The sequence below is a fragment of the Dermacentor variabilis genome, chromosome 7 (assembly GCF_050947875.1).
Source record: "Dermacentor variabilis isolate Ectoservices chromosome 7, ASM5094787v1, whole genome shotgun sequence".
NCBI classification, from domain to species: domain Eukaryota; kingdom Metazoa; phylum Arthropoda; class Arachnida; order Ixodida; family Ixodidae; genus Dermacentor; species Dermacentor variabilis.
Genome location: NC_134574.1, coordinates 114,071,400 through 114,143,098, shown reverse-complemented (window position 1 = coordinate 114,143,098; position 71,699 = coordinate 114,071,400). Strand labels below are relative to the sequence as shown.

Sequence of the window (71,699 nt, the reverse complement as noted above, 5' to 3'; positions counted from 1 at the left end):
CTTTGGCGTCCCTTTTGTTATAGATTATGTTGGCATTCTTCCAAGGCATGGTCCCACTGAAATCCTGGCCGCGGGGGACGACAACAAAGCGAAGGGATAGCATAAGACAGGAGGGAGCAATGGGGGTGAGGGCGTCATCGCGGCGTTAGGTACAGCTTCCGGCGGCGAGGAGGAGAAAAAGCGTCTAGTTCAAACACGCGTATAAAGTAGAACCGGTGAAACTAGAGAAGGTAGGTGCAGGTGAACTAGTCCAGATAAGCGGCGCTTCCAGTGAAATCTATTGGGGAAGTGATGGCGAAACCAAGCAAAATTGGTGGGACACAGTGAAGAAGAGGCACCCAGTGGTGATAAAGGGCGGTGTAATTGATGCACTGCAAGGACAGGGGACAGGGATCACGAAGCAAATAGCCAAAGGGGTTATTGATGTGGAGAATGTTTCAAAGGAAATGGAAATCGTAGTGTGTGCGGTGCCAGAGGTTTAAAGGCAGGGGTGTGGAATTCAATGGGCAGTGCTTGCAGCAAACAGGCAGATCTACTGACTACTAGGCCAAAAGACGATAATGATCGTGGAGAAGATAGACTTGGTAGCGATCATGAGCATCTAACCGCAATGTTTGGGAAAGATACTATGGCAAAACACCAACTAATACGAGCAGAATGCTTAAAAAATTAAAATGCAAATGGCAGAGATCCCAAACAACCCAAAGAAAAAACGGAGGCGCTTCCTTCAACCGTCTGAGAATAAGGAACTGGTAAACGTTATGCATCAGGCGACAAGACAGTTGAAAGAAGAAACCATGTAAGTGGTGCAACAAGAAAGTAAAGCAATCTATAGGAGAGCGTAAGTAGTCGTCTAGGGACCATCGAGAAGTCAGAAAGTTGGGATTACATGAAGAAGAGTTACTCCTTGATGTAGCAAATACCAAGAAAAGGGTGCCGAGTGAACTCGTGCAAGAGAAAATTAAATCCACAAGTGAAGGTTGGGTTCACAACATTCGCAAAAGCGACAAATGCCTACCAAAAAGATTCTGGAACCATGTGAGAACACTCGGAGCTCCAACTAAAATTCGCAAACGGCTACAAGGGATGGCGACGGTAGCATCTTCGAAGGAGACGACGCGCGGCGGTGCATCAGAGCCATTATTCATGATAACTTCGGCACAAAATAAAGCGTACTTCAGACCCAGACAGATCCGGCAACAACAGAGAAGCATGGGAGATAAAAATTTAGCATAGAAACGTTTTACTGGAAAAAGCAGGGGAATAAATATCCCTAATGGCATAGCCGCGGGACCCGATGAAATCCCGATACGGTTAATCAAACAACAAGTCATTGCTGACTAATCTCATAGAGCAAAGGATTACAACGCAGAAACATGCAGTTGGAGGGAGTGAAAGCAAGATGAACCTCATCAACAGAGGGAGAGGTGATAAGACTAGGATGAGCTCGTGCAGTGACTAACAGTAGCGTCGGTGATATAGAGAACGGCAATGCAAGCGATAAAATTAGAATAGTCAAATTGGGTAGGGAGAAATGATGTACTGGGGGAGCTAGAGAATGGCTTCATACTAGGCCCGCGCTTAGAGGATAATATGTTTGTGCTATCTCAGTGCATAGGGATTTGGATAGCTTAGAATTGACCTTTATGGATAGCATTTATATATATATTAAAGAAGCCTACGACAAAGTTGACAGGGAATTGTTATGGGATATTCTCAAGCGCGAAGGCACAGATGACGAGCTGCTGAGGGAAATATATAGGGACAACCGAGTACAAGTTTGATGGGAATGCCGAAAATATAATGAAGTGTTGGACATTCACCGAGGACTGAAGCAAATATGTCCTCTGCCTCCATTTTTGTCCACGCTTTATGTTAAGGGCATAGGAAGACCACTTGAAAACAGTGAATAATGGCTTGATTTATCCTACACGCCTAATTAGCAAATGGTGCAAAAGAAGGTCTCTGGGGCTGATGTATGCGGAGGACACAGTTCTGCTAGCGGACAATGCAAAATATTTAGAGGCACCGGCGAATATCTGCGGCAACGCTGCGCCCATCTAGGCCTTAAGTTTAACAGAGAGAAATCGGGAATTATGATCTTTAATGAAGAGACAAGTAATTACGTGATGCCATTTGAACAGCATGTCATACCCATAGTCAAGCAAAATGAATACCTCGGCGTATAGATAAACGAAGCAAAGGCTTACTCAAGCACCCCCCCCCCCCCTATTAAAATAATCTGAAATCAAGTGAAAGCGGAATGCAGTAACAACGAAACATAGAGCATTTGGAGCCACAATAAATACGAGGTGGTGCATGGAATCTGGAAAGGAGTAATGTGGCAGCGCTAACGTTAGAAAATGCCATTTTTTGGTTTAAATCGAATATCTTGTCAGGGCTGGAAGTTAACCAAAGATGCGTAGACCAGTTGGCTTTGGGAGCCCAAGGTAAAGCCACAAATGAAGCAGTGCAGGGTGGCATGGGTTGAGCCTCTTTTGAAGTCAGAGAAGCGCAGAGCAAAATTAGTTTTAAAGAAAGACTCGAGAGCCTGGAGAAAAATAATTGGGCGGTAATGTTCATAAGTATCTGTACCTGAACGGCATGGACACGGGATGGAGAAAGAGGTCAGGAAAGCTGGCAGCCAAGTACAGGGCAGTTGGAAGTGTAAGTAGGCAACAAGGAGTAATCAGAAATAAAGTGAGAGAAAGAGAGAAAGCGATGCAAAGAATGGAAACAAAAAGACCATGGAGAATTACAAGAATGGGAAGAAATAAATAGGAAGGGGAAATCTGTACGATAACATAAAGGGGGCAGTGCCTTACTGTCTGAGGCTCGATCTGGTACCTTCACAACTAAAACACGAATATCATCATCATCAGCCTATTTTTATGTCCACTGCAGGACGAGGGCCTCTCCCGGCGATATCGAATCACCTCTCTCTTGCGCTAGCTGATTCCAACTTGCGCATGCAAATTTCTTAATTTCATCACCTCACCTAGTCTACTGCCGTCCTCGACTGCGCTTCCCTTCTCCTGGCACCCACCCTGTAACCTTAACTGTCCACCGGTTATCTAACCTACGCATTACATGGCCTGGCCAGCTCCATATTTTTCTCCTAATGTGAATTAGAACATCGGATAACTCCGTTCGCTCTCTGATCCACACCGCTCTCTTCTTGTTTCTTAACGTTACGCCTAACATTCTTCATTCCATCGCTCTTTGTGCGGTCCTCAACTTGTTCTAGAGCTTCTTTGCCAACCTGGAAGTTTCTGACTCATATGTCAGCACTGGTAGAATGCATTGGCTGTAGACCTTTCTTTTCAATAATAGTGGTAAGCTTCCAATTAGGATTCGGTAATGCTTGCCGTATGCGCTCCAACCAATTTTTATTCTTCTCGAAGTCTCCTTGTCTTGATCAGAGTCACCTGTGAGTAATTGAGCTAGATAAACGTAATCCTCACAGACTAAGGTCTGACTGGCGATCATGAATTCTTGTTCCCTTTCCAGGCTATTCCTTGTTATCTTTGTCTTCTGCATATTATTATCCAGCCCTACTCTTACACTTTCTCGCTTAAAGTCATCACTCGTGTGTTGCAATTCATCCCTAGTGTTACTGAATAGGACAATGTCATCTGCCAACCGAAGTTGGTTAAAATATTCGCCGTTGATCCTCACACCTAAGCCTTCCCCGTATAATAGCTGATTTCTTCTGCTCAGCATGCAGTAAATAGCATTGGAGACATTGTGTATCCTTGCTGAACCCTTTCTTGCTACGTAACTTCCTACTTTTGAAGTGGAAAAGCAAGTTTGCCTGTGGTATTTTTGTACATATATCCCACGATATTCACGTATGGCTCCGTTACTCCTGGATTACGCAATGCATCCATGACTGCTCGCATCTCTACTGAATCAAATGCCTGTTCGTGACCTATGAAAGCCGCATAGAGAGGACAAAAACATATCGGAGCAAATATTCGCAACAAGATTAGGCATGAATTAGCGGACGAGGCGAGCGAGTACGCTCGGCCAATTCGAGCACAACGTAACGCAGAGAACGTATACATGCGCGCGCATCTCGGGAATCGGGCGAACCGGCCACAACGTGCGCACGACGCATTGCGTCGCAAATGTGACGACGCGTGGCCCACGACACGACGAGTTTTCTGCAATCGCGGTTAGTCGAAGAACCGACCGTAACGCGACAGGTGTTGCGGCTATCACTCAACTGTCACTCAGCTGTCACTCTGCGTACTCACCAGTCACTCTGCGTACAAAGCGCGGACGCGTCACGACGACGTATTGCAGCGCGAGCTTCGCTGCCAGACGACACGTCAGCCTTAAATTCCCAAGTGATTCAATAGCTGGGTGAGTCGCATTTCAACGCGTTCATAACGCCGTCTGCCAAGTCGCACTCGACTCGCTGCTACACAGCAGAAGACATGCGGTTCTATCTGCGCACGTAGGCGCCGCCTTCGCGCGGCACAAACAAGGTTGCTATATAGCCGGCGCACCCAACTAAGTGACCTGACAGAGACGCGTCCTTGCCATGACAACGCTGCGAACGCGGCCATACAGACCCGTTCCTCGGTCTGCAACTGGCCTGGCTTGCTTTCTTGTATCGAACTGCATTGATGGCTCTCTGTAGACTGCCCGTCCGTTGACAATGCAGCCAACCAGCCTGTTTCCTTCGGTTTATTTTTGGCCTCTAAGCCACCGAGCGCGAGGTTTATGGTAGCTCTGTATACGAAAACACGGGACAATAAGCATAGCCACAACGGTATAAATAATCAATGGACTGCCCGAAGTTACCTGCAAATGCTTGTACAACCATTCAAATACATTTCGTTGGCGTCTACAAAGTTCGTATAAGTATTGAAGCCGCGTAAATGTCCGGTTGCATTCGCGCTTCTTGTCTTTGGGAAAGCGCTGAACGGCGGTTATCGCGACGTACGCTATTGAGCCAGAACTATCGACGAGCGTACCGAACGAACGACGCTTCCGTGTATAGAAGCAATGCGGCTCCTTTCTTAAGGCACGCATAGATTATGTCCTCAAGAAGTGCTTGTGTCACAGGGGTTGCGTGTCTTGACGCGACCGGGGTCAGGAACAGGACCCTCCTTACCTTTCTGGGAGAAAATGACTCGGTGTTTCCGTTTGTAAATAACGTGTTTTATTTCCTTTCATTTCTTGAAAATAATTTTCGAGGGAGAAGACTTTAGGTCTTTGCTGCCGTATTCTTTTGTAATTTCAGCATCCTAAGAGGGCTTTACCTTTTATTTTTTCATCCTGTCACATCATACGTATTTCTTACATTGTTTTATCTTAGTCCTTGCGATCTGTACTCTTTCCTGGGCTTCTTTCTTTCCTGTCAAGTGCAGATATGTTTCCAATCCAAGTAATTATAGTAACAATAATGATGCCTTATGCGATGACAGACGGCTCTCATATAGAGTACAGCAATATTGCGCAGCGGCCGTTGCATATATATGCCTGAATTAAGTACGCTATTGAGAAAAGCTTTAAAGTAGGCTTGGCCCTTCATTACGCGTCGCCCGCATCGCAGCGCCGTCAAGATGTTGTACGGGGGTCTTTGTTTTACGGACGAGAAGCAAGACGACGTGAGATTATTTTTGACGCTTCCCGCGTCAATTCCTGGTAGGACAGCGCTCGTTTTCTGCCTTTCTCGTTCGTATTTTTTAGTGCTCTTTTCTTCGACGGATTCATGCCAACGACCTCGCGTTCGAACCCTTTTAAGATTCAGGAGGCGTGCGATTATACAAGCATTGCCATTTGTTGGGCGTGTCGGTAAACTGAAAGCATATTTAGCGCAAGCAAACAAGGACGGAAGGGATACAGGTGTATTTCCTAAAAATCAGGTTGTTGAAGTTAGCGCATTGGCGGTGTCGTCTCCCTTCCGTCCTTGTTTGCTGGCGCTAAATATGCTTTCAGATTATACCAGACTTTTTTTTTCTTTTAACTTCGCTATAACTATAATTTCGCTAAGTATCGACATGTCTTATTCTGCCGACGCAGTCGGCGCAGCGGCGAGCTATAGTCAAGCTAGAGCCTGCGCCTCGAACTCGGGAGTTATTGGTTTCGAATGCCGTGTTGCGGAAAACCCACTACGTTTTTTTTTTTTTCGTTAAATAGATGTGTTCTACGGCCTGGTGTCCGGCTTCTTGCGGGGCTTCGTATTTCGAATAGGGGCCCTGTAGAGATTCCCAGGCGTGGTCTTTGGGTGCGCCCTACCCAAACACAGGTGTTCGCCTTGGCTGAAAGCATCCGGCGCGGCTGTAAGGAGGCAGACGATAGCTGCCTCCTGGTATACGCACCGGTAAAATAGGCACAAGCGAGTACCCTGCCCTGTGCTTGGCCACGGCGGGACCTCAACGCTTGGAGAGAGGTGTTTCTCCCCAACTGGAGGACTTTCGCGCACGAAAAGTTGCAGTCATTTCCACTCGATTACGTCGTCGGATACCTTAAGTAAGCGTTTATAGGCACAGGGCTAATCTGGCGCAGCCTGCTCCATAGCGATCCGCCAGAGCTCTCTGGCAAGTTCGAATAGCGGGCAAGGCAACAAGTATATGCAGGCGCGTCCGATTGCGGGTCAGTAATAGGATGGCACAGTTCAACTCACCCTGACGACTCCACAGCGTGAAGAACACGATAATCAGGCGCAGGTATTCCATATCAGCAGAACAGGCAAAAAACCGCTATAGTACCAGCCGCCCTTCTCCTGGAGTGACGCTTCCCTTTTTCACCAGGCTCACGGCCCGGTACATATTCCAACCAGAAGTGACACTACGCTGCGCCTGACTGTCCGCGACTCGCGTGCTTTCTTTATTCGTCCGCTTATTCCTTAATCAGGGGCCGCTAAAATCGGGACGCGATGACACAGTTACGTGACAGGGAACCGCCCATTGGACAACGTTCCTTCCCGTGCCACGGCCGCAACCAACTTTCACCGTCTTTGCGCGCGCGCGTTACTTTCTTTTTATTATTCGCGTTCTTTACTTTATGCTCGCCTTGACTTCGTTCCGAGCGCGTTTTTCTCGAAGCCTCGCGATACCCATGCACCGAAGCCTGTCTGTCGGGTGCGACTCGCACGGTGATGTTTGTCGGCAGCCGACATGCCCCGAAGCCGCAGCTCGCCTCTCGTCCAAAGCCCGTCCGCGATCGCGAAACCGCGGGAAAACGCGAGAAAGCGGGTCCAAGGTCAACCCCGCCGGGCGCTCGCCACTTATTTTTCTTGTTTTTGCGCTTTGCCGCGCTCTCGCTTGAGCGGTTTCGCGCGCTTTCTCAGCCTTGAATAGAGATTCTTAGGTAAGGCTGTCAAGAAGGTGGGGAATAAAGTGCAGCGCAGCAACTGTCTCTCAAGAGAGGACACCTCAACCGCGCTGCACAACGGCTCTCAGCCTTGCCTTCTATTTTCGCCTTCTTTCCCTCGTCATCGTCTCCCCCCCCCCCTCCCTAACGGGCCGTTTTCGTTCATTCTTTCCCGCGCATTTTCTTGCTCCTTCCGGCGGGCACGGCGCGTTTTTTATTAGGCTTTGAGCGGCGGCAGTGTGTTTTCTCGCTGTCGTCTCGGAGCGCACGTGAAAATGGGGCTAAGTGACGACGCCTGTTTTGCCTCGGGCATGGCGTGGAGTGAGTGCTACGAGGCATTGCAGGCAAACTTAGATTTTTTCTTTTTTTTTTTCTTTCGGTCTCTTCGACAGCTTACGGCGTTCCGATGGTGTGTCCTAAAGCACTTTTCGGGTGTCCCGGTTAGCAGTTAAAGGGACACTAAAGGTTAATATTAAGTCAACGTGGACTGTTGAAATACCATCCCAGAAACCTCGAAACGCTTGTTTCGTGCGAAGAAGAGACTTAATTTAAGAGAAAATGCGCTCTGAAGCGTCCACGTACCTCTAGCGCAGTTCAAATCACCCGCCCTCCGATCGAGGAGTATTGACGCCATGATCTCATAGTGACGTTGCGCCATCGGTGAGTAAAACGGCTCCCGCAGACGGCGCTACGGCTTTTCTGCACAAGACGCAAACGCTCGGCCAGAAACAGAGCCAAGACAGAGCCGACAGCAGCGCGAAAGCGGAACTATGGTGGCTAGCGGAAGGGAAAGCGCACGATGATAAGCCGGTTCTTTACTTTATGACGCCTACTTCGACGCTCGTTGCAATGGGTGACCCTGGCAACGACACGTTAGCTCACGATGCTGGGCTCGAGTTCAGCGATTTAAGCAGTGAACGTGACCTGCTGTTGAGGCCTCGCGCTGCCGGTGTCGTTGCGTACTACTACGATGACGGCCTGCTCTGAAAGGCACTTGATGCGACTTCAGTAAGTCGGCGTTGAACTCTTAATCCTCTGGACGAAAGTGCAGCGAGCACACTACGTGATTTTTCGGCGCTTTGCCAGTGTGCTGTGGCAGAGGTACGGCACTTAACCACTTCGAACGGAGAGGTTCACTCGGCACACAGTGATAAGTGACGTTGGATGCGCCGCTGCAACTGCCCTTGGCCAAGTTCCGCGGACCGTTCGCGCATCCCACGACATCACATGGACGTGGCATTCTCGCTGCTTGTTCCAAATGCAAGTTTCGCGAGCCAGCAGGACAACCGCAGCATGACGCGATAAAGAAACAACTGAAACTCCAAAGCGCGCGCGGCGCAAAGTCGAGCGCGCAGAGTCGAGCGAAAACGAAACCTTTCAATCACCCGTACCACTCAAATGTTATTTTTTCTTAAAATCGAATAGAAGTAGGCAAGTAGCATTTTCTTCCGTCTTATAATCTAATGAAATTATCGTTTTAATACGAGTAGTTGAGTACTAGTGAGTACTAGTGACATAAATTATGATGAGGAGTGTTTTCGTCATCGGGCTAGTACCGGAATGTCGCTGGAGGGGTCTCAAATCGTGTCGTGCATTTACCTCAATTTCTCGGTTACTAAAGCTCTGTTCGCGTTATTGACGCCTTAGACGTTCTAGAGCATTGCTTTATCACTTTAACTTGACATTCTGGTAACTTTTTGTGTCCCTTTAGCGCTGACTTGTAAAACGCATGCGCTTAGGCAAAGTTGTCGTTAGAGTCATCGTTTTTGTCGCTGCCTTCCACGGCTGTCGGCAGCGTTCAACCACGCTAACGAGACCACCCACGAAACACAGAATCTCCTAAACACCTCTTGAAACAGCAACGGCTATAGACGTCTTGGTCTATGATAAGACTGATAATATAATTTCTTCTAAACATAACCTCAGCACTTTTAATATGCTGGTATATATTCTATCTGCGGCAAAACCCACTACTGGTGTCACTAGAGTATTTTGGTAAACACATTCAGAACGTCTAACTCAAGAACTTCTTTAGATCTTTTTCTCTAAAAGTGCATAAAATGCCAAACGACGTGTTAAAAGTGCGGTTACCGTCGGCCGTCGGCGTTAACGAATAAAAGACGCCACGGACAAATCGAACTCGTAGGAAGCAACAAATAAGTTGGCTGCAATGTTAAATAATTTCACACCAGAACTTTAACAATCAAGGGCGTGTTATGGTTTTCCATACGGGGCGCGCACACGACACCTGGAAACCATTCTTCTATGCTCGCACAGCAGGTACTGACACCAGCAGGAGCGAATCGCCGGTGTCGCAGTGACCACAGCGGTGTCACAGAGCCACCGCGCTGCGAATATTCGGCGGCAGTCAAGTAGACAAGCTCCAAATTTGTGAGGCATCTCATTCCGTGCTAGAACACTGGGAGGCAGGAAGTCACTGCTGCCCACAATGTCTCTGTCGTGGGTTCCTTATGCTAGTTGTGCATCATTCTAAGCCGTTCTGTACATTTATACTGGATATTAAATATTAAATGGAGTGGTCTAGCTGTGCTGATGCTGTTTGCCTTGTGTTTTGCCTCAGTGCTTCGCGACATCGGCTGTATTACGTGTTTTCACCGAAGGCTAACTACTACTACAATGGCGGGATCTGCGTTCGCCGTCTTCGTTGTTCTCGGTGCGTCTTTGTGCATCGCACGTTCGGATAACACTTTTTGCGGTAAGTGAAATACTTTGCACTTCGTTTTTCGTCAACAATGGGAATATTTTTAGGTGTTACCCGCGACAATTCTTGATGCATGGGCTCTTCTGCCTTGGGGGCTTCGTCATTTTTACTTCTATACGAGGGTTCTGCTTGTTAGTCTTTGTGGTTAACGTTGCACGAATCAACCGAAGGGAGTGCATTCGAAGAGGGCGCGCTGGCTGTAATCCTGAACCAGACTGAACTCGCCCTATTTTGTGTCTTTTTGTTCGTGCATGGGTGTCAGTGACTATGCAGCTTGTAGCGTTGCCACTTTATAGCAAAACAAAAATATAGCTACAATGTTTCCTTCATCTATACAATTCCAGATGCAATCCGCTGCCGATGTAAAAATTTCACCGGTATTTTGTTCGAAATAAACAGCAATACTTTTAGCCTAGTAGGTGCCTCATCTGGGAGTGCAATCACGACTCCTTGGCATTTATTCATGAATGACTGTGGATCACCTCATTTGCAATTGCAAATCTGCCTTTCAACTGACTTGATGTTCTCTTTTGTTCCTTTCACTCTATAGACGGCTGGGCATCCTTCTTGCCCCGTCCCTTGGCGTTAGCTCGATGACTGGACCTCATCAGATCAGTGTAAGCCAATGAACCGTACCCTCTCTGGACCTCCCCGTGCTTTGTATATGAGTTAAGGCCAGGAAGTGCTTTGTGGTAAAATAGCTAGTTGGTGTCCCACAAACAGGCATTTTTTTGCACTGGTCCCTTATAAGCTGCCACTATTATAACCAGTTTCTCAGTGCCAGTGTACATACACAGTTATACTATGAATTGGCTTCCCCAGCCTTACAAAATTTAACTGTAGGTAGTCAGTGCTATGTACGAACTCACAAATTAACTCTGTTCTGTCATCATTTACCAGTTATCCATACATGAGTAAAAATTTTCTATAGCAGTGTACATTACACGTTGCTTCCCTAAACCACAAATGTATTCAAGCCAGTATGTGATTCGTTCTGTATTCTAAATGTTTTCTGTGGGATTTAGTTTCTTTACAGGAATTTACTGTACAGCATCAGCAAGCAGTCTAATTTAAGATTTATGTGTGTGCTGCAAAAGGTATGCTTTGCCGCTACAATTGATAAAGCATGGTCCGAGGCTTCATACATAGACGAACTTCAATTTAGCTCTGCCACCGTCAGCACTTGGCTGGCGCTTGCCAAATGATTCACATCAGGTAGCTTGTGCACAGTTTTTTAACCTTATTGTGAGGAGATCGCACAGCGGTGTGTGGAGGCGCCTGCGTGTGAGATAGAGATTGTGCTGTAACATATGTGCATGTAGAACAGGCATGATGCTGGGGGTCCCAGAAGTGTGCAGAGGTGCTTTTAAGATTTTGTCATAACTATAACTTCACCTTTGCTGTTTTTTGTCATCTATTTCAATAATATCATTGGAGGTGTTTTCAGAATTTAGCAATCTATTTACCCTGGCCCATTATGCTGCCACATTTGACCTTTCACTAAGTGTGCAATTATGCAACATGGACCATTACTTGAATACATATTTTTGTGTGCAGTGGCTTCTCAATTGCGAGTCAACGTAGATGCTCACAATTACCTGAGGCTATAGATGCACTTATGAGTTTGCTACCTATACAAATCACTTTGTACTTTCTCACGCAATAAGTATGTTAACACTTCCAAGACAGTGAGCGATGTTATCGTTAGATCACATCATGAGATACTTTCAATTTTTATGACGTATCATCCAAGATGCTGCGTCATTGGTGTGAGGTATTGCCCTAAGCCAATTAGGGTCACATGAAAATATATCAACAAAAGTGATTGATCCAGCTAGGAATGTTGCTTTGGGACACTGCTTTATCACCAGTACTCCTTTGCATGCCACCTGCTTACCCTGTACTGTGTCATGTTTAAGTTTGAAAAAAAAGGCAACAGCTAGACACTACAAAATTTCAAACTTGCTTTTCGTTAACAATATAGAACGCTATTTAACATTTTAAGTTAGTACATCATTTACGTGCAGAGTGGATTACTGTTTTACACTCATTACATTTTACAGGAAGCTTTTCAGACTTGTTTGACAAGCTGGTAAGTGCCTTTTTGGCCACAAAGCACCATATATTAATTTGAAGGCTGACTTTGTCTGACTCTGCTCTGCAATTTAATAACTATGTGCCAGGAAATGTACTGGTAATTTTAAACATCATCACGTACATATCTTAATGTGCCCGTAATTTAAGAGAAAGGAGTGCTTAAATTTATTTTTAATGTGAGCCAAACTTCGTACTTTGCGTATATTGCTGATTGATGTTCCAATTTGAACGTTCCCATTTCCTCCCTCACCTTTTTTCCCTCTTTTGTGCAGATATTGCTTGCCTCTGTCTACAAGAACTGTCATGTCGACACACAAGAACCTTCACGCGTGGCCTGTGACAGTAAGCTTTTGTGGACAGACAGTCCTCTCCTACGAAGGCTGGCCTGCTCCGGCAGCGGCGGCAATCATAAAGATTCATGCGTGATCACCTTTGCTGCTATTTGTCACTCTTGTTAATTGCATTTTCTGCATCTGGTCTGATTTGTTAGGCAATTAAGTATGACTATGGGACATGGTGTGAAATAGATGTCTTGCTGCATTTTCGCTTGCAATCGTGTTTTATGCATGAAAAGCTCAGCGTACAGTGTATGAAAATAAAATAACAGCATATTATGATTTATGTTTCAGTTCCGGTAACATGCAACGTGCAAGGAATTCATTAATGGATGGTATGCCGAAGAACTAGCCATTATTTCTGCGTGATGCTGTGCAAACATGTGGCGTTACCTTACAAGGGGCACCCACAAAGTAAGTTACAATTTACTTTTAAATGAGGCATGGACATCAGAAAAAGATATATTTATATTGCCAGTTAGAGTGGCCCACAGAGTGTTTTTCCAGATGTTAGCTATCCTTTATTTCTTAACAATTTATCCAGCACAGCGTTCTGTTTCGTATACTGGTGTCAGGCTGTCCTGCCCCCTGTAGCTGACCAGATGTAATTTTTGCCTGAACTACAGCATCATTCACAAATTGTTTCCCTGTTGGAAACTATTTCAATTCGGTGGAGACCCAGCGGGGCGCAGTTTTGTCAATAATGACGTGTTTCATGCAGAGGTGTTCTTGTTTAAGTCAATAGGTGAACATTGGAATGATATCAGCATGCAATACAGATCTTGTTTTATTTACAAAATAATTCTGACAGGCGGCATTCAATTGATTGGTCTAAGTAAAAAGCACTAATTGACCAATGAGGCTATACTACACTGTTCCCATGGTTCAGATCTGTAAAAACTACCTGTGCATCACTCTATTCGACAATATAAACTTCTTTTTTATCGTGTTCGTGCCTCGTTTAAAATAAACTGTGACTGTGGGTAAACCTCGTGTTACTGTAACAGCTGCCGCGAAAATTTGTAGGAATGTCTAATAGAAGTCTTCAGCTCTTGTCAAGCTGTCCGTTAGCCAACTTTTAGCGTAACCTTAGCAGGGCTTACTGAAGTACGTTTAGACGTCCATGGCTACAAAATGTCTCGATCAAGACAGCTACTAGACTTCCTAGAATTAGCCGTTCGAGACATCTTTTAGACATCAAATAGCTGCTTCCGTGTTTCGTGGGCAGTCAGTTCGTTAGACGGACTGTTTGCAAACAATCGCCTTTTCGTCGCGTAACGCATGCTGCAGGACTCGGCGTGTGGAGACAATATGCGTCGGAAGGCACGTGTTGCGGGAAGTCCATTGTTGTTGTTTGTTGCGTATGCTTCAACAAGATCCCAGAGCTCCTAAGTCCTGTTATTCATGTGCCGCATCTGTCGGTATCGTAGCACAAAAGAAATTTAGGCGACAAGTTCTCGTCCATAACCGTCGGCATGACCTTGGGTACTTACTAATGCAAGCAACAATGCCGCATGCTATATCCGAGCATAAGCGTTGTTTCAACCCTAAAATATGCTGTAGGACATCAAAGTCTGTCTGGTATCATTGAATAAGGGAGGTACGACGCTTTTTCTTATGTCTTATTAGCTTTACAACTGGTAAATTACCAGAAAAACGTTTCAGTATCCCAAGCAGACGGCAGCAATAAAAGTTCCGTTCAATGGAAATGCTTTGAACGCTTCGCTTCTCAGAACAAGTCAGTATTATTACCTTGAAGCCCTCTTCGTCTGACTTCACGATATCCGACCAACCCCAGCAAGTTAAAATAAGGTTAAAGGTAGTAGTGGAGCTCAAGAGATGGTCAGAAAAACCTTACCCCAAACCACACCTTCCTGTTAAAACACTAAGCGTCCTTGGCCTTGCTCTGCCCATGTTGCGAGTAGAGAGAGAGGGGATAGAAAGGAGAATCAGGGAGGTGAACCAGACGCCCGTCCGGTTTGCTACCCTATAAAGAGGTAAGGGCGATAATGGATGAAAAGAAAGAAAGGGAGAGAACACTGGGCAGGCCGCTTTGGCTGAAGGCGCATATCGATACAGCGGTTGATCGTTCAGCCAAACCACAATCCGATGGAAAGTTGGGCAATTTGGTATAACTAGACTTGCGAGACACAAGATGAGCTGTTGCTAGAAAATGCTGGTCACTGAAGTCTGTAGACTTCTGGAACTCCGGCGTCGCGCGTAGCTTCCCGAGCTTTACAGAGTGACTGCAAGGACAAGTGTGCCAAGAACAATGAAGTTGTGGAGATAGCGACTGCTGATTCTTTGCCTACACTCCCAGGGCGATATCCATCTTCTGGCTTGCGCAGCACCCCAGCGACAGCATGACTTTCCCATCAGCTCCTGAGAAACTGCCAGACCAATACCGGGCAGATGGTGGTCACATTACAGTCACTAGTTGATGCTCTTCGCATGTTCTACTGCGTAAGCTGTTATGGATTCATTCCAATAGCCGTTCCGATTGCCGATGTCCGCCGCCAGTGTCTGTCGCAGCTATCACCTGTAATGAGAAAAAGAGCACCCAGTTCCCGCCGGGCTCGAATCCGGGCCCGCTGCGCGGGAATCAGCGACTCTAACACTGAGCCATGCCCGCGCTTGCTAGCTTGCAGCGGAAGTATCCCCTATAAACACATCCTAGCGCGCAGGGAGACGCTCGCTCTGAGATGCGCGCCACGCAGCGTCTATAAGTGCGCCCTTTGCATTGCAGTTGCCATATTACTACACCAGGTGGCACGTCATGTAGCAGTTCACAGGTATCGGTACAATTTAGGTAGAGAAGTCTTGAGGACGAAAAAGAAGATCATAGAGGTGTATACGCAAGTGCTAGAATGAAAAACGTGTAACTGCATGCAGCAGCTGCATGCTGCATGTAGCTTGGCCTAGTTAACTCAAGCAGGCTAGGCGACTATTTGTCTCCGCCCCGCTTCGAAAGGGATGCCAATAAATCATCGTTATCAACAACAATAACAACGTGTCGTGCCGTGCCAGGTGTCAAGGGATGCGACATCTGCGCCGCGTAGTCTTGGTACCTACGTTTATTCTTCGATGCACGTTATGGCGCCTCCTCGCAAGGTACGCACCGCTGCTGAAGAAGCGAATCGCAGAGCTACGCGCGCGGCTACAACCAGGCAACGTCTGGCTCAGCAGACCGCTGTGCAGAGAGCAGGACAAGCCGCAGCTCGCCGTTGAGGCCGGGCGGACAGTTCACATCGTTCTCGTGAAAACGACGCGAAGAAACTTCGCCGCGAAGACCCTGTGATGCGTGTTGCCGAAAATGGAGCTCCTGTACAGAGTTGCTCCTGCAGCATACGCTGTGACAGGGCTGCTTGTGCCGCGCAGGCCTGTGACTTGTTTTACTAAGCGGCTTACACCAGCGTCACTGAGCACTTACAAGTGCACGACGCCCCTCATCTGGAACTTGCATGCTTCCGTCAGGCTTCATGGCTCGCCCGTTGTCATCAGTTAGCACAAAAGTCATAAGTTTATCGACATGCCGCTGAAATTCCAGAGGCATCAGGTCTTGTATTTTTTTCTTGCGTCAGCAGGTTTACGCAAATCGACTTCTGACGAAACTTGTGAAGTCTACTACGTTGTCTTGCTACGAATTCATGAACTCTTTAGCGTGCGGAAAGCACAGCGAAGTTTTCGTTCATATGTTCACGCACCTCCCATGCGGTCCTGATGTCGGGCTGACCCACGACGAAAACCACGTTGCGGCCAACTGACTGTCTAGCCTTGCTTGGAGTTTTGAAGAGTGTTACGAGATGGCCCCGCAAGCGCGTGAAAGGCGAGCAATTATGTCCGTGTGACAAGGGCAAAGCGACGGCACAACGATGGCGACACAGCAATGAGCATCACGATGAAGAGTAATAAACAGCTGCAAGAATGACGGTGACATGACAACTACTCATCATGAATGTGATGGAGTGACCAAGAAGACAACGACGGCGACGTTACGGCAATGGCGAACGAAAGCGGCGGTCTGACGACTTAACTGCAGTCACAGCATTAAACATTTGGTACATTCAAACATGTCCAGCATATGCATCATAACAACGACGATGACGTCGCTGGTGGCACGTGATGATGCCGACAGCGACGACGTCGATATGACGACTACAACGTCTTCAAGACGATGGCGTACCAGCTACAATGGCGTAACGAAGATGTAATAACAACGACGATGGCCTGGGGGCAATGGCACGAAAATGACGACCAGGGCATGGACATGATGAAGACGACACGATCTATTAGTTATGGAGGCGATTGGGGAAAGGGGCAATAAAGCCCGATGTCGACAACGACGGCATGGGATGACGTCAGGAAGACCACAGAAAGACAACGATGGCAAGACGGCGGCGACTTGCCATCGCCGTTCCTGTAGGAGTCGAAATTCAACTTTGCGTGAACATTGAATTTCACGTTGCGTATGATCTGCAAAAAAAATGTCTAAACTGGTAGCTTTCTTTCTTAACTTCTATTTTTCACTGTCTGGTCTAAGGAGAGCGTAGCGACTATGTGCAGGAATATTGAAGTGAGTGCAGACCGCAGCACTAGCGTGGAGGAGGAGGTTCCCTCGACATCAGTAAGCGCCCAGTTTAACACATCTATTCGCACAAAGTAACAAATAAGAACATTCGATTTTTTTTCAGCAGAATAAGACATGGAAATAATTTACCTCTTGACATATTCTTAACACAAAATACTTTCATGCATCTGTCTAAAAATTTATTCTTGCATAGGTTGTGCAAATTAGGTGATTGCTCATATTTGCTAGTTTATTTTTCTCTGCAGAAATATTCTTTTTTTTATGGTGAGCATTCCTTTAAGTCTTTCTTTAATATCCTTTTGTGGTGCTACGTTGGTATTGTGTATTTATTATTTTCGGTAGATAGTTTTGGGGATGTACTAAATACCTCTTTAAATTGTACCCACTCCCACTTGGCCCACCCACAAGTGGCCTGCAAAATTTTGTCAGTAAATGAATAAATAAAGACAAGATAATTGCCCTTTTTTATGTGTACAAGACAAACAGTAACTCTATTCCAGATTTTTTTATTGTGCCATAAATAATGACCAGAAACTACAGAACAGTGTGTTCAGTTAGTCACATATTACCGGATAACAATATAACCTACCCTGAAAACGCTATTTTAATTACGCTACTTACGTGCACGCGGACACAGTTAAACAAATATTTCAACATTCCGCCTGATATAAAACTGTACAGTAGGCGTAAGGTAGCCTACATACGGACAAAGAAATATGGAACAACCTTTATAAGATGATAAAAGAGAGCTCAAAAAATGTTAAGCCCAAAACATAGCCTCTATGAGCTCCAAATTGCTGCCACATCTTGTTCTCCGAGACTCTCTGGAAAACCTTGTCATTACAGAGTTTTAGGTAACGTCTACAAAGCGGCAGAAAGTGAAGGCATAGCAAGTTTTCATTTAACCCAAAATTATTTTACAGACTTCAATATTTCCTTGTGCATCGCTCCTAACGTGCTACCCAGTTCCTGTAAATATAAGCTCAGTGAATGGTGTATTTATTTCTGGAAACTATGAAAACTCGCATATAACGATTTCAAGCGCTCCTAGACAAAATAACAGCTTCGCTGTAAGACCGCTTCAGCGGTAATAATAAATCACCAGCGCATTACTATAGGACGTCCCCTCGTAGATACATGACATTTTATTACCGCAGGACCAGTATATTCTAGATTAATTGACCGCGTGACACGGCTCTAGTTTATTAAGATAAATGTCTTATATGTCTCGTTAGTCAGTTGACCATGAGCGAAAACGCGTCGAGGACACGAAAGGTACAAAAAGGCTACGAACCCTTAACCTTTGTTGGAGTCGATCCCACGACCATTTGTGGGAGTCGAACTCATGGCCTTTGGTGTTAATGAAAGGAAAGCTAATTAAAATAGAGTAAAGGCACTCGAACCCACGTCCTTTTGTGGGGGTCGGACCCACGACCTTTGGTGTCAATGAATGTGAAATTAATTGAGGCGCAGTTAATTAATGTGAAGTTAATTAAGGCACGCGAACTCACTACGTTGGGTGAGAGTCGAACTCTTGACCTTTGGAATTAAGAGGGATGTCTAAGCGAAGTACGCTATGCAAATTAAGAGAATGACTAAATGAATCAAGAGCTCGAGTAAGGGAATTAAGAGGCTGAGTAAGCGAATTGAGAGGAATGACTAAGCGAAGTAGACTAAGCAAATTAAGGGGGATTTGTACTTCATGTGTCCGTCTTTAACACATCGGCGCTTGGGCTTTCGCCTTCAAATCATCGTGGGGATAACATAAGAGACGCTGTGAATTTTTTTGTCTTATTCTTTTCGGTACAGACTCGCCATTCCGGCCCAAACGTGTCACGCGTAGCGTTGACACCAAGATGAATGATAGAATAGGGCATAAACCATCTCACTATTAATATCGACATTAATGAGATTAGCACTGAAAAACAATGTGGTGGCACATTGCACAGCTGACTCCGTGTATGCAGCCGCACTCCGCTCCCTACGTGCTTCCAACTAGGCACGTTGGGCCATCTAGTGTTGCCGCTGCGAAGTCCGTGGCTGGCGCGTGCGTGAAAATATGTTGAGACAAGATTATCTGAATCTGTATGGCGCGGATTTGATTGCACCCAGCGCCGGATAAATTTTAAAGGATTTTTGTTGTTCTGCCATTGAAGAGCGGTACACACCTAGTGGAATACAAATAGTGAACCAAGATGGCGTCCAAGAGCTCGATTGAAAAGAGGCACATAACCAAGTTTGGTTTTGTTTGGTTTGGCGCCTATGGGTATGGCTCAACCCACTACGGGGTATCGGCTATGAACCGGACGGCAGTAGGTAAACGAAGAGAGAGAGAGAGAGAGATAGCAACGAGAGGAAAGGCAGGGAGGTCAACCAGACGAGCGTCCGGTTCGCTACCCTACACTGGGGGAAGGGAAAGGGGGAACAGAAAGAGGAAAGCGGGATAGAGATAGAGAGAACACTGTGTGCGCACGCATCAAAGCGCCTGGAAATGAGTCAAGACCAAGCAAGTGCTCCGCTGATACTTTAGGCTGCCTTCATTCTGCTATCTGAAGCTAATCTTGGTGCTTCGCCATAGCTGGTGATGCTCGTTGAAGTCACCAGTGAAGACCAAGGAGCCGGTGGGCGTCAGCAGTACGTTGCAGTGCGTGGCAGCATGATGCTTACTCGAGAGTTGCAAGTACTGAATTAAGAGCATCCAGCACTTGCACTGCACTTCGCGCTGACGGAGTGTCCAGGTTATTCAGAGCATTCGGATAGTATTCATCAGAGACCGGGGCATCAGAACCACTTGCCGGTCTTCTTCGAGCAATTTGTCAGGAACCCACGCTGTGCACTCTACAGATAGACCAAGATGGCGCCAAAGACGTGCATGAAGAGTGGCACATGTCCAGTAGCCCGTACCAGTGACCCAAATTCGTCTTCTTGCTCTCTAGTGATATGGTGCAACCCGCTCTGGGGTATCGGCCATGAATCGAGCGGGGAAAAAACTGTGATGCTTTTTTTAATGAAAGTAAGGTGATGTTAAATAAGTGTCTTGTACATGCAAATTAAAATGTCTACTGCTGCAGATATGAATGCTCGATTATCTTAATATTGCAGTGAACATTATGTGAGCTTATGATGTAAAACGAGAAATTTTAGCCTGCAATTCTTTGGTCTCGCGCAACAAGTTGTAAAGGGCTTCACAAACGTTCCTGTGTCTGGAAGCCAATATGGTAGCCCCAAAGGAAAGAATTACGGGAAGAGTAAAATTGAAGCCAACTCTTTGAGCGTATTATTTTATAAACTTATCGTTTGAATAATGGACCAACGACATGTGAAAAAGGCGTGTTCCAGAAATCCACTCTGATTGCATAAAGGACACAGAGGTGATACCGCCAGACCAGACCTGTGGAGATAAAAGTTCAGTGGGGAGGCTCGGCACCGTAGTCTCCTAATCATTAGTTAAATTTTTCTATTAGAGCACCATTTTATTGTTCCAACGAAAATTGCGTTGCGGGAAATCAGATTTTGACAACGATGATCTGGCGAAATTATTCGTAGTAGTATATCGTCTTAATCATGCCACAGTGGTGAAAGCCCACATTGGTAAAATAGGAATTACAGGACCATAGCGGGATTCTACTACGAGTGCATCTGCATATTCATTTAAGGCTAGACCTTTGTATTCTGGCAACCACTAAACGAACGAGATGTAAACATCTTGGGACGACAGCATAATCTGCTTGTAAATAATTTCACAAGTCAGAACAGTGAAGTTTCACAAGTGAAGAACAGACAGACGTACCCAAATTGCCGTCAAAGGGATTCACTGAAGTGCGCAACGTATCCATTCCCCTAAAGGGGCCTTGAAACACCTTTCTAACTAATCATACAACGGCCTTACTATTAAAGCATGGCATCTCATGAATCTCATGCCGCAAAATTTTTGTCGAATCCTTCAGCTACAAGTGAAGTTATCGCACCGATGCCCGGCCTTCTCTCTTTTTTCGTCTCAGCTGGCGCGCTACGAGCTACACTGCGGATACGCCAACACAGCAAAGCCCCGTACAAACGTTGAGCGTCGCGACGGGACACTATGGTTAAAGGGCTCGCCGCGCCATCCCGTAGAGGCCGCGGTAGACAACGCTAAGCAGCACGCCGCTATCATCTCGGAGGCCAGGCGCAGCTGACGCAGCTACGCGCAGTGGAGAGATGGCAACATTTTTCTTTTTGACATCGCAGACATACATAGTTTTCGTTTTGTGAACTCAAAATTAGCAATTCTGTATTACCGAGAAAGAAGTTCTCGCGATCACGAAATCAGCCAATAGCGTTTGCCCGCCAGCTGCTTTCGATGTGAGGGCTCTTCCGGAGGGTAGGGCCTTCCGCAAATCCATTTTCGGCACTTGGCCCCGAAGTCCGTCCGACGCCGTGGCTGTTCCCCATGGGATTTCGCAGTGCGAGCCGCAGCAGGTCCAGCGCCGGGAACGTGACGTCATCGCCTAGTCACGTGGGTTTTCTTGCCATCCGATGTTAACGCCGGATGTTCGGCGGATTTTCCGCTTCATGGGGCATATAAGGCTTTGGCCTTAATATTTACCGAATACTGGCCTTCCAATTTCCATGCGTTATACGAGGGGTGTAGTTGGTTTTCCCGGTATTATTGGTGAGCTATGCGAAGCACGTCGTTTATATTTTGTTGAAGTACGATGGATGCTGGGAGTGACGACGGATATGTGCTTGATTTTTTCTGCCTTAATTAGAGCCCTTCTGGACAACTACTTATTCAAGTCTTTCAGAATTTTTCTACTGCCGTTATGCTCAGCGTTTACCAGAGCTTTGAAACAAGTGCACAAAACACCAATCCTAATCTGCTGAAAATGGGGGGAATTTTTAAGTGCAATGTGGTGGGCAAATTTTCGCCTTTCTGACTTGCAAAGGAGCCTTAGAACTGATTACTGAACCCTTGTTTTCTTTCCTAATTTGACGCGTTACACGATGTTCGTAGTTGTTTAAGGGGTCCCCGGTGAACTAAACAAAACACTTTCTTTCCTTGTTTATTGCCCATTGTGTCGACGCGGCGTAACGTCAGTATGGAACTAAATAGAAGAAAGCGAGCCCGTTTCTTAGGGATACGGCAATAGTGCAATAAGATGTGTTGTCCTTAATCGATCTTTCATTGTCTTCAGCTTGATCGTTGTTCCATTTCACACCTTCAAGTACACTTTCGTGAATTGTCTTTGTCCCAGGGAACGTCCAAAGTGTAGATGACGGGCGTCGGCTGCAGACGCAGGTCACTGGACAATGGCTTCGGAGCGCTGAGCCCAAGCCCAAGTGTTGGTTAGTGTAAAGATCGCCCCGGTCCGAAGTCTCTGGACAAAGACTTCCTCGAGAAAGATTGTGGGGAAGGGAGCAGACACGCGGGGGGAGGAGGGCATGCGTGTCACGCCGGAGGATCCATGGATTTTCGGGCGATGAAAACCGAGCCGGGTGCCAGAGGGCAGGGAAAGAAGAGTTAACGATGTCGAGAAAGAGCGAGCAACGCGGTCCACAAGCTCATTGTTGTGGTCACGATTATGTGCCTGCACCCAGTGTACAGTAATCTGCACGCGTGTAGAGCTGAGAATTTTGCGTATGTGCTCACAAATTCGCTGCGTTTTCGTCACTTGTTTTAGATGCTTATACTGCGCCGAGGCTGTCAATATGCAGGGTGTTCCACGTAACTTCAGCCAAACTTGAAAATTAGGCAAATGCTACGCTGCTGGACGGAACCGAGGTAATTTTGTTTGCCGTCGCTTGTAGAAGCCCAGATTATATTTTGCATTCCGAATGATAATATAATTAGCCTTAATTAATTAATCAACTTTTCAATTATTATAATAGACGAGAAGTGTCGATGAAAAAAAATTGTAGAGCAACAACAGAAACTCGCGATACGGCTTTCTGTTGCTCAATACGGGCTACATAAATGTGTTTTCCGAGCATGAAAGAAGCCCGTGAGTGCACCCAAAATTACCGCGCGACTGGCCGCACGACTCACTTTGCGTCGAGATAGGAGCCCGGTGGCCGCATGACGCGTGAAGCATTTGGACGCTCTGGCGCGCCTTGCATTTCGGAGGCCACATGCAGGCTTCGGGGTGGCGGCGCTAGATGGCGCCGTGTGTTCTTAGGGAAGCGCGAAAGAGGAGTCCCCCTGCAGTACACGCCTCAAACATAACTTGTTTTCATGGTGGCAATAGACTGCGTCGCTATACTGATTGAACGCTAACGCATTACCCTCGACAGTCGTGGTGGGATGGGTTATGCCGCAATTCTTTCACTTCTAGGGTTTGCTGAATATCCCTCGCGACCCTAAATTACCTCAGCCTTCGGACTTTCTCATATAATCGGTCCGAATACCCAATGATTAGGCGGTAAAAAAAGAGCACTTCACTTCCTTCTCTACAAAGGAGAAATGACTGTCCCTTTTATTGGAACGTCCCAGAGAAAACAAAATGTATTTCACTAGTCTGCGATTAGGTAGAGTGAGTCGAGTTGTCATTTTCGTTTCGCTTCAGCCCTAATAAGCTCGAAACCTATCCTTTTCAGTCACGGCGCACGCGTTTGTAGATGCAACTTATTTTTGTCATTACTGTGCAGTAGTTTCAAGGAATAGACAACGAACATCAAGCTTTGAGTAAATTGAGTATTCTGCTTTCCTAAAGTACGCCCATTCCACTTCTGAGTGAAATGTATCTCTTCAGACGACCGGCTTGGTGAATGCACTACTACCCTGTTTGACGGCCTTCGTCATACGATTGACGTCGTGCAGTCGGCCTCACAACATCGTCGCCATACATAAGCCGTCATCCCATGGTCGTCACATATCATCGTCGTTACGCTGTTGTCATGCGATCGTCATCGTTCCGGCATCGTCATCCGATTGCCCTCTACGGTCGTCGTTATACCACTGTCGTCATAAAGTCGCAATCATTCCGTTGTCGCCCCGCCGTCGTCGTGATGCTATCGTCCCCCTACAGTAGTCCTCGTGCCGTGGTGGTTAATCGTCATCATTCCAATCTCATACCCCCATTGTCGTCATGCTGTCACCGTCCTACCGTCGTCATTTCTGCGTTGCCGCATGCTCGGCAGCCACAACTTCACGTTTAGCTACATGTTATTTCCCGATGAAAATGTGTGCAGATAACTAGGTCGTGTGCTCTGTACCACCAAATGGTTGTTCAACCACAACAGCGTTCTTCGCTGACACCGATAGCTTCGCTTGAACTGATTCCCACAGAGCGGGGGATCTGCATTTTTTTAGCGTATGTTGCGCTATTCAAGAAAGTTGATTTATGCGCTTGTGCAGACAAGATTTCTTTTTTGCTTGCTAGAGGTGTAAATTTACTTAGCTTAGTTTTTACAGGTCGATTGTTTCCAAAATATTAGGAAAAGGCACGCCTGTCCTTAATAAATAAAATCAATACGTGTAGTGAGCTCTATGAGTAGTGCCTGTGATGCGGACGATGCGAGCTCCTTCCGCAGTTTTATCAACGTGCCAGCAAATCTCATGCTATGTGGTGTTGCGTCGTTCCCAGAAAGTAGCACACGTATACCTTGAGTGTTCTGGCAAAAATGCAATGGTAGGAAGAAAAACGACAAATATTAAGCAAACGAATGCCAAGACGGAACTTGGTAACATGTAAGCTCTCTTGTAGGTCGCACAAAACAAAACACAACTCTACAAAAGCATCAAGGATAGGGGGGTGGGGCAACTGAAAAGTTTGTACACATTTTTGTTAACATAGTCTAATAAAATCTACGACGTACAATGCAAAATTTTTTACATAATACTACATGAGCGCTATACCATACAATTCAGATTAGTGGAACTGACATTTCATTTTCACAGAACTGCAGTGTTCTATGGGGACGCGGCTATGCGGCTCTGGTTTGTGATGCCATTCTTCTCGGCACTCACTCGTGCCAAGCGGCGTGGATGCCCAAAAGAGTGATCGTCTGGGTGTGGCAAGTACCATCCCTCCTCTAGGGCACGTCGTGTCTCAAGGAAATCGAGTTGGTACAGCTTGTTCGCGAGTCGGTCGGAGAAGTTGAGAGTACCGGCAGCGTCCACTGAATGCTTCCAGAGCATCACTCCCCACTGCGCTCTGCGGCCAACCGAGCTTTCGTAGACGAAGTGCTCGTTTACGAAGATCACTCCTCCCCGGAGCAAGCGTTCGGTCTTGTCCCCGGAATCCAAGGCCACACGTGAGCTAATATTTTCGTGTGCAACGCTGGCGATCATGGCGAGAGGTCCGCTCACGTAAGAGTCGTCGACGGCGTAACCCTTAGCGAGCTTGGAAGCGCTGGACAGCTTCCGCATTGTGTCCATCGTCATGACCATGCAACGACCAGAACAGTAAAGAGAGTACCTTTCTCTGCCGAGGTTGTCTTCCGAGATGCAGCGCGTGTTGGGAAGGTTACGCTTTACGCGCGCGTTCACCCGCACGACGCAATGTATCGAGCTTTTTCTCGGTGACACCTTTTCGGCCAGGTATCCCCGCAGCTCGAACGGTTGTACGCCGATGTCGTCGTCGATCTTAACGACGACGCGCACGTTGGGACAGTGCTCGGTCACCCATCGCATGCCGCCGACGTACTTGTGGGCAGTGGAAACGCAGGTGTCCTTGTAGGGCACCATCACGACGTCCCCCGCGGCCTCGACTTCAAGTTTCGTCCAGAGGTTCACCAGGGGGTCGTCGTGCTCTTCAACGAAGAAGACGCCCGTCCAGTTGAAAGCGACGCGCGCTGCCTTTTCGAACAGAGTCTCGCGCAAGTGGACACGCAGCTTCCAATTCTTCGGCGCCGAGTGCACGAAGAACAGAGTGTCGAGAGGTTGGCTACAGAGGTGGCGGACCGCCCAGCCGCCACTGTACGTTTCCTTGTCCGGTCCCGGCACGTTCAACGAGTAGACCTGGTCCACGCAGTGCACCGGTCGCTCACCTTCTGTACTGTTGGAGGTTGACAGCTCTATGGCGCATTCCTCTTGCTCGACTGCCAGATGGGCCGAGGCAGGCGCAGCTATGATTTTCGCCTTCTGCACTACGGATATGAGGCCCAGCAAAATCGTCGCTCCGATGATGAGGAACTTCCGCGTGCTTCTTCTCTGAGGGAACGTCTTCATAATGAGTCTCATTGAGGTAGATGTAGATCATTGGATGTAGTGCCGCGTTGACGCTCGACAAGCTAGCCACTCTTCTTCTTCCTCTTCTTAAGCGTAGCTTCTGGCACATTCCCCCATTTGTGGCAAGGAAAATGAGTTCAGATAGAGAAAATTACAAGTAAATTGCAACATTATTTTAATTTATAATGTGAAAAGTAGAAAAGAATAGAGTTTTCCATTCTTTACGCTCAGTTTGATTCGTAAGGAGACTTCCACGAGAGGCACGTCTTATAGTGGACCTTTGTGTTTATTGTCATTATTGTCTTTATTATATGGCACGTACTCACGAGGGGGCATTGGCCAAGGATTGCAGTGGAAACATACGAGAATTGGTTCTTTCCCGCCCTGCTAGCTTAAATATCGGTATTACGTAGACTTAAATAAGGTTACTTATAAACATTAAATATAACTTCAAAGCGGTCATGGCAACTTTTGACGAAGTCCCGCTAGAGTATAAACATTCTAATCATACGTTAACAGTCAGGAAAACGTGCTTCACTTGTCCGCCTCCCTTTCTCAATCACCTGTTCGGGATCACCTGTTCGGCAGATGAGTAAGAAGTGTTCCGGTGATTCCACATACCCGATTGACGTACAAAAGTTCTATGGCGTGAGCCCACACCTACTCATCTAAAGGTTTAATTGCGCTATTGGACACCGTAGTAGGCTAATCGTTACTTCGCATCGTCGTGGAGGACACGACCGGGCGTCCAAATTTAACTCTAAATCTCTTGCAGCCCGGCCCGGCCTTTCGACAGCTCAGTAAGGCTTGCACACTTAGCCAGCATGAGAGACAGAAAACAATAAAGATGCGCGGCTCCTGGGGTGCGCACGAGCACGACACGGCGGTCAGATGATAGGGTTCGGATAGTAAAGGAATTAGATGTCTGATCCTGGTGTGGCGTTTCTACAGTGGTGGCCCCGGAAGCGCACACGAGTTCACCAGACATTCCACCAGCAGGAGACCTTCCAACCGCCTCCCGCGCAAACCAGGCGGACGTGGCGATGGTCCAAGTACTCGTGCCCCCATTTTACCGATTGCGGCTCGCTCAGTTGGGGCCGCTGTTCCACCTTTACCTTTACCTTCACCTTTACCTTTACCACACAAAGCACACGCGCTGCCCCCGAGATGAACGGGGAAACGGGTAAGCAACTACACCGTACACCAGCGACGACAAAGGAGAGGCCAACGACGAAAGCTTCTGTGAAGGAAAGCCGCTCCCCAAGATACCCACTACTTCTTCACTGGATGAATGGCGTGGCATGAAGCCCAACCCGTGGCAATAACACCTTGAAAAGCGCGTACATCCTCGGAATGGGGCTTCATATTGACCGTTGACGTCAAGGGCGAGCGGAGTGGGTGCAACAGAGACGCGCCCTTCTGTGACAGTGCCGAATTTGTCAGCGTCTCTGGATCAATAGAATGCTGTTCGCGTCATTATTTCAGTGACGCCGGCGTCTACTCCCCAGCTAATGCACAAAACGTAATAAGCTTGTCTCCTCCGTGGGCCGGAAAATCTCGACTGGCCCGCGCTGACAACTGCTGGGTGGGAAATGAATGATTGGTGACCAAGACGACAGCTGGGCTTCAGTAAAAAAAATGCAAACTGGAGATGCTTCCCACCATCTTACAACAGCCTGCACGGAAGAGTCGATCCCGGCAAAGAAACACCACACCGCGCGATAGCTCCCGGCACCAAGTGTTAACCCACCAGGGTTCGCACTTACATGTTAATATAACCCTCTCAACTGTGACCCGATCATATCGATCCGAGATCTGGTGCCGCCAAAGTAAGTGTTCACGTTCCTCTGAGTTCAACGAGATTAGACTCGCTCATACGTTTTTATTATTCATACACGCGCTTCCTTGCTTTATGCCCCTGCAGGACAGTCTTTACAGGAACACCAGAACTAAACTGTTGCGCAGATTACGCACTCAAGAGACACTTCTAAAAAACTGCGCTTACATGTAACCATTTCAGCATATGCTGTATATGAAATTCAAAATCTGGCCGCCTTCAACACATATAGTTGCGACTTATTGTTTCTTTGAGTGCACGCAGGGCCCACGCCAATGGGAAGGCAAAACGCTTCTTATTCCAAGCTATGCACTCAAACTCGACTCCCAGAAACCAACGCGCTTAACCTTTAAAAAATATCGAAAGCACTGCTAGCAAAGGTCAACTGATGCACACACGCGTTACCATGGGCCTTGAGCAAGTAACTGCGCTGGAAAATAATTCACGCCCTTATTCACTTTTAAGCGTGTAAACCATTTTACAGTGTCACCCAACGTTACAAGCATAGGTATCATACATGCACACACAAAAACGCCTATGTATACTTGAAAAAGATCTCTTCACGAAAGAAAAACTTTAATAACTAGACGCAAAACGTATCTTTTAAGCATGGGAACTTCTTATACGAAAACCTATACAAATCTCACAACCTATATACTTACTAAAACAAGGTACTCTTGAAGATTACAGAACTATTGAACGGTCAAAAAGTACCCAAGCACAACGATGCTGTCGTTTTTGGGAAAATGGCCTTTTTCCTTGCCGTTCCGATAATCTAACGAAAAGTTATTTTTGAGCCTTACTAGAGGTGGTCTTGCTCTGAAAACTATTCTGGCTATCCAGGCACAACAAAAGCCTTGACATTCAATCGACTTTCTCCAGTCTCAGCCTCCCGCCAATATGCGTCCTGCATCATCTCGTCGGACCACTTCCGGTCTCTTCGCCACCTATGCGTCGTCGTATACCACCTCTTGCTCCTGCGCCATGCGTACTGCGCATGGCGCAGTGCGCATGGCGGATCGCCCCGTGCATTCGCATAATGCGTAAGTACGAATAATGGCGGATCAATTGCCCCGTTCATTTTCTCCTCCTTGTCGCAGAACAAGCCTCTCTGCTTGTTTTTGTGCTGACTCGGACGCGCTTGATTTCAGAACATCGCAAACAACGACCAGCGCGCCTTTTGTTTCTTTGGGCAATGCCTCTGTGCGGCTTTGGCCTTCTTCGAATGCGTCACACAATCTTCGCCATATTCCGCTCTTTACGACGCTTCTCTCTCCGACCACTCCTTCCTCTTCTGAGTCAACCGCTCGCGCCTGGTGCTGACTGGAGCGCATCTCGTCGATCTTGGTGGCTCTCTTACCCTCACAGCCATGGTGTTTCGTATCTAAATCATCCCTCTCTTGGCAAGCTCGACTGTCGGACAGCTCATACTGACTCGCGAACAATGCAGCAGTCTCTCTTTGAGCTACGAAACTCGCACTCCTGCGAACTGCCCTCTACTGCACCGTCCAGCTCGCGCTACGGCGCACAGCCTGTCGGCCTCAGTCGCTCTCTCACCTGCACGGTCTGAATTATTCGCACCTGAATCGTCCTTCCTCTTGCTGCCTCGACTCAGTCACCAGGAACACGCGTGGAGCGTTGCGATCGCTGAGAGAGAGAGAAGTTGGTCCTGCCGCACCGCACACTGTTTTAATGTGACGCAAGCACGACGGTACTGGTTAAATAGTAAATTGCCACAATCAAGAAAACAAATTCTTTACAGGCTGCCTAAAAATGACTGGTAATTATTGAGAATGGTGGTCTACCTGATGCGATGACCAGGCATGGGTGCATCTGTGCAGCAACAACTTCGGCATTGTAGTACACCAGTCAGATCTGTATACCCACTCGCATCAATCCTCTCCCTCCAGACACCAGTAAGTGCTGTTTTTCATTATATTCGAAGATACCTAAATATAGGACAATTTCTAATGGTAAACTCAGCCCAATACCTATCGGATAGCAGAGTATCTTGCATCTGTATTCGAAATTTGGTGTATTCGCACGACCCTTGTAAGAAAAGAATGCTGTTGGCGGAATTTCAAGTTTACTTAGATTAACAAATATTTCAGCATCGCACTTAAGGCTCTTGCCACAGCTTTTCAGAGAACATTTCTTCTCCGCTTAAATACTGTCTGTCCGAAATGTAGTCGTGGCGATGTAATTCCTTACAATATATACATTTCCCCTTACATTATAATTTTACGCTAGACACTGCTTTAGCGCATATTTTGGCATGCCTTCGTATTGCGTTACGAGTTGCCACGCGCAATGTCTCCATGGTTCTAAACTTGTTGTTATTCTTTTTATTTGACTGCTTTATCATTAGTTGCTACATTGCGAATGCAGGTTATTCAGTAACCATTCCCCCCCTCCCCTCGCTTGGTATCCATGCAGTTAGCCAACCGACAGAGGACAGCAGTTAGGCTACATCTGCTCTCGAGCTCTGATGATGCCCATTTCGCCGGAGTACCACGTCCGCCTTTTAGAGCTCTTTGTGCGTCCCGGCAGGCCATGGAGCCATTATCGAACTCCTCCACACTTCACGTAGAGCTCAATCATTCCACAAGCAAGAACGGAACCAGACAAACGGGAGCACGTCACAGTTTTGCCACTCGGGTCGTATAATTTACACTTAGTGTGAGCTTATAGCCGCATCAACGCAAAGTAAAACTCATTCACTAGATCTGGCTTCACGTGTTTTCAGTCTAGTCACGTACGAGGCCAAGGTCATTTGTGCTACCTCAGCGCGGTTTTTTTTCTTTTTCTTTTTTTTTTGCGGTGTAATGCACCTAAGATTAGGAACCTCCAGTATAATCAGAATCTGAATAACGAATTTCAGGCAAAAGAAAAGAAATTTCTGAAATTTGTTTGTCATTTGCCGCAATCTTCGCTATGTTATCAAATGCTACACCAGTTTCAAACTGCTCTTGCATACAAAGTCGCCTTAAGAATCAGCAGCGGAATAACTAAGTGTAGTTCAGGACAAGGACGTCTCCCGGTGATGTCCAGTCAGTCCTGTCGTACGTGAACTAAATCGCAGTGATGCCCGCAAGCGTTCTTACCTTACTATCGGATTTGATGGTGCGTTACCATCGGCTTCGGTTTATTATTTTTTTCCATAGAGCAGTGCTTATCCGTTAGTCGTTACAGGCCCTGTCCAGCACCAATTGTTCATGTCAGGCTCGCCTAGAATACCATGTACTTACGTTTTATACCTATTTCATTCGGAAATGAATCTTATATCGTATTCCAGCTGTAATTAATCCCAGTCCTGTCATCATAAAAGAGCCCGCTTTTATCTTGAATCATACCAAAAAATGTGTCCGAAATATTCGTGTTAGCAGGGTATACCGAGCTGAAAACAACGAGTCCTAAGAAGTATGCGGTAAGGAAACGAAATACAAGAAATAGAGCTGCTGCCCCGACAAAGGGGAAGAGTTCCTTCGGACGTCCTGAAGTAGTGGCACATTTTAATTTTCGATGCGATCGACCATACCGTGCTGAATTCCCCGGTTCTCATCAAGCTTTATCTTAACCTCCACGTTGAATGACCGATTCAGACGTCAACATTGTTTAGCCTTACACCTCTGTGTATTAATGAGTCAGATATCCATTTCAATGGACACTGCACGACTCGTCCTTGTGGCGTTAGCAAAGTTTTACTGTCCTTGTAAATGAAAAACCTAGCAGGTACTCCTGAGAGCCTGTTAAATAGTCTTCTTTTTTTTACTTTCTTTTCTTGCTCTCTGCCTCGAATATTGAGCAAAGACAGTTACCAGATAACCAAATCCAAAAATTACACTCAAAAAATTACACATTTAAGACGTAGGTTGATAATGTATTTATTGCTTCAAGAAAGAAAAATGCGTACGCTGCAGCTGCTTCGCTGGCTAGTTTTGATTTTCCGACGTCAGTTAAGTGTGCTTAGAATGTTTCATTTCAGCGTGATAGAGGAACAATGTAGCCAAATTCGGCTCACCGAGCAGTGGTGAAACGTCGTGTTATTTTCACGTTTTATCTATGTCGGTAACTTTGTTTTACCAGCACGCTGGTGCATGTTATCTGGCGTCACATGGCTTTGTTGATCAAGGCTAAAGTAAACATATATATATATATATATATATATATATATATATATATATATATATATATATATATATATATATATATATATATATATATATATATAAAGAAAAAGCGAAGGTTCGGTATGCAATTTCGTAACTAAAAAATGCGCACTACTGTGGCCGTCATAACATCCAAGTGAAAACAAGTAGCTGGCCTCAGTCATGGTGTCATCGTCTCCTATACATAACAATGGAAGGAGAAATTGAAAATCGAAAATACGCAATGGGCGAAATAATGTTCTTAATTCTGGCCGTTATGGATCCCTTAATACAAGTGTTTAAGCTTACCGATGGTTTTCACACGGCAACGTACGCATACAAGGCGATGCGTTACAGCCTGAAACAACTATAGGCTAAGTGTGTCGGAAGCCACTAGCCAAATTTATCAAACACGACGCTCTTTTGCCCGATCTTCTAAGTGGACACGCGAGCATCAGGGAAGGTCAAAGCCTGTTGCGTCTTTCACTTGCTGTGAGCCTAAGATATAATACGAAAAGCGGCCAATTCATCGTCAGGCGAGAAGCTGACACTTGGACGGATGTCGCCATCCCCCCTGATTATGCTGAGCAGGACGCTCGCATTCCGCTATATGCCACGCTTCTTGCATATACGTTTGCGCTTAGCGTCCGACGTTCAGCAGGCCGCTAAGCACTCAGCTAAAGCAATCACAAACAGCGTTTCCACTAATTCAATATGCAAACGTGCGTGTCCGGTGAAGCAAGAGACGGTAAACGCAGACTGGGATCCCACGTGGGAGCGACGAGAGAATGATTATTTGTACGAAGCAAGAATGATGACAATTAGTTAGTCGTAGGATTCTCCGCAGACTATTTAATCACGAAGGAAAGACGTCGCCATATCTAGGCAGAAACGGATCATTCGTTGAGAACGACTGAAAGTCGGAGCAAATTGGTAGGGATACAAAGTTAAGGAAAAGGAGGCGTGCAAACACGGATATAAGTGTGCACTCTAAAGTAAATCTCTACACTCTTGGGGCGTACTTCGTCCGCAAAACATAATCGTCATCTGTCTTGCTGGCGTTTCCATTCTTGAAAAATCCGCGCTCGCTGAGCATTCGTGGCAAGAATACCATGTCACACGGATAATGCGCACGCCGTTCGTGACCTGGAAGAACGGGACGCGCAGCGTCAAAGAAAGGAAAGGCACCAAGCATGGATGACGATTACTGATGCGAAGACCAGGACTCAAGAAGAAGAACACAAACGACAGCACCGGCGGCGGTCCTGTCGTTTGTGTTCTTCTTCTTCAGTCCTGGTCTTCTGCGCCTTGCCTTTACTACTTCAAGCATGAACTAACTAGCCCAAGCAAGAGTTTTAATTGATGCGAAAGCGTCAAATGGCCCATTGAGCGAAACGGCCAGCGGCGTTTGTGGTAGCAGCGCAATTCACCCATTGGCCGCTGCGATGCCACGTCACGAGTGTGTTCTCGTGACGCTGGCTCTCACTTGCTGGCTCGGGCCTCGGCGTAGCAGAGCGGGCTAAAGGGGACACTAGCTGGCCGCGGCATTGCGTGAGGGGAGAGGGCACTGCCGCGACGCCACGTCACCCTCCCTCTCGCGCTCGGAAGCCTGTCTTATCCGCGCGTTCTTTGTCCGCGCAAGCTCTCACTTACGTTTTAGCTGCGCCTCGGTAAGGCCAAGTCAAGACGTTCCAAGCGCCTCAACGCGGCCGCTTGCCTGCGAGGAGTTTACAGCTCGAACGACAGCTCAGTGGCATTAAGTTGGACATTAATGCTTTCGCATTCATAACTCATAAGAAGCGCTTAAGTGTCCCCGGATTTCTGTTTGGGCAGTAGATAAGCTTCAAAGCGCGCAATTCATAACTTCTTTTTGTTAGTGAAGAGCGAGAAGATTGTGTTGTCGTTTTCGTTACTTGTGTCCATGTTTTCACGCCTGCCTTTCTTTACCATGAACATTCGTTCCTCCAAGCGGCGTCGTCAAATCTTTCATGCTTCTACTTCCAGTATCCAGGCTCAGTTCATAATAGTGCTGCTATCAGCAAAGCAACCTTCCCTACGTGAGTGGTTCGACCTTTCTCTGTTTGACGGAATCGAAATCGCAGAAAATGGATGGCGTTCGGTAATGACAGCTCAGAAATGGTTAATCTGCACCTCATAAATGACGATGACATCTGCGATTACAGCAAAAGCAATAGGCTAGAGTTACTCCCAAAAGCAGCCTTAGCGTTTTGGGTAAGAAAGCCCTGATCTAAGAGATGATAAGAGATGATAAGTGAACTATCAAGGTAATGATCAGCGCTGCATGCCCGCAGAAGCTATTTACTCTTTGTTGCACGTTTGGATCCGTTTCAATACCCGCTTCAATTTGCGCACGTTGCCCCACCGAGTGAGTGAGTTATCGCTGAGTACGCCTACTCGACTGGGAACTTATTTATCGCCTCTCCTTTACCTGTGTGAACTCGTGTGTGCGATTTCAGTTAACAGTTCTAGGCTACTAAACTAACAGTAGTTGCTGTTTACCTCATGTAGCGATTCATGCAGAACGAAGGAGCCAGGGGAGAATTGAAAACTATACCTCCCCCCCCAGAACATAACGCGCCGAGAAGCACGAAGATGGCAAGCCGGAACGTGAGTGTTATCATGATACCCAAAAGAAAGTGTTCACACGTGTTGTAATTTCATGAAGCAGGTAGATTATGTGAACCTTCTGAAAGGTTAACAGCTCCGCCGAAAGAATGTTCCCTTTCTGCAGTTCTTTTACTAGAGTCATGCTAAACTGGTCTAACAAGTTTCATCGGAGCCTTTTCAACGGCAATCGTCGATATGACAAGAGAACTAAAATTCAGGAAAGGTAAATAATCTGATAGAGTGCAGCTTAGTGCAGTGAAGAACATAGTACTGCCAGTTTTTCGATCAGGTCAGTAATGACAGTCGCAGCATTGCTATCCTCCACATTTTTATGACGGGTGACTCTAGCTGAACCTTTGTGTCTTGAACGAGGGTGGGCTGCTTCGAATAAGAGCAGTAGTCAGAAGTGAGAAGTGACAGAACTGACGTAAGATATAAAGGTTAAGTCAGAAGACGCACGATGTCTTCGCGATAGAAGTGCGTTGTAGTTGGAGTAGAGTGTTTTACGATCGTCGAGTTGTACTTTTCTGTGTCGGCGTGCAGTACTCTCCCTCCCTTCTCCTCATCCCTTCAACGCTTTCCCTCTGTGTCGGGTAACAAGCAGATTGTAAGGTCAGCGTCAAAAGTTTTGAGGACCGCGGCATCTGAGAAAACGTTGAATTTCTGAACAGCGAGCAGAACCGCACACTGCAGTGGTTCGTGTATCGTATATTATGTAGCACAGGCTGGAAGTTGGAATACGAGGCTGCGTGTGCAGGCGGCGCCAATATTAAGCTCTTGCCCATGTACCGCGCTTTATATAATTTTGTCGCCAACTGTTCATTCCGAATGCAACGCTATACGCCTTCTTTATTAGCTACGTTAGCGTTACCATCTCCGATAACATTAACTGCTTTTTCAAAAATAGTAAGGTTACGATTTCACGTTATTTTCGTTTCTCGCATCTGAACCTTGACGCGGCAGAAACCGCCCGAAAGTACTACTCCAGTCTGCAGCACTCCCGGCGGGTTGGCGTTAGCCACGAGTGATGGTCCTATGGCACGCTGGCGGTGAAGGACTTGAGCAGCAGGATGAAGCTCTTGGGCGCGTTCTCTTTAGAGTTTAGCGCGGGCAGCTTCTCGAGCGCGGTGCATTCGTCGGAGCCGCTTTCGTAGCGGCCGCAGAAGACCTTGACCAAGTTGTGCAGGACGTGCTCGGCCGTCTCACGGACGTACTGGATCGCCTTGGGGTCCTTGCAGTTCTCCCTCAGGCTGGACTGCTTGCAGCTGAACAGTTTGCTGTACTCGCTGAACAATACGAGAAAGAAACAGAAAAGAAACAATCAAGACAGCGAGGAAAATTATGGTGTTTCGCCTGATTGAGGCTGGCACCAGAGAATCCAATCATCGTTGCTTGTTGCAAGTATTCCTTAAGCGTACGGCGCGGCCCTTGCTTAGATATAGAGAAAGACAAATAATAGGCATGCTTATGCATGCCTATTCGTGGGATACGAGGGCAGTGACTTATCTCTTATAAAATCCTACCTTTCCAACAGAGCCCAAGTTGTTAAAATAGATACTTTACTTCGAAAGTCAGGACTTTCCATTGAGGAGTGCCCCAGGAATTTATATTACTGATATCTTCAACATTAGCCCTCAGGCAAGATTTATTATCTATGCAGATTACACCAGTATTTTTTCGCCGGTAATGATATTCATACTCTTATTAAACAGTGTAACAGTGAAATGAAATCCTTAGAGGAATGGTCGAAACATAATTTAATGAAGGTAAATGAGAGCAAAACGAAAGCAGTTATATTTAAGCCGAAAAACAAACATATACCTCCACATCAAGATATTAAATTAAACTAGCGAAGTATTGAAATAGTCGAGAATTTCAAATGTCTGGGTGTCATCTTTTCCGCGAACCTGTCTTGGGATAATCATGTCAAAAATGTTGTAATCAAATTGGGCCAAATAACAGGTGTAATAGGCCGCTCAAGGTATATTCTTTCTACGCGCATCAAACTCTTGCTATATAATTCTCTTTCTTCTTCACACTTCAGCTATTATCAGTTAGTGTGGGGAAGCATGACATCCAACAATCTAGAGCATATTCACTTATACTACAGAAAAAATATCTCCGACACACATATAATGCTCCCTACACTGCATCGACAATAACTTTCTTCATGAACACCGGTGTAATTCCAGCGCATCATCTGTACAAATATCGATTAAGTCACGTCTATAAGACGGAAGTCTATAAGAATATTTTAATTCTGCATAAACTCGCCCAATTGCAAACTAGAGCACTAAATTATATCACAAGACATTTCGAAGACTGGACATTACCGACACCACGGTCAAACTATGGGAAACAGTGCCTGAGGTATACGTTACCCACACTCCTAAATTATTACAATTCGGTTCGTTTCAATCTTTTCTCTTGGTCTCTCAATGAGCTCCGGTACATGTATGTGATTGCTTTGTAACACTTGTGTGACTATTCTATGTGTATTTTTCCATTGATGCTCTTCGTTACTTTTGAGTAGTGTATATGAAGTGCAATATTATGTATGTACGGTATACATGTGTGTATGTTGAATGAAGGAAAGAATGTGATGCTGCCTCTGCCCAAATGAGGGATGGTGGACTTGTCAAGCTCTCCAATGGACAGCTTTTTTTCCGCCAACCCCCCCCCCTCTGCACCTTACTAGATGGAAATAAACTTTCATATCATTATAAAAACCTAGTCTGATGCCTCATTCACGTCCTTGAAATCCCGCTAGAGAAATAGAAAAATGCATAAGTTGATGAAGAAATAGCACTAACCACACTTAAACTTGCAATGAAATCTTGGTGAACTGGTGAAAAACACCTCACTCTTCCGGCAACAAACTATGCAGCAACAATGGGTATCAGGGATTGTTCAATGATCGGCAACGACCACATTACTTACCCAATATCTGCGGTTCAGTGCTAAATAGGCAACCTTAACAAAACTTCTATTGTATTTCTGTAATTAAGCAGGTGAGCCCACGAGGCATACCCGTAGATAAAAAATCATGTGACGAGCACCGCATAAAGGATGCTCGTCCATATACACTGCCTTGAGTCTCGCATAATTCTGGCCCGCACTGCCAACGGGTGGCTTTTTGACACAATTATGACTTAACCCTGAGAACTGAAATGTAGAATGTGGAAGGATGTTCCGTTCGACTTCTTCAGCTACTAATACCGTTTCAAACTAGAGCAACAATATTTTTGTGGCCTATTTTGAGGACACATATCTTGAAACGTGTAATACAGCATCCCCACTGTAGGTGTCTACCATATTCACCCTTTAGTAGGGGCCCTGTGGCTTACTTTAATCCCTCAATAACGGCTTGTTCGTTGGCTTGACAAGCGAAAATGTTTTCTTTAATGTGGATGTCACACGGCGCACTTCCTATCGCGATTGAGCCCGATCGGAACCCAATTTCTCGATCGGGATTGGCCCCTTTGCGCAAGCTGCGGAAAGTAGCACATCGAGGTTGAGATAGTTCCGACCGTGAGTGTTCAATCTCGCGATCGAAAGGGCACCATGTGACACCCGTATATCTAGGTAGAAATGGCACAGAACAAGAGAATAAGTAAAGATAAGACGACAGGACAGGTTCAGACTACAAGAGGCACCTGGCCTGTCATCTACGCTAATTTGTTGTGTTGTGTTTTGTTTCTACTACTAATTTGTACCAACAAGGCCAACAAGAAGTCCTGCATTCGTATAAATTGAATTCAGTATATTAATTCATAATGCTCGCAGGAAATACGCATAGTTACACTGGAATACAAACAGCAAGTGCAATTCACTTCCGCAACTGCAGGAGTACAAGAAACTCCAGTTTACAATCACGATATAATGTACCAGTTCACCGCAGTATGGCAGATACCTAAATAGACGACAAGGAGATGATGACTGATGACACAGTAGTGGGATCTCATGTTCTGTTTTTGCTATTTCGCTAAAGTTGGTTGCACGTTTGACTTTCCAATTATTATCAGGAACTTCAAACCTTCGTCAAGCAACTCCGCTGTGTACAGTTATATTTTGTGTACATTAGTTAGTAATGCCTGTTACAACTGTCCAAGTCTTCTGAAGTTTGTTGTTCTTTTATTGCACTTCTCATAAAAGCACCAGAGAAGACAGTGTTCTTTTTGTTCAAACATCCCGCAATTCCAACTGCAATAAATGTGGAGCTGTTCATTCGCACTACCCAAGGTCGATCAACCTCGTCACCTTTTAAAATGAGGGAACTCTAGATTGCTAATGCAATTGGGCACAAAAATATCGAAAGTCGTTAATAGAGAAAAAAAACGCACTAGGCACAAATTTCAGCTGCTGAGTTTGTGTCGTTTTCATCTAACCCCTTCATTTTATCCCTGTCCCTTACTCCATTCCATTTACACAGTTACTGAGGTGCCAAGAATCGAGTGAGACAGTCGGTGGTCATAATAATGATGACAATCCTCAACATAGCAGAGTGTGGGTGTAGGCCATTTGGTGATTCATGATTTTGGGAAGTTACCGTACAGTACCGCTTCGTGTTGTCCCTTTCTTCAAGTCTCGTGTGTTGCTTGCGGTAACTTCCCAAGATCAACAATCCTCAAGCATGGCAAGTACTCATAATGAAGTAATAAACATAAAGCACTGGAAAGGAACAAAAAAATGAATAATGAAAAAAGAAATGAAAAAATGCAGAAAAATGTGGATAAGAAAGAACAGTGGGCAATAGAGTAATCAGACCATATTACGTAAACGAAAGAGAAAGTTCATACAATGATTCTGAACACATACAATTTTGAATAGTGACAATAAATACATAAAATAAGGCAACATGGTAAGCGTTTTGTAGCTTGTTCAACATCGCATACAGAATCCAACACACCGCTATGGCTAAAACCCTGTCGCGAGGCCCCAGCTGAAAGTAAAGGAAAAACGCATAGGCTCAACCCAAGCTACCATAATCTTTCCCTGTAAATAATCACTTTCCACTCCTCCTCTTTCTTCATCTCCTCTCCTTCCCCCAATTCTGGCTTCTTAACAAAAAACTGCCAATTAATCAATGTGTTTTAACAGCCCAAAGCAAAACAGAGGCTATGAAAGGCTGTGTAATGGATGTCTGTGAACAAACTTTGACCACATGGCGTTCTTCAATGTATACGTTTTGCTCGGTACACAATCATTCTCGCCTTTAATAAGAATACTATTGTTAGCATACTAACCACTACGACATTATAACGTTCAGCTTATATCGTATCAGTGGCTCTGCGGCTTCATACTTTTAATATAATTTAAGTTTCTGGGTCGCTGGAGTATCACATTGCATCTGTCCTGTTCACGTCAGTCAGTTGCCTCACACCAACACGTGTATTTTGCAGTGTTTTTATCGCTTAGACTAATCCACATATATTCTTGCCAGGACAATATATTTATTTGTGTGATAGGGAATAATTATGGACGTCATACCGCATATTTCCGCACATCATCTATTACGAATGTTCTACCATATTATATTGAACGTTGTTCACTTGCATACATAAAAAAATTGTTTTCTTACTTATCAAGTTATTAGGTTCTGCATTTGTATTTTGTTCTACGTTTATAGTATCTGTACTTCTTCATCAGCTCCTCCAATAATTTTGTTGTTATGACAACGTATCCTATCACTAAAGAATCTTTAGCAATCACTTTGTAACATTTCACCGGAGCTCCCCTGCAGTCATATGACCTAGAACCACCCTCCGCATACTCATTTGCATTATTATTATTATTATTATTATTATTATTATTATTATTATTATTATTATTATTATTATTATTATTATTATTATTATTATTATTATTAACACACCAAAATTGATGCTCATTCCCCTCCACAGGAATGCTGCCAACGCCGTCTGCAACCAAACCCGCGACCTCGTACTAACCAGCAGAGCACCATCGCCCCCTAGCCCCGCCGGTGTCTCTTCACAAACGAGTTGCAAGGCCTTGCTTGTAGCAAATATCGTTACAGAGCCTGCATAGATCCAAAAGCGTAGCACCATCCTCCGTCGTAGAAGAGCGAAACCCTGACTCCTCATGTTTAAACGTACCAGCACGCGTAGCGTATCCTCTGCTTGGGCGGCGCCTCGAGCGCGATCCGGTACAGATCCTCCCGGAAGGCCTTCACGCACTTGTGGATCCGGTCACCGGCCTTGTTCAGGCAGGGGGCGCTCTTCAGGTATCCTGCACGCATCGAAAGCAATGTGCGAAACAACCTCGACGGGGAGGGATCGACGCGGAGCGTTTTTGTCGATGAATATTTAAAGCTTTGCTGCCACCTCGTTTCGAGTACATTTTGCGGCCTGCCTGTTTGAATGTACACAGGTATAGGGACAAAATAACGCGGCATCCGCGAGCGGCGTGCCAAACATCATTCAAGTGCGGTTTAACGAAGCTAAGCGCCTTCTGTCGAGATGTGGCACTGCGCATGCGCGCGCTTCGATTGCTCGTGTGCCGGCCGCTAAGCCCACTTATTGCCATCGCGCTGTCGGAGCCGCAGTGGCGTCCCGTTTCGGCCGGCGAAGCGCGCAGCACATTGTCACACGTCACAACATCCTATAGCGTGACTGCAGTCCTCGCGATTTCGACAGCATCATTGCAAGAACTGAGCGTAGCGGCAGGCACGCGACAACCGAAGGACGCGCATGCGCACTACCATGTCTCGACAGAAGGCGCTTGCTCACAACAGGCGCAAGAATGCGGTTTTTTGTACACGCTCGCGGGTCTCGTCATTATTTTGTCCCGCCTGTACTTCGTTATTGTTACGCAATGGCCCCATCACGTCCGATCGATAAAAGAAAGGACATATCTGGATAGAGAAGTTTAAAGCGACAGGTCGACGGAGGGGGAAAAAAGGAATCTGTTATTCTTAGTCTGTGTTTTCTTCCCACCCACACACGGAGTACGGCGAAGGGGCCAGGTGTTGATTGAGGAAAAAGTTAGAGCTAAGTACAGGGGGGACTAATTTTGTTTATTCGCCATCCCGTTGGCTGCGTTTATTGGTATAACCAAACACGGCACATGTAATCAGCATTAGTCTTGAACGTCTGTTTAGTGCTATTTTTATATTTCTTTCACTTGGTCTCCTAGCAACGCCAGGGTCACGTTTCTTTTCAATGTGTCGTTAATGTTTCTTTTGTGTGTGTGTGTGTGTGTGTGTGTGTGTGTGTGTGTGTGTGTGTGTGTGTGTGTGTGTGTGTGTGTGTGTGTGTGTGTGTGTGTGTGTGTGTGTGTGTGTGTGTGTGTGTGTGTGTGTGTGTGTGTGTGTGTGTGTGTGTGTGTGTGTGTGTGTGTGTGGTGCTTCCATGAACTATAAAGCAAAGCGATATGCATTCATTTCTTGAGTTAAGGTAAAGCCGGTAAAACAGTGAAAAAGAAAATCATGCGTGACACCTGTTCGCTCACTAGGACAGCCGGGCGCGACAGCATCATGGGTACAGGGTAGTGCATTCTATACGTTACGCTTGTGGTCCGGGTGTGTAGCGTCGCACTTCCGCTCCGTCTCCTCCTGCAGCGTTATCAACGCCGTGACGGCGGAGCCGCGAAAGAATCCCAGAAGGCAGCGCTCCGAGTACTCGTTGGCGCACTCGATGCCCTTCAGCTGACGCCTGCGAGGGTTTCGCAACGTGTACTCAATAGAATCGGTACAAAATACCAAGGACAGCCAAGCAATGGAAATATAAAATCTGACTTCTTTTATCGACATCACTCAATTAGGAGGCGTTAGCACCGTGAGATAATACCGGCGATAATCTTGGAATACTAACGTAGCGCGAACAAGAGGACACGAAGAGAATGCACAAATACACATACATGGCGCGCTGTGCCTGGATGTATATGTGTTTACATTAGATATTCCAGGAGGGCATCCCAGAGGGTCGCTTTGTGATACCAGCCGGCCACTCCCTTTGAAAAGCTGCTGTACTTCCACTCATTTTCTGCAATGGGCTCAGACCAATAGTCAAGCTCTTGTAGAGGCCTGAACATTGCTGCAATGTGAAACAAGTTTGATTTGATTTCAGACGAGAAACATAGAAAAAATTCACCGACGATTGCGATAGTCCCTAATGCGAAATTTGAGCACAGTTGTATACATGTTTTCATTTCACGGTACATTTGCTGGCGCGAACAATCTGTCTCGTGCGGCATTGATGCAAATGGAGCGAAGGGTGGCGCAACTGCCTCGCTAATCGGGAGATCGCGAGAAGCAGCGCTTCGGGGACGCGAGGGCGCGATTCACAGCCACCGCCGCAGACAGACCTCCGTTCATGCAGCGCTTTGTTTCCGTATCTGGTATCGATGGCGTCATCGGTGAACAGACGACGCACGCTACTCTGGCGCCATCTTGTAGCTATCGTCACCGCAAAGCCCGTCTTGGGCGGCACCACGCTTTTCTTCTCACGCTTTCGCCATACTCTCCTCCTCCGGTTTCCGCCTCATGGTTCCGCTGCAACCTCCCCTTCTGCTTTCCTCCTCACTCTTCACTATCACCGTCTTTTACCCGCGCTCCCCGTTCACTCTTTCGTCCTTCGCTGTGTCCGTTCGCTCGCTTACGAGAACGTCGACGGACGGCGCCGATGTTGACGCTCGCTGCATGAACGGGCGCCTAAGAGCTGGGCTCTAATATATTACTGTAATGTCACGTAGGCGCTATGGGTAAAAGGTAAAAGTAAATAAATAAGCTTTTGCAGAGGTAAAACAAATAAGTTACAAAATGACAAGCACAATAAATCCTCAACTCTCAAAAAGCCACGGCAGTGAACCACAACTCAAGAGGGCCCAAACATTATAGTTATACGAAAAATGTCATGACACAGCAAAGTTGACACATATCGCTGCTTCAGAACGAAAATTCCTCAAAAGACCACAAATGCACACATTGCATCCATATTCTCACCGGGAATAGACGTACACTTAATTCTAATTCTAATATCGGTTTCTGAGCGCTGGTTCATGTTGAGGTTCTATAAGCATTGGAAGAATTTGCTTGCGGGATAGTTAATGTGTCCACATAATTACGTACCGTCACGTCAAACATAAAATGAAGAAGGGTCAGACAAGAAACTAGCGCTGCCGTTCTGCAAGCCATTACCGATGTTCTTGCATGAGCTAGATCTCCGCCCGGCGCTACCTGCACCTTATTGGGCATGCAGAAAGCCCCGACTGTCAGGAGTGTGATATACGCAAAACTACAGGACATGTCTTGTGCATCTATCTGCCCGTGGAACACTCAAGTTGGTCAAAGTTGATCCAAGTTGATGAATCCACGTTTGTCTTGAAAGGTTCTACCGGACCTCAGCCGTACCCGTGTCGTCAGCGTGATGTTCTAAAGGCTCTCATCAAATTCTTGCAAGAGAGTGGTCTGGATTTGAGACTTTCAAGAGACTGGCTGTTCATGTTCATTCACCCGCTGTTTTCGTCTCCATCATGAACACGTTTCTCTATATTTACACCAATTTTACTTTGCTGGTTAGTAAGTCAGACACTTTATTCAGGGTGATCTCTTCCCTTTTCCTCATAATAATTGTTTCTCTCTATCTATCTCTCTCTTTAATTTACTGCTTACAAATGTCGTGTGCCGATCTCTCTGAAACTTCAATGCTAAAACTACGCGCAGATGAGCTATTGTATCTTGGTAGATTGGTGCCTCATTATGAAAACGCTTGGCTGTGAAAAGGGCAGCAAATGCTAACTACAGCGTCAGGCCATGCTTTTGGATACTGATATTTCCTCTTCGAGTCTGAATTCCGCGAAATTGATACTTTTTCACGCAAAGACATTGCAGGTGAAGGCCTAGCTCTTGCTTATCTCTCAGTCTGTACAGCGGCAGCCGCGACGTGCTTCTTGCCGGCTTAAGTTTGGTCTAATTTCGGTCTTTTTTTCTTGCATAAAACATGCCTGCAAATGTGCTTAAGATGCACTCTTGTGTGCGCCTGCGTGCGTGTGTGTACATGCATGCGTGTGTTTGCGGGCGAGGGGGGGGGGGAGCATTCGTGCGAGCAACAGCGTGAGTGTCGTTACAGAGTTTGAACGGATAAAACGTTCCCGCGTTAAACATGAAATATCACGTCCCAACGCAACGCCTGTGTATAACGTAATTTGCTGCCACACTCACTTGCAGCTTTCCGCTAGGTGCGTCTCGTTTTCGGGCAGGCGTGGTCCGTGGCCAAAAGCTATGAACTCGGTCCCGCAGGCGTCGATGGCGTCATCCCCGCAGTTCGGGTCTTCGCGCACGTACTTGGCTCCTGTCCACAGTCGAGGATCAACAACGCCATCGGTTAGTTGTCAAGTAGTGGAGCAGGTTTTTTTTTAAAACGTCACGCTTTCTCGAGTCTTGAGCGAAACCCAAACGGGAAAGATCAGACACGAGGACAAAGAGATACAAAGTTTCGTTCATTGGCATCGTATGGGTAGTCACTTTTTATTTTATTTTATTTTATTTTATCCTTAGAATGTTCTACGTAATACATTCGCGTTCCAGTTGACAGCTTCCCTAAAGAGTCTTTCCAGCAGTTCGCAAATATTTCAAGTGGGAAGTGAGGGCATTTTTGGACAGGTCTTCGTGGAGGATATCTCAAAAGTGGTCAAATGTGGTCATGGGATCTCTGCCATGCAGAGATGACTTCACTACTGCTTGGCTGGAATTTCTTAACTTAACCATGTGCCCTGAAGTGAATAAATAAAAAGTTAATCAGTTTGTCCTTTTAATTGGCTACCTGCAGGTTACGTAACGATTCAACGTACAAGTTACGTTCGCCTCTTCAGGTGATCCAGCTTGATTGGTTCAATAGCGCTAAATACTCGAAGCCATTTTTTTATATGTCCAAAAGAAGAAAAAAACTTCCTGGCTCTTCCGTAATAGAAAGCAGATGTAAGCATGAAATGGCAACCGGCAAAACGGATTGGTTGGAAATTATACTAGCCACAATCTTAAAATGGGCGTAGTGCATGTTCGCAACGGTACACCCCTCCATACCCTACACCGCACCACGCCATACTGTGCACTGTTCCATATGGACACTGTCCAGCTAGAAGAAGAAAACCGGATGAAGACCGCATGACAGGCTGCGAAAGACGCCATGGAGACCGAGCACACTGCCCAGCTAGAAGAATTAATTGAGTTCCGCGGTTTTACGTGCCACAACCACGATTTGATATTGAGGCACACCGTAGTGGGGCACTGTGGATTAATTTTGACCTCCAGGGGATGTTTAACGTCTCCCCAATGCACGGGACACGGGCGTCCTTGCATTGCGTCTCCATCGAAATGCAGCCGGCGCGGATGGGATTTGACCCCGTGACCTCGTGCTTAGCAGCGCAACACCATAACCGCTAAGCCAGCGCAGCGTGTAGAAACGCCTGAAGGAGGCGCCACTCAGCGTGATGCCATCTCTCGAGATGACACAAAACCTGCGCCGCGGAACTCGCTTGCTGCTGGTGCTCAGCGCTCAGAGCCAAACACGAAAATTAAGTGTATTGTGTCCTGTATCTGCATCTTGAGCGTCGTTATCGGAAAGGACAAATAAAAGTTCAGCGTGCTAGAAGTTAAACATTCAGTCGTATAATGAAGAAACATTAAGAACTCGGTAGCAATATTTGTGTAACTTGTTTGCGCAGTAACTAGCCTGTGTGATGCGTTCTTGTACAAAGGGTTGGAGGCCAAATATCTCGTCTGGTGGTTTGAATGCCGAGGGCCATATCTTTTCGGTGGATCTTCATTGTGGTATCCTGATTGTTAATGTTTATGCTCCAAACCAGTCTAGAGATCAGAGAGTTTTTTGCTGCATTATAACCTTACTTGGTAGGTCCCTCTCGGCTAATTCTTATAGGGGACTTCAACTATGTGTTAGAACAGGTTGATCGCGTCACACGTAGAGGGACTCCATCAGTTAAATATATGCGTCGAAATGCTGTACTGCGAGAGCTCGTCGATGGACTGGGACTAGTCGATGCTTGGCACGTGCTTCGCCCTCGACAGTAACGAGTGACTTGGACAGGAAGGGGCCTGCAGAGCTGCATCGATTGTTTTTACATCATCATTGTTTGACATCATCTTGTCGTCCCTAGCTTCCATTGTGCATTCTTCATGGTTGATTCTTTCTGCTCTTAGCGACTACAGCTTCCTAATTCTGCGGTTTGCTGATTCTAACATAGTCTAGCAAGGGAAGAGACCATGGCGCCTCAATTCATGTCTCCTAAAAGACAGACAGGCAACTGCAGAGGTATAATCCCCTCTCTTTCCATCAGTGCACAAGAAAAAGAATCTAGACGGCACAGAATGGGATGACGTGAAGGTCAGAGTGCGTGAGTGCTTCAGGTCTTGGGGCAAGCGTCGAGCGGGCGACGAGCGTGAGGAGATTAAAATTGTCTCCAACGCGATCATCCTGCTCTCGGGGCCACTGTCCGGCGGGCTTGGTGTTGCTCCGGCGCTGGCCTCACTCGGAAAGGAACTGGATTCTCCTGCCGCGAAGCGGGGATGGCTTGAGGGCCACAACCTGAGCAGAGCAGTGGGAAATGGAAGCATGGTGCAGCATAAACGTCCTACGTAGGCATCCTTCAAGGAAAATCACAACTGTTTCTTCCCTAGTAGATCAAAGTGATGGTAACAAAGTCAACTCACCAGATGGAGTTCTTGCACTGGCGAGGCAGTTTTGCATGACCTTGTATGCCGAACCAGTTGCCTCTCCAGCTGTCTTTCCTTTTGTTTCGCCAGCTGAGCCACCACAGGTATGTGACTCAGCCATAGATAAGGACGAGCTGTTTTCGGCTTTGAAGTCTATGAAGCATAATCGCAGTCTAGGATCCAATCGTCTGACCGTCGAATTTTATCTTAAGTTTTGGACGCTGTTAGGGAAGCTGTTCACATCACTGATGAACAGACTACTCAGTGAAGGGACTTTGTCAGCGTCTCAACGAGAGGGGCTAATCACTCTTTGTAAGGACAAGTCTAGAAGCTCCGATCTGAGAGCATGGCGTCCAATCACACTTCTGAACTGTGATTATAAACTCATAGCAAAGTACCTGTCTATGCGACTCATGCAAGTACTCAAAAGTGTTTTGGGTCCATACCAGGCATGTTGTGTTCAGGGGAGCTCCACTCAACTTCACGGTTTAGCAGTGAGGGACCTTCTCCTGTGGGCGAATACCAGGAAACTTCCATGTATTCCTTGCTCCTTCGATCAGGAGAAGGCTTTCGACATCATTAGCCATAGGTATCTTTTCCGTGTTCTGGAAGAGTCTGGTTTTAGCGTGGGTTTTCGGCAGATGGTCCAAGCTTTGTATTCTCGACCGACTTCTGCTGTTCTCATACGGGGCCGCGTCTCGGAGGCGTTCATTGTGGGCTGTGGTGTACGGCAGGGGGCCCTCTCTCACCTGCCCTCTACGTACTCGCTTTTGAACCGCTTCTGCAGAGGTTGTCCTGTCACAGTAGAATTGGCAGGTTCCTCCTTCCACCAGGTTCCTCTCCGGTTGCACTCTTTCCCTATGCGGATGACTTGTCCATTGTTGTCCCGGACGAGGCATCAGCTTGCAGCGTCCTGGAGGTCATGGATAGTTACTGCGAGGCGAGCGGTACAAGGTTGAAAAGGTTCAAAAGTGCAGCCATGCACTTGAACTCCGCGCCGTCCAGTCCGCAGCCCGTTCTTGGTCTCCCCACGAGAACGCGGCTGCGCATTCAAGGCTTGCAATTTGTACCAGTCGGTCTCTCTCCTGAAAACTGGCAACAAGCTAAGGAGAAGCTTGAAACCAGGATTCAGGTATTAAGCACGTTGTCATGCCCATTGAATGCTCGAGCGACAATTCTTCCCTCACTTCTGTTTTCCTTCCTGACGTATGTGGCGTGTGTGCCTCCTGTTCCAACCCGAACAAGATAAGCTTATCTTAGAGAGGGTCCTCTTTCGCTTCCTCTGGGAGGGGACAACTGTGTGCAGCTAAGCAGGTGCTCAAGTTGCCCAGGGATAAGGGAGGACTCGAAATTCCCGACCTGGGCATCGTGGCCACTGCACTACACGTCAGGTGAACCCAGGTCGCTCTTAACTCGGGTATGCTCTTAACTCGAAGCTTAACCTCCTTTTTTCTCAGCACCCGACTCCACTTGTTTTCGCAGAGCACATTTTCCCACTGTGTGCCTCGCTCAAGTTTCCCGCCCACCATTTATGCGGTGGCTTCCAATTCTCTGGTAAGCTTCCTAAAGGTTCACCCAAGCATCGACGTAGTTTCAAATCCACTCCAAGAACTAGTCGATATCCTCACCCTAGGTCTCCCCCGCATTGCCAAAGGTACGACCTGTCCATCCACAGGCCAAACTGGAAGCTCATTACGGCCAGTTTCATCGATGCTAGGCGTGCTACGTTCATGCACCGCCTGGCGCGAAGCTGCCTGCCATTAAGTTACAGGCCCTTCACAGCCATCCCGGCTCGTGGAGTGCGCCCCTTTTGTGGCGGTCGTGAGGACTCGGTTCATACATTTACGCAGTGTTTGCTGCTTGTAGCTCTTCTCCAAAGGACTGCTAGTCTCTTTAAGCTCCCAGGTGTTCCATATCAGACGGTTTGATTCTTGCACCCTTTGCCTAATTAGGCGATCAACCAGTTCGTACTTCTTCTCGACGAGTGCTCATACCAAGTTTGGTTGGCACGCTGTGATGCAATTTTCGGGGGACGGGCGCAGGGCCTTCACGAAGTGCTTGCGAAAGCGCGGTAGGAGGTCTTGTTCAATCTCACCCGGCAGCGGCATCGCTTGGGCGACAAGAAGTTTCTCGAAGTGTGGGCTCGTCCTGCCGTAATTTTTTATGAGTCAGGTGGAAAGCTCTCCATTAAGTTATGATGCGTGCTCCTAAGGTCGCTCGACTCGGCCGTGTGTGCCAGTCGATCTACGGGGTTTTGTTTGGCTCAATGGAACCCAGAGCCGGAACCGGTCGTGGCGCACTCTCACGTGGTCGCGCTGCTCCGCGGATGGCTTTGGTGCTCTCCATGAATGTATGCATTGGCCTCTTTTGCGTCAAGGCAGTCCGAGGGTCAGTCAGGCCTGTGTCCTGTAAGGCCGACATGGCTGTTTGTGTGTTGAGTTGAGTAACTCCGTTGTGCTGCACCACAACAGCCCCGTTGTCCGGGAAGGACCGTTGGCCCGAACCAAAGCCCCCCGCCCAGTCAGCTCGGGTAGAGGGGGAGTGCCGGGGCCAATGTATCGGACGATGTTGCGTTGTTGAGTACATGTAAGCTCTGGGACGCAGCACCTCCGGATGCCAAGTCCTCTTCCCATCTGACAACGGCACTTCTCCGGATAACGACTCTGGCTTTTGGCTCAATGTCACTTGAAGGTCGCCGACAACGGGAGTTAAAACCATTTCATGCTTTAAAAGAAGAGAGAATAAACACTCAGTATACACGAGCTCAAAGTGCGTTGAATTTGTTGGCACGGCAGCATAATTTTCAGGGGGGTAGTAACGGAAAGGAAGTTTGATATGCTTTTGAATTTCACAGGCCCTTTTTATTGCTATGGCTACAGCTGTACGAACTTTACATGGACTGACGGCGAATTTTCATGGAACCGGTTTTAGTTATTGCAATGGAGGCGTAACGTGTGCAGAATGTTCAATTTTGCAGCGGTAACGCGAAAACCGTCGCAGAACAGTATTTTATAGGAATCTTTTATTTGTTGTCATGATCGCGTTTATGTAATCCTATGCTGCAAACAGTGATAAATCAGCCCTATAACGATCCTAGAAGATAAGAGAAGTCGACGACAAGTGCGGCTCCAGCCGTAACGAGTTGTTGTTGTTGTTGTTGTTGTTGTTGTTGTTGTTGTTGTTGTTGTTGTTGTTGTTGTTGTTGTTGTTGTTGTTGTTGTTGTTGTTGTTGTTGTTGTTGTTGTTGTTGTTGTTGTTGTTGTTGTTGTTGTTGTTGTTGTTATCTGTCATTTTTCTGTCAGACTGTTCTGGTCATATTCAAGTTAAGCCTTGAGCCAAGCCCTGTCAAGGTTTTCGAAACACCGGAAAATGCTTTTACGCGGGCGTTTACCTCCACGGGTAGCAGCAGGTCGCGGGAAATGCCAAGAGTGACCTATCCCCCTTTCTCTTCATTAAAATCTACTCCTACTCCTCCTCTCCTTGCAGCGCTGGCGCCCCTTCACAACTGAGCGAGTGGCACTCTCTATCCCACAGTAAGGCTACAGAACACAGGGTACTCAATCGCAAAATTGCAAGCGAAATGCAGAAACGCTTGAGTACTTACATTCACGCGCATGCTAAAGAACTCGCGGTGGTCAATACTAATCCTGAGACACCACTACAGCGTGATTCGTAATCAGATCCTAATTTTGGAACGCAAAACCCCAGAATTTATTTATGCGACCACCACAATACGTCACTTAAGGGTACATTATCAGGAAAAATTATGTAGCTGCATTAGTAAAACGCTTCAACATTACCCTCCCTCCCTCTTCCCTCCACCCGAAAAGAATACCAATCCTACGGTCAGAGATGTCTTCATGAGCCATAAGACAAAAAAAATGAAAAAATTCACCGATTACGATACTGCCTCATGCGAAATTTGAGCGCAGCTTTATTCGTGTTTTCATTTTGCGATATATTGGCTGGCGCTGTCTCATGCGAAACGTTGCAAAAGGAGCGGAGCCGCGACGGCCTCGCTAATCGGGAGATCGCGAGAGGCAGCGCGTAGGTGACGCGTGGGCGCGATTCACAGCAGCCGCCGCAAACAGACCTCCGCTCCATGTAGTGCCTAGTTTCCATATATAGTATCGATGGCGTCATCGGTGAACAGACGACGCGTGCTACTTTGGTGTCACCTCGTAGCCATCGTTGCCGCACTACGCTTTTCCTCTCACGCTTTCGCTATACCCTTCTCCTCCGCTTTCCGCCTCATGTTTCCACTGCAGTCTGCTCCTCCGCTTTCCTCCTCGCGTCTTTCATCCACCGCTGCGCTTCTCATTCACTCTTTCATCGTTCGCTCGGTTACGCGACGCGTGCTGCTTTGGCGTCACCTCGTAGCCATCGTAGCCGCACTACGCTTTTTTTTCTCACGCTTTCGCTATACCCTTCTCCTGCACTTTTCGCCTCATGTTTCTACTGCAGTCTGCTCCTCCGCTTTCCTCCTCGCGTCTTTCATCCACCGCTGCGCTCCTCCTTCGCTCTTTCATCGTTCGCTCGGTTACGCCGATGCCGACACCTACGTGCGCTGTAGGAACGGGCGCCTGAGTGTTGCGCTCCAGAACTGGTGGCGACGCTGCTTTGAATTTAGCGCGCTGGTGCCCCGTGACGCCATGAATATTTACGACAGTCCCTCACAGTCGCCTCAAGCATCGTTAACATTTTAGATGGTCTAATTTGCCTCCAAGATGAGCCAAAGATTTAGACTTGGCGAGCTTCAAGAACATTTACTTAGCCATCAAGTACCGATATGAGAAAAGATGCTTTGATATCTGTGACATCACCCTGACATATGGGCGCTCCGGTTATAGCGCGAAAGTAACAAAAAACGGTACTTTGACCTTCATTTCGTTTTCTAGTAATTACCCTTTTATAGTAAAATCAATAAAACTGAAGCGGTTAAACCATGGAGCAAGGAAAGCTAGGGAAAGGCCGGCCAGCCGGGATGAGTTGAAGATTGCGTGGCGGAAGCAACGTGGCGTTTTTCGCAAAGGAGCACTGAAACTGGTGAGCCAAACATCATCCTTGCCTTAGCAACCGCGCTCGTACGTGGAGCTCTTGCTGTGGCTTTCGGCTTCCGCAAAGCGAGATAAGATTTTTCAGTACTGGTCTTTGTCGAAGCACCTGCAGTTCGCGAGACAAGCTGCGCTTTGCGGGTGGTGTGTGAGCTTCAAAGCGGTGTCTTCGGTCCGTGAGTGTCAGCCAGCAACACGTAATCACCGGTGCAGGTCTTCATCGTTTTCCTTAACAGAGCCACGGAAAAACAAAGGAGCTCGCCTGCTTCACTTAAGCTGTCAGAGAAGCTTTGTGGGTTTCGTTCTGACACGCGTGCGCAGCGCGCGCACTTCCCACGGCTCGTCGCAACGCAAGTTCAAAGCTCGCGCCCTTTTGCTCAGGCATGCTGATTGGATACGCAAACAGGGACGGCACACCAAGATGGCTACACTTCCGGCTCCAAGGACATGACGTCAGGGAGTCTCGTATCCCCCCCCCCTCCTCTTTCGTGGCTTAAAGGGCAACTCCGGCGATTTTTAGATGTCCACTGATCTTCATAAAATTTCGAATATACGTTCTCTTTTGCACTCTGTTATCTGTGCCAAGCACTATGGCTGGAAGTCGTTTAGTTTTCCTGAAAATGAATTTTAAAGATTGGTTGCGTTCCTGACTTATGACTTTTTACTGGCCATCCTGTGTTTCTGACGTCAGAGCCTACATTGCCACCGTCGCTGAAATAGTTGCTGAAATCGCCGCTGTCTAGTTCGGAAAACCTGAAAGCTCCCTGCGTCGTCAGGAGACGTCATCAGCTTCGCTTGTTTGGCGTTAGCGCCATATGTACTGCGTGTTTAGCACACTTCCTACGTGTTTACATTATGGTAGTGTAGGACCTGGCTTCTTCGAGTCATCGTGACGTCACACGAAGCAGCTGCCCGTTTCGGTTTTCGGTATCTCGTTTATCGTCTATATAATATTATTGATGAATTTCTAAGCAAACTGAACCACCCTACCGTTGACAGGACTGTCGATGCCATTTCAAGACGACAATATCCTAATACGGTTAAAAAACGCCGGAGCTGCCCTTTAAAGAATACTTCATCAGTCTAAACAGACGCAGTGTTTCTCTTCAGTGTACCTTTAATTTCAAGTTACCAACCGTGGTTGCTCAGTGGCTATGGTGTTGGGGCTGCTGAGCAGGAGGTCACGGGATCGAATCTCGGCCACGGCGGCCGCATTTCGATGGAGGGCGAAATACGAAAACACCCGTGTACGTAGATTTAGGTGCACGTTAAAGAACCCCAGGTAGTCGAAATTTCCGGATTCCTCCTCTACGGCGTGCCTCATAATCAGAAAGTGGTTTTGCACGTAAAACCCGATAATCTCATTTTTAATGTCAAGTTAAGTTGCGAAGCCGAGAGAAAAGATTACGTACTTATACTTAAATATATGCGAAATCTCAAGGCAACGACCGCGAAACTTTGCCTGCGGTGTCCATATAATTGATATGGCAATAAAAATTGTTTTTTTTTTCTTTATATTTACACTGTCGTGCTCCGTAATCTTTCGCGGTCGAGTTAGCAGCAAAAACATGCACACGCAGGCGTATACACAGCAAAAAAACACGTGCAAACGCGCTCACCAAACTAAATAACGCAACAGAACCACGCGCTTACCGGCCTCGGAAGCGATAGGACGTCTCGCTCAGTTAAGCGCACTAACTGGCTCAACCCTTTCACTTTCGAGGGCGCGACCCCCATTTCTTTCCTTTCACCGCCTTCGCCGCGTGAAGAGAGCTGGAGAAATTTATCTTTGTTTATTGTGCCTCGTTTCTAGAGCGTGACGCACGCCGTTGTCTCGTTATTTTTTTCTTCAGCTCGTTCCACCCTGAGACATAAGTTATTTGGCGAATAACAACACCACGTGTCCGGCCCTCTCTGCATGCGCTGTTATCCGCCACAGATGCCGGGGCCGCACCCGGCTTTGCCTCGCAGCACATCGACGATGGACACGTGACACGAATGGACTGTGTTGCAGTGGCACCGCTGAGGCGCTCTTTTCTGACGTGAATGTCCAAGACATGTTAGTAACCCGCGTTTTTCATTCAGGTACACAGCAATTATAGGGACACTAGGGCGTGTTCGCGCCGTCATTCTGTGACCGTACCGCATGCGGGGGAACGTCTCCCGAAACGTGCAGTTCATTTTACTGCAAAAGCGACTAAGCCGAGCGCAAGCATCTCAATCAGCCCTGCCGCGGAGCCAGTGCAGCGTTCTGCAGCTTCCGCTCTCGGCATGAACGCTGTTAAAGAAATTAAATTCTGCGGTTGCACGTGCCAAAGTTATAATGGGCTATGCGCGCCCGTACAGTGGTGTTGACTCCGCGATAATTTTGACCACCCGCGGGGCTCTCTTTACAGCGCACGCAATGCGTGGTACAAGGTCGGATTTTTTTTTTCTGCATCTGATCCCCGTCGAAATGCGGCCGCCGCGGTATTTGATCGCGTGACCTCGGGCTCTGCAACGCCACGCCAGTGCCACTGCACGCGCCACCACCGATGCTCACGAGCGGTGTGCGCACAACGCGTTCGGCGTTCCTGCCGAGCAGCTGCGCGCGCTTTGCCACACCCCGGTGCACATGCAGTGGTCTTAACTGGATGAAGGCCGAGCTGTGCATCCAGCTAATCCCTTCGCGAGGCACGGACAAACGGCAACTGCTTTGCCGTTGTTCTCACCTCGTGCACCGCCGAAGTGCGGCGGCGGCCGCGCCGTGGCCGGCGTTTGTCATCGCGCCGGCTCTGTGGCCCGTACGCCTGGTGCCTTGCCGGGGCGCCGTCCCCAAAGCGCTGCAGCAGCTGTCTCGCGATTTGCGTCCACGGCATGTCGATTCGGCGTATTATTGAAGTGAAAGCTTTACTGGCCGCGAACTTGCGATTTCACAGTGGCGGCGCTCCGAGGAGGCACATGACGTCACAACGCGCGCCTCGCAGCGGATATTTCTCTCTCTCTCTCACCTCCTAGTCACTACTGCGCATGCGCCACTAGTAGCACGGAGCCACAGGTGTTCCGCCGCTGCGCAGCGCCGCTCTTTTCCGCCGCCGCTGTTTGGTATGACGTCACACCACGTTCCTCGTCGTTGCGCTCGCCTCCGCTCGCTTCCCCAGCTGCGTAGCATGCTTGATAACACGTCGGAGGATTGAAAAGGAGCGCTCGCGTGCGCCGCAACCACAGTTGAGGCGGCAGTATGGACGGTGACAATTCTGATAAGCAGGAGGAGGCTTGGAATCGACATCGGAACGAGATGAAGAGGAAACGAATCACCCAGGAAACAGACGAACAGCGCGTCGAACGGCTGGCTAAACGCCGCAACATAGCTAGACAGCCAGACTAACCTCGACTTGCAATCAAGATTAACCAAGGCTAATCATTCTATGCCTAGGCTTTCACTACGTATATCCTGGCATAGCCGAGCTAAGCCACTGCCAATTTTATGTTCTTTTTATTGAAAGTTTTCTTTTCCCCGCTTACTGCGATGCACCCGTCGCGGTGCCTCCGTAGCTTTGGCGTTGCGCAGCTTAGCACGTAGGTCGCGGGTTCGACTACCGGCCGCAGCGGCCGCATATCGATGGGACGAAATACGATAGCGCTCGTGTATACTTACATTTGGGCGCACGTTACAGATCCCCACGTGGTGAAATTTTATCCGCAGCCCTCCACTGCGGCGCCTATCGTAGCCCCAGTGTTGCTTTACAACTTTAAACCGCGCCAATAATTACCGCTGCTTTAAGTTTATTCGAATTTCGCAGAAAAGTTCCATTCTTAAGTTCATTTTTTTATAGCACCCGGTAGAAGCAGTTACCTGCATTGTGAAAAATAAAGCGTGAAGTTACCTCGAAAGTTGCGAATAACGAATGATAATGACTCGATTTCATTGTGACAGCGTATTTTCCAAGATAGCTTATTTTCCAAAATTCTGCCTAACTGCCGCATTCTCTGTAGCTATAATCTGTGTAGCTATTCGAAGTGTTAACCTCTGCGACCTATATTGAGAAGATGCGCACGGACATTTTCCCTTTACGTGGGAATGAAAGTATATAGGCAAGTATAGAGGCCCGTTTGATGCATATACTAGCGACTTATAAAACGTATTATCCATTAGACATCGCTCATAGCACTTTTCATATCCATACTGTATGTCTTTCTAACTATAGGCGCCTGTGTTAATGTAGAAGTGTGCAGGCTCGCCACATGTGTCCACCTAACTGCATTATTCAGGGTCCCTTCCAATCTTTTTTCTTCCTCAGCTTGATGCATCGGCTCCCTACATGTTCTACAGCAAACCGCAAGGTCTTGGTACCGGCACTGAGACTATTCTTGAGCGGTTACTGCCGCCGAGAGCGGAAAGTTATGTGCAGAACCAATCTCGTAATGACGTCGGTTGGAAGCCTCCTTTTCTCTGCATTTATATCCTTACGGAAACTCCTGAACTCACATGTAGTTAACAATACACTGTATCCCATCAATGGCGCGCTTAGCTTTTAATGGAGTTCCTGCCCAGAGGGCAGTGAAAGCACTTTTGTGCTTTCTGAGAACGTCTGGATTGTACGGGCGGCTTTGACTCAAGTAAAGTCCGTGCATGTCTCTATACCCTATATCTCTCCCTTCTACCTATCCGCCTTCTCCCTTCACCCAGCGTGAGGTAGCCAACCGAACTCTTGGCTTTGAATGGTTAACATCCCTGCCTTCCTCATTCTGTCTCTCTCTGGTGGTATTCTACTGTCCTCACATTATAGCCGTCGCTGAGGACCAGAGGCCATGGTGCCTAGACCCCGTACGCTGAGCAGGGCCAGACCACAAGCCCACAGGGAGCGGAGGAAACGTATCTTGCAGAAGACGCTGCGTGTTCGTAGTGTCCTCTTGTCCTTGCTTACATCGGGGCAAGCGTTTCTAGATTCGGCGAAGGTAGTACAACCGCGCGTTGTGTGCATGACCATGGGACTCGGTGGCGAAGACCCACGAATTTGTTTTAACGGTGCTGGGGATATAGGACAACGTTTCGCTTAACGAGTTCAAGCAAACTGCGAAACGGTGGCTGTCACGATACGTAACTTGACTGCATGCAATGCATACGAGAAAAAAAAAGCTAAGCGAGAACCGAGCGCCGCTCACTGTCCAAGTGTGCGATGTCACGCATTGGAGAATGTGATGATTGTAACGTCTCGACAGGTTGCGTGTGCTGGCGTGCCTCACGGGTAACTTTGCACACTCTTGCTTATCGAAGGTACGTTTGCATACATCGCGTCGCTTACAAACTTCTGATTTAGTGCGCACTGTATACGCGTAGGCTCAACGCACCTCGTGGGTTCTCTTAGATACCCCGAACGTAAGTTAAGTCCGCCTATAGTGCTATAAAGAAATTTGTGACCGATGATGGGATCAAACCTAACCTTTATGCCAGGATGAGGAGGATGCTTCTCGCCGGCCGAAGTAGCTCTTTGAAAGGCCTGGTGCCTGCGTCACGGGCCATTCCCTCTCATTCGTCCCTCACGAGAACTAGCGCTTTGAGACGCTGTGTTTGACTTCGCTGCCTCCGGGATCGGCCCGCGTTTTATGGTCACAACAAACCCGGTAGCTCCAAAGAGGGCAAAATGCGCCTATAATGCTACGGCATTAAAAAGAAGAAAAAAACATTCGCCGCGTGTCAACGTCACTCACCGGCGCTCAAGAGCGGGCCCAGAGCCGCGCATCCGAGAAGGGTTAGCAGGCATCGCATCTTCGTCGTCGCAGGCTTGCCAGCTTTCCGGAACTACGGAGAAACAAATCCTCGGCGTGCACTTGTCGCGCGTGTAGCCCGCCGTATAAACAACGACGCACGACCAGCTATAGCCGAGGCGGCACCGCGTCACCTGACGTCGTGGTCGGGCGCTTTTTCAACGGCGAGCCACGCCGGCGATAGTTTCCTTGATTGGAGGGAGCGTTACCTTGACTCCGTTACGGCGCAACGCCGCGCGCGAAGCAGTCTCCGGGACGAAGCGGCGGCGGTAGCTCCTCGAGCCGCCGGGCCCTTTCTTGTCTTACGATCTCTCTCTTACCGGCGACAAGGCAAGGACGGGACCTACATGGGTCCGCTCGACGTTTTATATCTCCGTTTGTGCCGGCATTCGAGCGACGGAACAGCATATGTCCGAAGTTGAAATAGCTTTTAAAAAAAAAAAAAGGCTATCGATGACAATTGACGTTTCCGTAGAGAACGATAGCCCGTCTTTTCTGTCGACGCTTCTTCCTATAGTTGGTGGCGACTGTAACAGCCGTAGCTTGGCGGGAATGCTGTGTCAGTAATAGTAACAATTCCCCCAGTAACCAGCAGAAACAGCAGTAGAAGTAGTGTTGTTCTCCTTCTTCTTCTTCAAGAGCAGTAGCAGCTGCATTGTAGCTGTAGTAGTTTGTTGCTTTAAGGCAGTAGATGTAGCAATAGCATAGTAACTGTAAATGTTGTGATAGTAGTGGTAGCGGTAGCAAGTAGAAGTAGTAGGGGTAGTATCGATAACAGCCCACCCAGCAGCAGCCGTAGAACAGTAAGTAGTAGTAGTAGTAGTAGCAGTAGCAGCAGCAGCTGTCGCAGTGGTAATTGCAGTCGTATCAGCAACAGCAGCAGAAGTATAAGCAGCAGCGGCAGTCTTAGTAGTAGTAGTAGTAGTAGTAGTAGTAGTAGTAGGAGGAGGAGTAGTAGTAGTAGTAGTAGTAGTAGTAGTAGTAGTAGTGAGTGGGTGAGTGAGATAGCAGCAGCAGCAGCAGCAGCAGTAGAAGTAGCAGCAATCGTAGCAGCAATAACAGCTGCGGCAGGAAGCGCAGAAGCTGTCGTGATAGTTAGTACCTCGCGATTATGCCGGTTTTATGTGCTGGAGAAGAAAACAAATGAGCCGCGTGCGTGACCCGCAACCGTCTTGACCTAGCGAAGAACACCTTTACCGCATCGCAGCGGCAAGGAACTCATTAGGCGAGGAGTGTCAAGAAAGGAGAAAGTCCGCCGTCACGTAACCCGACGCAAGCGATTAAAGTCAAGGCTATAGATGCACGTCTCCCTGCATTCTTTCGCTGATCCTAACCACGTCCCACCAAACTAGCTGTAATGCGTGTGGCCGTACAAAGGAAGACAGCCACGACGGAGGACTCTGGAAGTAAGCGGGAAACCTGGACGCACGTACGGCGTCGATTACTTCAAAATGCGTTGGCGAAAACCGGGAAAACGAGGTCGCTATGTAACAAACAGCTGAGTCTCGACGAAGCGTGGCTCGGGCCTTGTAGTTGCAACGCGCAGCACGTTAACCCGTGTTCAAAGTAACAACGAATCGCGCGTTATCATCCACGTCACGGCCACGTTTGTCACGGCGTTCCCGCAAGTTCCAAGAACCGACTAAACGCCGAAATAATAAGAAGTTGGACGTTCGAGCAATTCAGTGGCATACAAGCCAGTGACGGGCTTGACGAACTATAATTCATTATCAAAGCTGATTTGCGCAAGAAAGTGTGTTAGCCACACCCAACGACTAATTGTTCCTCCTCGTTACATTCATTTATTATCACTAATCTCTTCCGTTTCTCAGGTTCGTGTAGCTCCAACAAAGACATTGGAAAACCAGCGCAATCGTTTGTGAGACGTACATGCGTAATTACGGTGGGGCAGTGAGGCACCCAGACAACTCCCCACTTATAGACACGTGTTTACTGAGAACAAGGCTTCCCTTTTTTTTTTCCTGTTCTGTGCGAGGTCACCCGTCCGTGAAGATGAGGACAAGGCATGACGATGATGAAGTGTGTGCGCATTCCATGTGCGCGCCATCGGCTATATCGTGGCGAACGTCTTGAGCAGCACGATGACGCTCTTGGGGACCCTGGTGTTGGAGGGCAGCTTGGGGAGCTTGGGCAGCGCCTTGCAGTACTTGGACTCCGTGGTGTAGCCACCGCAGAAGATCTTGAGCGCGTTGCCCAGGATGTGCTCGCCGGCGTTGCGAGCGAACAGGATGGCCTGCGGGTCGCCGCACTTGTCGCGCAGGTTCTTCTCGCGACACTGGAACATCTTGGTGTAGTCGCTGTTTTTGCATAGCGTTGGAGAAAGGAGAGAAGGAGACGCAGCATGTTTAGGGCGCTTTGCTCTGTTGTGTCTATTTATTTGGTACTTACGTATTTATTTACTCATCCTTACCTCCTTACTTATAGTTACATGTTTAGTTACCTACTTTACTTACTGACTGCTCACCTGACTGACATTGATGTACTAGCTCATTGATTGATTGATTGATTGATTGATTGATTGATTGATTGATTGATTGATTGATTGATTGATTGATTGATTGATTGATTTTGATGAAACTGGAAACGTTGGCAACTAATGTTTCGCCATCTTAACCACAAACAATACGTCACCTCATTATTAAAATATTATAACTTAAGGTGGTATGAGAGTGTTCAGGCTATTCAGGCACTATTCGCAAACGCGCATAAAGAGTTATTAGAACAAAAAAATGAAGAAAGGAAGAACAGAAGAAAGGAACAAGTTACTCAGTTTCAGTCGATTCAGTCGAAACTTCAGTCGATTAATTAAGAAAGCTTATACAAGAGACCCGAAAACAAAAGTATGTTAAATGTCATTACCTACAGACAAGCTATCATTGTCATTAAAAACTATTAAAGTTTTTATAGCAGATTATTGTACTTACGTGTTACTTCACAGATTCAGAAGTTTTTCTACACCGAATGCGCGATCAAGGCGATTGTGGAGTCGCCGGCGAATCAGAAAACACAAGAAAGTTTTAATCAGCACGTTTTAGCGTCCTCATTTTCGCGGAATACGTAGCAGACCTAGCAGCGTTTCGCGGCGGCATGTGGTGACCCTGCATTCAAGCTAGCATATAATGCTGCAACGCGTCCTACTGTTGTGCGAAACTACTTGGTGCTAAAAAAAAAAAAGCTATACTAGGACGAAGGTGTTCGCCCCTGCATAGACCCCTCGGCAAGTGTCGAAGGAGCAAGTTATGAAGCTTTACGGCAGCGGAATTTTAATAACTACCATGACACCTTCGACAGGTTGCGCGTAAATTTCCGAAAGTAGCCCTAACACCTAATGGAGAGAACACTTGGGGAAGCGAATCGCATTTTAGCTACGGGGTTCCACAACTACATTTAGTTTTCCTCAGGCGCTTTCCCCAATAGAGGACCGCGTCTGGCGTAGAAATGTAGTCCGTGAACGGGAGTCCTTGGTTAGAAAATATCCCTGCTGCTCGGCTAACACGCAGGTCTGCGTTTCTCTTTTCTTTGTCATTACAGCCGAGCTTATGTCTTCACGAGACGGCTTTCCATGAATAGTGGAAATACCGTGGTATTGGTAAGTCCAATTGCTATGTACGCTCGTGCTCGTAAGATGTCCTTTTAATGAAACGGAAAATTATCTTTTGAAGGATATAACAAACGCTCTCTCTTTTTTTTTTGTACAGAACTACAATTAAAGGTATTTCGTGCTGATTAGGCCCTAACCAGGTGAGACGTAACGGCAAACGTGCACCACACAACAATGCGGGGCTACGTCCACTGCTTCCTTGAGCAGAGCACCTTGCTTCTTGACAGAGTTGCCCAATCTGTCGTCCGGTGTCACGAATAAGTCGGCCGGAAATGACGACGTAAACTTGTTACAAATGAACTTCCTGACCGCATGACCGCCACCGGTGTAGGGCGCACGGGTTACTGTCGTTCCGGACCAGAGACCACTAATGGTCGTGTCCCAACGGTCGGGCGTTCAGTCTACCGTGAGGACAGATGTCTTTTCGACGTTGTGGCAGTGATCGTATCTATACGGCAAGAATAAGTGGAATGGTAATTTCTGTATCACCGAAAGGGGAGCGACGACAAATCACTGATGCCGTCACATGTTGTCACTTCGAACCACGTGTGACAACGCGCTTCTGCGCATGCGCAATTGGCAAGAACGCCAAAGGCGTTTTGGCTCGAGTGCCGAAGAGTACACCGAAATGAGAGAATTCTTTAACGTACAAGAAACACGAATTGGTCCCAAAATACGAAAACATGTGTTGGTGCACGCGCTGGTGCGTGTGTTTGTGTTTTGGTGTTGGTTTGTGTGTTCTTGTGTAAACAAGTGTGCGAGATCGTGTCGCGAAGCAGCGACGACTGTTGCTCACGTTTACTTGTTATAAAATAAAAGTAATGCACTTTAAACGCATCGCATAAGGTATTTGCTCGGTAAATCAAAAAGAAGAGCTCTAAAACCTTCGAGACGAGTGGGAACGGTTTTGCACTCAGACGTTCTTGCTTTCCCAGAGCCGCTGTCTACAGGCGCCCGAAAAGCGACAAATAATTGAACCTTACCAGCAGCCGTAGCGGATGCGGTTCTTCGTCTCGGCATTCCTGGAGGTGGTGAATAACTCCTTCTTGAAGTTCACGATGCACTTGTGGATGGAGTCACCAGCCTTGTTCAGGCACTTGGAGTGCTGGAGGAAACCTGCGGGAACACGTTCCAGCGTCTCAAGCTTGATGCACACCGCTGACAAGGCTACAGTCTCAATCATTGTTAATAATCGTGTGTAAACCCACATCGCTTTTCATTTTCCATTTCATATGTGTGCGGACATATCAGGAAATGCCCACGAAGAGAGGCAAAAGGAGACTGTCAGCTTCCTGACAAGGCCTAATAACACCACGACAGCGAGGGAAGCGGGTTAACAGTTGTCTCCTAATGCATATGCAATAAAGTATACGTAAATCAAAGTAAATAACGTAAACGTATATCAACGTAAATCAATAAATAAAAGCTGCACCAAGCACACTCGCTTCAAGAGGACAGAGAAAGAAAAAAAAACAGGAAGAAAGATAGGAAGAAGCTAAACAACGAAATCAAAGGAGAGAGGGGGAGGGGGGGGGGGCATACCACAACACATCACATGAGACTCAGAGTACGAGCATTACAGACGAGAGTCGATAGTCACGTGGGTGACATGAATTCTAGCGTAGCTTTGGGACCCTCTCCTCGAGTTGATCGCAACCTTTGGGAGCAGAGAAATCATTAAGCGCAGCTCCAGCTCGAATCACTTGCTGGAACTTTCTCAGCGGCACACAGCGACAACTGTGGTAAGTTATGCATTCGAATAGCAAATACTCAAGCGTTTCTCTGTACTCTACACAAGTGGGGCACGAAGGGCTTTGCCACACGTCCTTGTCGGCGAAGACGATTTGTACATACACGCATCCACAATCTGCCGTCTTGAAGCAAAAGAAAAGAAAGAAAGAAGAAAACCTCCTCGCAAGAGGAAGCAGATAGCATTTCAGGTTTCGATGAGTGTGTGTGAACACGTGGTGCTCAATTGTGTGTACTGCATAGCGGCGATGTACGCGTGTTCTTTATCCTAAAGCTTGCTTCCCAATTATCGCTTAGTTTTTGTTTGCGCGTATTGAGTGGTTAGAGCAGTGGCACGAACCAGAAGAACGTTTCCCGTACATAGAAGTCGCGCGTACTATTTGTTTCAAAATATTTCGTGAATCTAATGCTCTTCAGACACTATAGCCTCACTGCGAAGTGTGAACTGCGCGTTACAAAGTGAAAATTGTGTAATGCGCGATCGATTACTGTCTTGGTTTTCTTTTTTCGGTATTGACGGCAACCTTAGAGAGCGGGCTAGTGAAGGACTGGCCATCTGAATAGAGGTAGAAAAATAAAAGGCGGGGAGGTTAAACAGACGGTCAGGTCCGATTTGCTAACCTTCACTTGGGGAGAATGGATAAAGGGATGAAAGGATGAAAGCAGAGAAAGAAGGGAGAGAAATGGGTGCCGGCGCGTATAATTTGCGATCCTTCGCCCCCAGTCTACGTCGCGTACCGCCGACTCGCGCGTTTCAGAGACATCATTTCAGAGACACCCGCGTACTTAAGTACAGGTGCACGTCAGAGGACCCCACACGGTCCAAATTATTCCGGTGTCCCCCCAACTACGGCGTGCCCCATAATATCAGATCGTGATTTTGGCACGTGAAACCTTATAACTTAAACTTAACGCGATCGCGTTCCAGGCGTACCTGCGTGCTCCTCGTGAGTGGTGTTGCACCTGCGGTCGTTTTCCTCCCGCATGGTGTTGATGGCGGTGAAGGCGGTGCCTCGGTAGAAGCCGAGCAGGCACCGGTCGGTGAAGTTCAGAGCGCACTGCAGCGCCTTCGCTCGCTTCCTGCGTCCAGTGGAACAGGCGGCGGCATGCGGTGGATTACACCGTCTTATACGCACGTGTTGCTCGTTCAACGGCTTATACAAGGGGCATCTACGAACACCTTACCGCGCCCAGGCAGGGGGAGGATAATCCCTTAGCGGATAAAGATCAAGTCACGTTTCGGTGCGCTGCCGCGCAAGCTGTGATCGTCGATTAATGCTAGCGTATTTTTGTTTTTGTATTTTTTTTTCTAACGATATGAATACTTTGTGCCAACTTAATCGAAAAGCCCAAACCCTTTCACCTGTCGAAGTAGCATGCTGTAGCGCGAACAACGTTCTTATCGGTCTATCTTTCATTTATTTGTCCCGAGAGAAACGAAGGTAAAATACATTTCTGAGTAAAATATTGAAAATCTAGAACGTTATCAATTTCGCTAATCTGTCAGTCTAAGAGTGAGGTAAAGATCGAACATCCATTTATTTTGACCCTTTCGCAATGTCTATAAATCTAGCACCAGGTTATCTTGCCGCCCGTGTTTTTTTCTGTTTTTTTTTCTCCTTTCATCCTGGCTAACCAAGCATCTGCGTTTCTCGCTGAGACAGGCCTGTTGATTCAGTACTTTGACAGCCCAATCTGACAGTCTGTAGCTTTACTTAACATTTTTTTTTCCTTTACTCCCTCCCTCCCCCTCGAACAACACTCGTAACCTTAACAGACAGATCACCCTCGAGTTGCGATGACGTCACTCACTTGCAGTAGTCAGCCATCTTGGAGGCGGTGTCTGGCAGCTTGGAGCTGAAGCCGAACGTGAGGAACTCGAGGTTGCACTTCTCGGCATCCGAATCCTCGCATCCTTTGCCCAAGCTCACGACCTGCGCCACGGCTAGCGAACGAGAGTAGAGACGATTGAATATGTTCACAGAATGTTATCAATGCTGCTCTACGCGTGTAGTTGCTCTCAACTTGCGACAGTTACGCAGGACCTTACATGTAACTCATTTTGGATGTGTTTTAAGTGTATTCTTTCAAATATTTCTGGCATTCCGGCATTTTTTTTTTTCATTTGGAGTGTTTCCTATTTCACTCCAGTGCTGAATTTTTTCCGGCGTATGTGGGCTTTTTTTTTAGGCGAATTATCACCCGGCGTCGGTGTGTCAGATTTGAACCGCCCGATAATCACACCGTTATCATGGTTGAGTGAATCGGTGGATTATCCGTTATGACAACTGTTGCTAATGTCTTAGCAATGTCGCCAGGTCGTGATCCAAAGTACTCCCATTTAGCAAAAAGTCGTTAAATGATGATGATTATGATAATGGTAATGATGACGACTTGCTGGGGAATTTCGTATTTCTCATGTCCTAACTGTTTCTAGACGTCTTCCTTATTATTGGCTCGCAGGACGTCGAAGTAGACGTACGTCGGATCATTATAGTGTGTTAAAAATAATAATAAAGTTGAGTTTTTGTGGTACTTAATTGCCCGAGTGATAGTAATACGAAGGCTGAGAAAGGTAACCCAGGCTGAAGCAGACAGGCTCCAGACAGCAAAGGCGATTGTTTGGAAGGTTGTTGTGCACGAAAAAAAAAGATCTCTAAATTATTTCCGGGCCACTACGAACGCAGCGTAGATTAGTTGCTGCTATTTCACTGGACTTCTTTCACCTCGACACTTTATTTTTGTTCCCTGGCACATGGAAGCACCCACTGAAACCATCTAGCTCCCGAGACATCGCTGCTGCTAGCGTTCTTACTACTTCAATGTCTTAATGGTGCCTTGCTCGTTTTTCCGAAAGCGAAAAACGATTTTCCGTGAATCCCACAGTATGTGTGAGTGTCCTCGTTTCAGTTCACGACCAAAAGCGCACTGAACCACGCTCGAGAAACATTACAGCCGTCCCCTTCCGACAAAACAGAATGCTTGGAATCTGGTCACAGCCGACGTCAGCCCGAGTTATTCTAAAAGCACCAGTGCGTGTTCTTTTTTTTTTATCATCGATATTGAATGAAAAATTCCATTCGTTGTCAGTAGCCTTCCTCACGTTTGGTCGGACAGATTTTCTTCGTGCGTTTTCTTTTTCTTCACCCTTTCTACGCTTTCCCCAGTGCAACTTAGCCAACAGGGCAGTTACTCTGATGAACCTCTCTGCCTTTTCATCTCTTAATTTCCTCTTTCTTGAATGCATACCTTACACTAAAAGGCCACCACGTCACCAAGAATGCCTACCAGTACAGTCGAAAGTAACGATCAAAATATACATCTCTTAGATGGACTATCGTTTCACTGAAATGTAGCCCTGAAGAAAAGTGAACGGTTCGATGGTACATATTCTGTGATGGTCATTGTGACCGCGGAGGAGAATGCCACAAGTGCGTCGTACCTGGGCCGAGCATGGCTTAGTTTGCTAAACCTAGAGGTCCATGTCTTCTCCTTTGTACTCGCTTCGCACTTGCTATATGTCCAGTAAAACTTTCCTACAACTACAGTAGCAACTATGAAAGAGAAAAATCACGTCTTTTGGCGCATTTAGCCGGAACTTCAGTTTTTCAATGTGAACGTTCGAAGTTTGATAGCGACTGAAGTGCCATGTTTTCCTCGACCTTTAAGTTTTAACTTTGATTTTAAGACACACTTGAGATTATCACCTATTACAGGGAAGTTACTATGAGAACACCTTATGATGACGCAAGAAATTGCGCTGGAAAACCGGCATGACAACGTCTCTCTACTAAAGAAAGGTTTCGCATTTTTTTGACGCATGCTCGGCGAACATCTTCCACTTACCAGTTCCCACCAGCGCAATCCCAAGTAAACAGAAGAGTGCGGACTTCATGTTTGTGACTCTCTGTAACTCCTGCGTTCCGCTGGTCCGCAGGTGTTTGAGTCACACGAACAACTGTGGTTCTTGGCAGGTCACCCTAAGAACTCGCCGATCTTTTCAAGGAGACCTCCGCCAGCAAAACCTGGCACAGGATTGGATAATAGTTGCCTTGGATGAAGTAACGGAGGCGGGTTGGCCCTCGACTGCCTGCGGTTTTTTTGTCGCACTCTGAAATCTCATCTCTCGGTGAGCAAGGACAGAAACCGCGAATCTCGACGACCAAGGCGAGCGGCTGCCGGAATTGGCTCTTTCGCGACCCATATCTGTTTATCGGAGCGATCCCCGCGCAAGGATCTTCGTTTATGCGCTATTTATCGATATTCGGTTCTGCTACCTGCATTGGCTAACCTTTACTGCTTGCACCTGAGCTTCGCTGCAGGCCTTGCCGCGCAGAAAGAAAAAGTCAATCTAACGCCGCCAATAGAAAAAGGACAAGGTTGAAAGAAGGGTAACGTGTCTTTACTCAAGGTGCAAAGAATAATTCGCTTAGTCACTTTCAGTCTCCTAATGTCATGAACTGAACTTCGCAATTCCTGAGCCCTAAACAGCAATTCCTGGGTTCAGCTAGAGAGATCGAGTTTTCGCAGAGAGTCGTGCCAAAGGAGTAAGCATCTGTCATAGAGTGTAGGCGTGGAACGATAATACCTTAGCTAAAAGCAGAGAAACGCCTGTTCTCGCGTGTTTTCTAACATTAATAGCATCCTGATAACGCGGAAAATCAGATAAAGAACCGGCTCTAGATGAACTAAGAATTAGCCGCAAAGCCTTGAATTCACCGCCTTCAGTACACTTTGTTAATGCGTAAACATGAATCAACAATAAGCTCATTGCCAAAGCGAGCGCGAGCGATTGAATTAAATACCTGAATGGAAGCAGTCAATGTGGAATTAGCCTCCTCGCGAGCAGTGAGAGGGAGAGAGATCGTGCAAACATGGCTGCGTCGTGGTATCACAAACGCCTGGCAAAGATAATAGTATATACAAAGTATGGGTTCGGACTAGATGAGGAAAACATAATTGAAGAACAAAAGATACAAGGACAAAGTTGAATTTCGGTTGTTCTTATTTTTCTGGCTGGTTACTTTTTTTAACGGGAAGCATTGTTTAACCTTATACCTATACCCGTGTTGAAATAATCTCAGCGCAGTCTCGGATTGAAGAAGAAGCGTCTCCTTCCTGGAGGGAGCCCATGCTCACGAGCACGTGCAGCCAGGGGCTACCTGAACGGCAAAGAATAAAAGAAGGTGTGATGCTTTGGATCTCGCTTCTTGTCAGTAAACCGTACGTCATCTAAAAGATTTGATGCCGAAGACCCGGGATATACTACCGGAGACCACTGAAGGCTACGAGTGAACTGACCATCATGGAGAGGCTGCGGTCGAAGCAGACGTCGAGACGATCTCTGAACACCAGGCTTATCAACGAGGCAGGAGCTCTTTTCAGCGATGAAACAGCCACCGTAGATCAGCTCAACACTATTTACGGACGTGTCAAGGTGAATAACGATGAGCTGAACAAGATCAACGAGGAGCTAGAGAGCCACATAGTTGATGAAGAGTTTGAGCAAGAATACAACACCGTTGTGGAATACGAGGACAACGCTACCAGCGTCATGACTGAACTACTTATAGCAAGCGAGACCATGCGGTCACGTCATCAACACCGGAGCTTCAGACTTCGACAGTCAGTACAGCGGGAGTCTCTGGAGCCAAGCTTACCATCGCCCCATTTGCTGGTGATTTATGTCGATGGAACAACTTCTGGGAACAATTCGAACAGATGATTCACCGCAACGGAAGCCTCACAGAGATGGACATGTTTAACTGCCTGAGGTTCTTCCTAAGAGGCGACGCAGCCTCAGCTATTTTGGGACTGCCTACAACAGAAACTTGCTACAAGGACGCCATCGATATACTGAAGAAGCGCTTCGGCGATAGAACGAGACTCGAACAGGAGTACTTCTCCAGGCTTCGTACTTTGCCTTCGGTCCGTTCAAGTGACCCGACAGCTCTTCGCAAGCTGTACGAACAGATAGTCATCAACATCCGCGGACTAGAGACCTTGGGAGTGAGCAAGATGTCCTTTTCCCCAGTGTTGAGCGACCTGTTACTGCAGGCTTTACTACACGATATAATGGTACAGTACCATCGGTCTTGCGCCATTCGGGCGACAAGTGATAGCAGTAATGCAGCGTCTATCACGGAGCTGGAACGCCTATTAAATTTCCTGTCCATCGAGTTGAAGAGCTTAAATAAAAGCCAGTTTGCGAATCCAGGAAGGGAGAATGCGCCAAACAAATCTCGCCATTTTCGTGACTCGAAACCCACGTCTTCAGTTCTCCACAACAACACTACGAAAGTACCCGAGAACTATGTGTTTTGTAAGTCGAGTCAACATTCCACGGAAGACTGTGCACTTGATCTCCCACTATCGCAAAAGAAGCGAATTTCATCAGGAGACATGAGGTGCTTTCGATGCACGACTAAAGGTCACAGGACGAGTGATTGTAGACGCAAAGTTGCCTGCTCTACCTGCCAAGGAAGTCATGCGACGAGTGTGTGTGATCCGCAAGATGTAAGCCAGAAGTCACGGGAAAACGGCAGAACTGCCAGAATACCAACAAGGAATCCAAGCATAAACACGATTGTGTGCGCATTTTTATGGAAAGATCGGCGTACCATCGAGGATTCATCGACGAGCGTCCTCCTGCAGACGTTCCGAGCTTGGGCAGTGACAGACGTCACCTGTCAATATATCAGAGGTGTCATAGACGGTGGCAGTCAGCGCAAATTCGTCACAGAACGGCTATCACGACAGCTGAAGTTGCAGTGTGTGGGCTCTACCAATCACTATGCTCAATACGTTTGCAAGCAAGTCGAATCGAGCAGCGCAGAAGCGGCGTGTTGTGCAGCTCCGTCTTCGGAGCCAGTTCCCAGATATGGTAGTTGTCTTGCAAGCGATAGAAATTTCACACATATGCCAAGGTATCGAGGCAAGTACAATCAGCTCACCGTTCGTCGCGGGAATTCAGAGGTCTAGAAAGGATATCGCTTATCACCGACTATACGAATCCGTTGTCGGGGAAGCAGGCAGAAGCGTTCTCATCGGTTCCGACCAAATGTGGACTGTGATGACGGGTGAAGTCACTCGACGCGAGAATAATGAGACAGTGATTGCTATCAACTCTAAGCTAGGGTGGATGTTTCAAGGCAACACCAACTGCATGGCATCAGATATAGTAGCTTCGCGGATCGTGGTCTGCGTACTGAAGAAGAGTGTACAAGAGAGCGAAAAATTCCTTCGCTCATTTTGGGAACTCCAGAGCGTGGGAATACCAGACGCCGTTGACAATGAGAGCAGGCTCAGTCCAGTATTGATGAAATTCGAAGAAATCATCACTCTTAGGGACGGAAGATACGAAGTGATGTTGCACTGGAAGGAAGACGCCGAGCTCTCGGACAACAAGCAATTCGCAATAACAAGACTTTGGGAACTTATCTCCCGACTGTCGAGCAAGCAAGGACTTTAGAGAAGTATGACAACACCATACGGGAGTACCTGCGGGCTGGACATGCGGAGATTGTGGAAAGGACACCCTTGGAACCGACAAAAGTTTATGCCGCACAGGGAAGTGATCTGAGAGCACGCACTAACCATAAAAGTCAGAATAGTTTTCGACGCTTCTTCGCACGCCAAAGGGTGCTTCTCATTAAATGAATGCCTCGAAAAGGGTGAAAACCTGTACCAGGACCTGCTGAAGGTACTATTACGCTTCAGAACGCACCGTATAGCTCTGGTAGCCGACATTGAGAAAGCATTCCTTCAAATCTCAATCACAGAGAAGGATAGAGACGCCTTTCGATTCCTCTGGTATGGAGAAAAAAAAGCACTGCGTTTCTCCGAAGAGGAGATTCAAGAGTGGAGGATGACGCGACTGCCACTCGGAGCAACATGCAGCCCCTTCCTACTCACGGCAACTATACTCCATCCCCTAAAGAGTATGCCTTCAAGTAAAGCCAGTACCGCGAAACTTCTCAGCGAGTCATTCTACGTAGATGATTTAG

At 47.1% G+C, this 71,699-nt stretch overlaps 3 protein-coding genes across 3 annotated transcripts in view; all 3 read right to left on the bottom strand.

The window, feature by feature from the left end:
* The window catches only part of LOC142587034 (uncharacterized), a 32,596-nt gene extending 25,558 nt beyond the window's left edge, over positions 1–7,038 (bottom strand). The window contains exon 1 of the mRNA XM_075697918.1: positions 6,641–7,038. Coding sequence (XP_075554033.1) covers positions 6,641–6,692 — 52 coding nt within the window. The 5' untranslated portion in view covers positions 6,693–7,038. The remainder of the gene's footprint in view (positions 1–6,640) is intronic.
* A 28,484-nt stretch (positions 7,039–35,522) lies between these two features.
* Positions 35,523–58,592, bottom strand: LOC142587787 (uncharacterized). The gene is made up of 5 exons (XM_075699055.1): positions 58,266–58,592; positions 45,013–45,142; positions 42,360–42,505; positions 40,949–41,081; positions 35,523–36,118 (listed from the first exon to the last, which is right to left on the bottom strand). Exons 1-5 carry the CDS (start codon positions 58,321–58,323, stop codon positions 35,866–35,868), a joined length of 720 nt encoding a protein of 239 aa, XP_075555170.1. The 5' UTR covers positions 58,324–58,592; the 3' UTR covers positions 35,523–35,865.
* A 1,709-nt stretch (positions 58,593–60,301) lies between these two features.
* Positions 60,302–63,127, bottom strand: LOC142588801 (uncharacterized). The gene is made up of 2 exons (XM_075700620.1): positions 62,928–63,127; positions 60,302–60,640 (listed from the first exon to the last, which is right to left on the bottom strand). Exons 1-2 carry the CDS (start codon positions 63,125–63,127, stop codon positions 60,394–60,396), a joined length of 447 nt encoding a protein of 148 aa, XP_075556735.1. The 3' UTR covers positions 60,302–60,393.
* Between the last annotated feature and the right edge of the window lie 8,572 nt (positions 63,128–71,699).

What these genes read in the sequence shown, in the direction of transcription:
- LOC142587787 (XM_075699055.1), bottom strand. Translation starts at nt 58,323, where the DNA reads ATGCGATGCCTGCTAACCCTTCTCGGATGCGCGGCTCTGGGCCCGCTC. An exon ending in CACCTAGCGGAAAGCTGCAA is followed by an intron (nt 42,506 to 45,012) that starts GTGAGTGTGGCA and finishes AAACCCTCGCAG; the next exon opens with GCGTCAGCTGAAGGGCATCG. An exon ending in AGGATACGCTACGCGTGCTG is followed by an intron (nt 36,119 to 40,948) that starts GTACGTTTAAAC and finishes CGTATTGTTCAG; the next exon opens with CGAGTACAGCAAACTGTTCA.
- LOC142588801 (XM_075700620.1), bottom strand. Translation starts at nt 63,127, where the DNA reads ATGATTGAGACTGTAGCCTTGTCAGCGGTGTGCATCAAGCTTGAGACG. An exon ending in CGCATCCGCTACGGCTGCTG is followed by an intron (nt 60,641 to 62,927) that starts GTAAGGTTCAAT and finishes ATGCAAAAACAG; the next exon opens with CGACTACACCAAGATGTTCC.